The following is a 62,145-nucleotide window of genomic DNA, read 5'->3' as shown; positions in this document are numbered from 1 at the left end:
AGTTTTAAACCTGGTTAACAAACATGGGAAGATGTTCAAGCTCACCAGTAATCATAGAATACAAATTAAGACCCCAATGAGAAGCCGTTTCAGGCTTATTACGTTAGAAAGATTGTTAAAATAACACCCAGCAGTGAGTTAAGAGTCCCAAGAAAAATGTTCTTTCATAGATGACTGATGGCTATGTAAATGTTTTTGTTCAAATTCATTTTTGCTCATAGAAAATTTGAATCAGCTGGAAGACAGGAACAGGTACGTAGGATCAAGATCAAAGAAAAATGTAGATGTACAGATCAGGAATTCCTATTGTTCCAAAATTAAACAGAAAATTTGGCTTTGAACTTACTGGGCACAGTGCAAAGTGGGAAAATAGATTGTTCACTGACGTTTATGAGTGGTAAGGGAAAACCATATTAATTCCTCAAGGGAAACAAAACTTTTCAAGATTCTTAGATCTGGTGGATTTTTTTTTTTTTTGCGTGACGTTTCATGTAGGAGAACCTTACGTGATGAAATGAAAAAAGAAAATCTGCTGGAGCTGAGGATGCGTATCCTCTTGGTGCAAATTTCATGTCCCACTGGCCCCGCCTCCTTATTTTGCTACTTTCAGGCCCTGTGGGCAGGTATTTTACCCCTGAAGCATTAGAAAGCACTGCTTACAAAAATGTTTGAGATCTGAAAAAAAAAGTCTATGGCTCTAAAATATGAAAATCAAAATTAATCAATATTAATTTTTATAAAGAAACTGTAGCACTGAGTAACCAAATAATAGATGAAGAAAATTTTCTTTTTATAGGAGTATTCCAAGTAATAAATAATGAGTGATAGACTATCACCATTTTGCAATCTCTAATGAATTCAGAGATCAACCCACTGAGCATCAACCAGTGCTGTTATCACAAAAAGAAAGTTGAAACATACATGCCTCTAGAATGTAAACATGACTATGAAGTAGTCTTGTAGGAAAAAATTGAACCTGAATCCCATCAGAGGTCTATATCTAACCACCAATTTATAGGAAATATGGAGGACAGAGGAACATTAAAAAATACTACAGAGATGCAAAAAGCAAAATCCAGACTATGGATATTCTACAGGATAAACAAGCAAATTTCTTCAACAAAAATTCCAGAGGAAAAAGATTTGAAGGGAAATAAAATCTATAGATTAAAAAGAGACTTGTGATGATTGTATAACTCTGTGAATATATTAAAAATCTTGACTGGCATTGGTTACACAACTTTGTTAACATATCAAAAACCACTGAATTGTACACTTGAAAAGGAAGAATTTTATGTTATGTGAATTATATCTCAAAAAAATTTTAAATAACATGGGAGGAGTGGATGGTGAGATAGATGAAACAACACTGACTTCATTTTAAATCAGTAAATTATATGTTATGTGAATTATATCTCAATAAAGCTGTTTTAAAAGAGAGCAACTTAAGAGGTATATCAACGAATTGCAATAACATTCACCCTTTAGTAGCATTACCAAACCAAACTTGGGTCCACTCACCCATGCACAGTAAAGCCAAGGAAGGAATGTGCAGCGTTTACTGCAGACGCCGAACAAGGAGTAGGGGCAGCTAATGCTCAAAAGACCTGAACTCCCAGATGGATTTTAGATAAGGGTTTTTAAAGGCAAGGTGAGGGAGAGTCACAGGGTGTGTGATCAGCTTGTGCATAATTCTCTGATTGGTTGATGGTGAGGTAACAGGGGGATGTCACAGGGGTTAACATCATCAGTCTTCAGGCTCCAGCCTGTCTGGGGGCTAAGTGTTCATGGTCATCATGCAGTTAGCTTCTTCCATCTGGTGGGGTTTACAGTATCTGTAAAACAACTCAGGAATGCACATCAGACACTGTCATCTATGTCCTTCAGGGAGGAACTCAAGGTTCTGTGACTATACTATATGGCTGATCTATTGTTTAAGTTGTCACCAGTTCTCCTGGCCCAACTGCTATCTTTTGTTACATGTTCACATTCTTCCAGACATTAACTCTTGAGCCAGCCTTTTGTGACTTAGGGGAGGCCTGAGAGACTAAAGGTTTTCTACAAACAAGCAGCAGGCAGAGGACATGGGGTGGGGCTCGGGGGGGTCTGTCCTGGGAAGACCCCTAGGGTGCAATAGTAAGCCTTATGTGAATACTGATTCATAAAAACTGGGGCAAAAAGCATGGATGAGACCACTAGAAATCTGAACACTGAATATTTTATGACATAAAGAATTGTTAATTTTTAGGTGGAATAATATTATTGTGGCTATGTTAACAAGAATCCTTTTCTTTTCTTTTTTTTTTTGGCCGTGCCACATGGCTTGTGGAATCTTAGTTCCCCGACCAGGGATTGAACCCCAGCCATGACAGTGAAAGCACCAAGTCCTAACCACTGGACCACCAGGAAACTCCCCAAGAGTCCTTATCTTTTAGATATACATACTGAAATATGTGTGGATAAAATTATATAAGTCACTTATTTGCTTCAAAATAATATAGGAACCAGAAATTCCACTCCTAAGTGTATACCCAAGAGAAATGAAAACATACGTCCACACAAAGATGTGTACATTGCTGCTTATAGCAGTATTATTCACAACAGCCCAAAAATAGAAAAAACCCAAATGTCCATGGACTGACAAATAAACAAAATATGGTATATCCATACAACAGAATATTATTTGGCAATAAAAAAGTGGAATACTGATACATGGATAAATGTTCAAAAATTATGCTACGTGAAGGAAGCCAATCACAAAAGACCACATATTATATGATTCTGTTTATTCAAAAATGTCCAGAATAGGCAAATCCATAGAGAAGGAGATTGGTGGTTGCCAGGAGCTGGGGGAGAGAAGAAGGAGTACAGGGATTCTTTTTTTTTTTTTTTGTGCAGTACACGGGTCTCTCACTGCTGTGGCCTCTCCTGCTGTAGAGCACTGGCTCACGGGCCCAGCTGCTCCGCCGCATGTGGGATCTTCCCGGACCGGGGCACAAACCTGTGTCCCCTGCATCAGCAGGTGGACCCTCAACCACTGCACCACCAGGGAAGCCCAGGGATTCTTTTTAGGGTGACAAAAATGTTCCGAAATTAGACAGTGGTGATGGTTACACAATTTTGTGAATATATTAAAAACCACTGAATTGTACACTTGGAAAAGTGAATTTTATGGTACATGAATTATATCTCATTAAAAACAATTTTTGATAACACAATCCTTATCAATCCTTTTGATAAGGAGGGAGAAGTGGATGGGGAGCTAGCCCACCTTTGTATATGTTAAAAATTCTTCATAATAAGAAGGAAAACAATCTACAAAAATAAGATGATATTAACCAATCAACTGAAAACCATCTCATATAGTTACATAAATATATAACCATTTTAAATTCCAAGAACAAAATGAAAGATTTATTCTGAACTAAATTTAAAATTATTAAATTATTTTAAAAGCCTTTTAGGACTTCCTGGTGGCTCAGTGGTTAAGAATCTGTCTGCCAATGCAGGGGCACGGGTTCGAGCCCTGGTCCAGGAAGATTCCACATGCTGCGGAGCAATTAAGCCCAAGCTCCACAACTACTGAGCCTGCACTCTAGAGCCCGCAAGCCACAACTATTGAAGCCCGCGTGCCTAAAGGCCGTGCTCCACAACAAGAGAAGCCACCGCAATGAGAAGACTGCGCACCACAACGAAGAGTAGCCCCCGCTTGACGCAACTAGAGAAAGCCCTTGCGCAGCAATGAAGACCCAATGCAGCCAAAAGTAAATAAATAAATAAATTTATTTTTTTAAAAAAAAAGCCTTTTAAAAAGGTTACAGCTGATTTTTAACATGGAGTGTGGGTACACTGATGGGAATCAACATGCTTTGGAGAGGGGCCTTCAAAATAAGTGCATGCAGACAATATATACCCACTAACATGATATAATATGAAGTACACAATATCACCTATGGAGTAATTATGCCAAAAACATTAACTTGAATTAATGAAGATATAAGTGCTAATGTCCAGTTTATAGGAACTTTCAGGGGACAAAGGAACAAGTTAAATGGCATGTGAAATGATCTAACAAATCCAGAGGGACAGTCTCCATAATAGCTAGACTGATCTTGCCAATAAGTCAATGTCATAAAAAACAAAATGAAATAACACAAAAACAAAATGCGAGGGTGGTAACCCCTAATGACATAATAGATCTAAGCAATGATAATCAATGGCTGCTAGCACAGCAAAAAGAAACCAGCAGACATTACGTCGATGAAGTATTCTTACCAAAAAAAAAAAAAAAAAACCCAGAATCTGAATAAAGTCAAAGTTTTAGCTCTAACTACCAGTTCACAGGAAATAAAAGGACAGAGAATATGTTAAATGATATCTTAGGGATGTAATCTGGAAAATATATAATGTGGAAAACTCTACAGAACAAATAGCCTGTTTTCTTCACCATTACATTTCAAGGAGAAGGAGGAAAAGGAAACCCACAGATTAACAGAGTTTTAAGAGACATATCAACCAAACGTAGTGTTTGAGCCTTGTTTGCATTTTGATTAGAATAAGCCAAATTTTTTTTTATTGGAGTATAGTTGCTTTATAATGTTGTGTTAGTTTCTGCTGTACAATGAAGTGAATCAGCTATATGTATACTATATCCCCTCCCTCTTGGACCTACCTCCCACCCCACACCCCCCATCCCACCTATCTAGGTCGAAGCAGAGCACCGAGCTGAGCTTCCTGTGCTTTATAGCATGCCAACTTTTTTTTTTTTTTTTTTTCCGGTACGCGGGCCTCTCACTGCTGTGGCCTCTCGCGTTGCAGAGCACAGGCTCCGGACGCGCAGGCCCAGCGGCCATGGCTCACGGGCCCAGCCGCTCCGCGGCATGTGGGATCCTCCCGGACCGGGGCACGAACCTGTGTCCCCTGCATCGGCAGGTGGACTCTCAACCACTGCGCCACCGGGGAAGCCCTGGCCAATGAACTTTTGACATGTGTGTCAAGTACATTGAATGGGGAAATAATCTCTTCAACAAATGGTGCTGCAATAACTGGATTTCCAGAATAAAGCTAGACCCCTAACTCACACCATATATAAAAATTAATCCTCAGTGTATCAATGACCTACATATAAGTGCTAAAACCATAAAACTATTAGAAGAAAACATAGAGGTGAATCTTCATTATCTTGGATTTGGCAATAGATTCTCAGATATGACACCAAAAGCATGAGCAACAAAAGAAAAGATAGATAAATAGGATTTCATCAAAATTTAAAAATTTTATGAATCAAAGGACATTATCAGAAAAGTGAAAAGACAACCTACAGAATAGAAGAACACATTTGCAAATCATACATTTGATAAGGGTTTAATATCAAGAATACATAAAGAACTCCTAAAACTCAGCAACAACAACAAAAAAAAACCCAATTTAAAAATGGGCAAAGGATTTGAATAGACATTTCTCCAAAGGAGGTATACAAATGGCCAATAAGCACATGAAAAGACGTTCAACATCATTAGTCATTAGGGAAATGCAAATCAAAACCACCTGAGGGGCTTCCCTGGTGGCACAGTGGTTAAGAATCCGTCTGCTAATGCAGGGGACACGGGTTCGAGCCCTGGTACGGGAAGATCCCACATGCCGCGGAGCTACAAAGCCCATGGACCACAACTACTAAGCCTGCGCTCTAGAACCCGCACACCACAACTACTGAAGCCCGCGCGCCTAGAGCCCGTGTTCTGCAACAAGAGAAGCCTCCTCAATGAGAAGCCCGCGCACAACAACGAAGATGAGCCCCCACTCGACGCAACTAGAGAAAGCCCACGGGCAGCAACAAAGACCCAACACAGCCAAAAATAAATAAATGAAAAAAAAAAACCACCTGAGATACCACTCCACATTCCCTAGGATATCTAAAATCAGAAAGATAGACAATAATAAATATCAGTGAGGATGCAGAGAGTTTAGAACACTCATATATTGCTAATGGGATTGTAAAATGGTACAGCCACTTTGGAAAATTGTTTGAGAGTTAAACATAGAGTTACTGGGCTTCCCTGGTGGTCCAGTGGTTAAGACTCCACACCTCCAATGCAGGGGGCGTGGGTTCAACCCCTGGTCTGGGAACTATGATCCCACATGCCACGCAGCACGGTCAAAAAAACCCCAAAAAACAAAAAACAACATAGTTACTATATGACCCAGAAATTTTACTCCTTGATTTATATGTAAGAGAACTGAAAACATATGTCTGCACAAAAAACTTGTACACATTCATAGCAGCATTATTCACAATAGCCCAAAAGTGTAAACAACCCAAATGTCCATCAACAGATGAAAAGATAAACAAAATATGATATAACCATACAATGTGATATTATTCAGTCATAAAAAAGAATGAAATACAAATACATGCTACAACATAGATGAACCTTGAAAACATCATGCTCAGTGAAAGGAGCCAGACACAAAAAGCCACATATTGTATGACTCCATTTATATGAAATGTTCAGAACAGGCAAATCCATAGTGATTAAAAGATTAGTGGTTGCCAAGGGCTGGGGGAAGGGAGGAATGGAGAGTGACTGCTAATGGGCACAGACAGGGTTTCTTTTTGAAGTGATGAAATGTCCTGGAATCGGATAGTGATAATGGTCGCACAAACCTGTGAATATCCTAAAAGTCACTGACAGGTACACTTTATTAAAGGGTGAATTTTATGTTATTTTAGTTATATATCAATAAAAAGTAGCCCATAAGAATTCAAAATGTTTGATAAATGTGTGCCCAATTAAAAGCCTATTAAGTATCATGTTTTATAGAAACTAAATTTTCACTACAAATATAAATTTTGCTGTCTGATAATTTTTCTACTTCATGAAGGAATTATACTAGCAAACATCGCATGTTTGACTTAAAAGGAGAGGTCCTACATAGCATAAAAAGCTTATCCACATACATTTTTTGTATATTCTCACCTGAAAAAAAACACAATAAAGACAGTCTGACAACTGGAGCTATCAGCAGAGCTGTCTGCTTCACAGGGACAAACAAAATGGATAAGGTGACCCTGAGAGGGCGATTAACATGATGAAAGTTTTGGGGGAGGGCACATGGGACCAAGACCATGGAAAGGAGGGGAAGGAAGCAGGATTGGGCAGGTGGAGAGGCTGGACTGTGATGCAGTCTCAAGGAAGGCCCCAGGAGACCCTACTGGAAACTCTAAAGCTAATGGCCCTTTAGCATTGTCCAGAGTTAGGGCAAGGGGCTAGGCCTTTTATACCTCTGTCTTGATCAATCACTGGATGAAGGATATCCTTGAGAAAGGGGGGTGGCGACCTCAGGCAAAATGGCCCTCTCCAGTCAATAACTCCTAAGGGAACTGACAGCCAAGGGTTTCCTGTTGATGGTACTCCCAGTGGCTGGAGGAAATAGTTCCTCATTCCTGAGGGGGGATCTGGGTGGTGCATCACTGCCTCCACCACCTATACTAAAACGCTTGGGAAGAAAACTAGGACTTACCAAGAACCTACTGATATGTGCCAACCACTTTCATAGACGTTATCCCATTTAATCTCATAACCACAGGTCCCTTGAACACAAGGTCACAAGGTGAGTGATGGAAGTGGGAGGCGGGGCCGTCTCTGATTCTAAAACTCTTTCTTCCACATCACATTTTCCAAGTGACTCTTTGACAATTGTAAGTTTCAAAAGTATTTATTGACTCATGACTTAAAATTGGCATTTTCTGAGCATCTATTATGTCCAGGCACTGGGAAATTATAGAAAAAAGACAAAATGTCTGCCATACACAAACATGCACACAAATATACATATATATGTATGTGTGGAAATACACATGTAAATATGTAAACATATATGTGTGTGTATATGTGTGTATATATATACATACATGTATATGTATATATGTGTGTATATATACATATATATATGTATATAAATACACACATACTTGTTCAGGCCAAAATCTTGGAGTCCTCCTTGAAATCCATTTCCTCACATGCTATGTATAACCCATCACCACGTCCTGTTGTTTCTAGCTCCAAAATGTACCTTGAATCTGCCCACTTTCAGCTACCTTTGCCCATCATCATCTTTTGCTGGGGTTTCTTTAGCAACCCCCTAATGGTCATTCTGTATCCTCTCTTGGCTCCAATCCATTCATCACCTAGTCTTCAGAGTGATTTTTCCCAAAACGCACAACTGTGCATGCTACTGTGTTGCTTAAAGTCTTTCAACGGCTACATTTGGCTTTTAGGATAAAGTCTAAATCCTTTAGAAGGTTAACATACATCTATTTAACAATTATTAATTCAGTACTCTGGTCCAGGCACTGTTGTAAACAATGGGAATACAGCAATGAACAACAACAACAAAAACCCACAATAACTCCTACTCTTGTGAAAATTATGAAGATTATACTCTAGTGGGGATGGGGAGAGACAGAAGTAAACATAATAAGAAAATTACATATGCTATAAGAAGATAAGCACTATAGAGAAGAACAGAGCAGGGTAAGTGGAAGAGGAATTCCAGGTGTCTGTTTGGGGAGGGGAGGAGTTGCAAGTGTCTATAGAGTGATGTGGGTAGGTCTCATTGAGAAGGTGACATTTGAATAAAGAAGTCACAAAGAATTGAAGGAGGTAAGGGAGAAAGTCACGTGGGTGTCTGGAAGAGCCTTCCAGGCAGAGGGAACAGGGAGTGCAAATGTCTCAAGGCAGGACTACATCTGTTAAATTCAAGGCCTAGTAAGGAGGCCAGTGTAGCTGAAGCAGAGGGAATGAGGGGGAGAATGGAAGATATTGGAATCAGTGAGAATAAGTAATTTTTTTCAAGGAGTTTTGCTGTAAAGAAGAGCAGAACAATGGAGTGGTATCTGGACGAGGAACTGCAATCAGAGGTTTTTGTTTTGTCTCATTTTGAAGACGGGAGAAATAATATCTTAATGCTGACGTGAATGTTCAGTAGAGGGGAGAATCACTGGGCAATGTCCTTGAGTAGGCAAGAGGGGACTAGGCCGAGTGTACAAGGTTGGCCTTATGTAGGAGCACAGACTACAGCAAGTTTTCTCAATCTCTACACGTTTGACATTTTTGGGTGAGCTAATTCTTTGTTGTGAGGGGCTGTCCTGTGCACTGTAAGATGTTTAGCAGCAACACCAGCCTCTACCATCACCCCATCTGTAATAACCAAAAATGTCTCTAGAAATTGCCAAATGTCCCCTGGGAGGCAAAACTGCACCCATTTGAGAACCACTGATCTATAGTAACAGGAGGAAAGGTAAAGTACTATCAGAGGATAAGACAACCACTCAATATATGAAATGAAAAGACAAAGCTGCATTTATTGCTTACTATAGGCAGTGAGAGTCATACTTGTCAGGCACATGTTTAGAGAAGACCAAACTGCTAATTTTATATTCGATTTAGAGAAAGTGGGGAGTTCAGGGATTGGTGACCTTTCAGAGGTCTAAGTGTGTTGACATTCTCTGCAGAAGTGATAACTTGCATGAGGATATTGTTGATTGGTTGGCACTTGGAGGTGTGTGTACTGAAGCGAGTCTGTGATTGGCTGATTTTCAGAATCAATGGGTTGTCTCTGGGCTTGCAAAAGCATGTTCACTGGGGTGAGTTATCAACAGACTGAACTTAAAACTGGCTCTGATTTCTGGCTACTACCATGGGAATGCGGGAACTTAAAAAAGTCTCAGTATTCCACATGCTAGTGGGTAGATGCGGTGGTGTTAATTTGTGGAAGTTTTCTTCTGATTGCTTAAATTTTTTAAGTGAAATAGGAAACAAGGACATCAGCAGACAGGGAGGATGGATTCGAAGAGACACTGAAGATTTGAGGAGAGAAATATGAAAGTCATCTATGAAAGTAGGAGAGGAGGTACACTAGGGAAATGTAGTATGATTACTGGGCAGAATTAAGGGCCCACTTGAGGTCGACAGTACAAAGAGAGACAAGTCAGAATGCCATGCATTTTTTCTTTAACCGTATTCAGCTGACAGGGTGCAGGAGCAGAGTGGTGGAACGCTGAACTCTACTGTGATTGAGGTTTTGCCAAACCAGTACTACAAAGCAAGAAAGGTCCAAAGAAACTGAGAGTACATTCTAGAGGATGTATTATTTTCAGTTATATATTTTGCTTTTTTATGACATTGTCAAAAATACTCAGTAATAGAAAGAATAATATAATGAACCCCCATGAGTCTATCACTCAAATCCAACAATTAAAAACATTTTTCATCATGGGATTTCCCCTGTGGTCCAATGGTTAAGACTCCACGTTCCCAATGCAGGGGGCACAGGTTGGATCCCCGTTCAGGGAACTAGATCCTGCATGCATGCCGCAAGTAAAGATCCCAAGTGCTGCAACTAAGACCTGGAGCAGCCAAATAAGTAAATAAATAAACATTAAAAAAAATTTTTTTCATCTATTCTCCTCACATTTTCTTTTCCTCCAGAACTTTAAAGCAAATCCCAGACATCATACTAGTTCACCCACAAACACCTCAAGACGTATCTCTTATAAGTAAGGATTTTTTTTGGCCACGACACGAGGCTTGTGGGATCTTAGTTACACAACCAGGGATGGAACCTGGGTCCTCAGCAGTAACAGTACCGAGTTCTAATCCCTAAACCACCAGGGAATTCCCAGTAAGGACTTTTAAAAACCATAATCACAGTGCCATTATCACATATAACAAAACTAAATAAGTCTTTAATATTAACTAATTCTCTGTCCATATGCAAATTTTGCAAAGGAATGATGATAATGATTGGCATGGAACTGAAGCTGGCTAAGGAGAAAATAAGGTGGTGTTGTTCGGAACAATGGAAAGGCTGAGATCAATAGGCTGAAAGTCCTGGTGGGCGGGAACAACTACTGAAGTTAGGAGCCCACAGAGAGTGAGCTGGCGGGGGGTGGGGGGGGTTGGGGGGTGGCCCCACTTTTACCTTTGCCCATTGCTCAGTCACATCAGTCTCTTTTTTCTGTTTATTATATGAGGCAAACTCCTTCCAGTTTGGGATGCTGTTAGAGTCTGTGTAGATCTCTTTCCCACAATCTCATCTATTTTAACTCCAGCACAGATGCTCTCAGGAGAATCTGTAGACTGAATTAGGTCCTCCTTTACCCTAACCCTAACCCTTGGGATTTCTTTGGAGCACTTGTAATTTCAAAAGTTCAGGAAAACGTATTTTTTTAATGTCTAACTCCACTAAAAATTACGTCTCCTTTATTCACTGCTGTCATTGCCAGCGCCGAGGACAGCGTCAGTAGGACACCCTCAATAAATAATTTTTGGACAAAGCAGGGAAGAAGTGTTCGATAACGGCAAACGCCAGACTTCTAAACCCACCCGTAACACGGTTTCTAAGGATTCTAAATTATTTACTCTCAAGTGACTGTCGCCATTCCCTCACATGTAAAAAGATAAACTTAGGAGAGTCTTATCAGTTAATTACCTTAAGACTAAATTGGGCCCCTCAACCCTGCTGAACTCGGAAAGACAGCGCTCTAAAAACCTCTTATCAAGCCAGGTATGCTCGTACATAAAGGAAACGACTAATCTTGGTGTTTAACCAGAGCCCTCCCGCGAGGGTCTACCTCGGTTTTGTTTGGGCCACGCCGCAGGGCATGCGGGATCTAAGCTCCCCGACCAGGGGATGGAACCCACACCCCCTGCAATGCAAGCGCGTAGTCTTCACTGGACCGCCAGGGAAGTCCCTACCTCGTTCTAAAATGGCCAGGAAGGGCTGGGCCCGGCGGTGACACCCGGCAGGTTGCTTGGGCCAACGCGTGGGAAGCCGAGAGAGGATCTTAACCGCTCAGAACGGAAGTTCCTGAGCCTTCACACGCGCGGGGAAGCAACTCGGAAACGGACCAAGATGGCGGCGCCCACTGAGGGGCCAACGTTTGCCGCGGGGGTCGAAAAGAATTGTAGTGCGGTTGTTCGCTCCCCAGAAGAGACTCCCCAGAAAGTCCGGCAGCTGATAGATGAGGGGATTGCCCCGGAAGAGGGAGGCGCCGAAGCGTGAGTCCGCGAGTCCACCCTGGGTCTGGCGACGGCGGATTGGAGAGGGTTTGGGGGACTCAGGCCAGGGTAGGATACCCTGGGTCTGTAACTCGGGCGATGGGAATGGCTGCGGCTTGGGATCTTGAAGAGATTGGGGTTCCTTCGCTCAGTCGGCTTTAATCTTCTGCTCGGGAGGTACTGGGCGCAATTTTGCCTTAAGACAAGTTTTGGGAGGAAGGAAAAAGACAGGACCGCGAACTGAATATGCGCACCTGATTTCTCTGAGACTTCTTAACCTTTTTAAGTCCTAGACACCTTTGGCAGCCTGGTAAAGTTTATGAACACCTTCTGAGAATTATATTTTTAAATGCATAAAGTAAATTACATAGGATTATAAAGGATACCAATTACGTTGGAATGCAGTTATCAAGAAATAAAAGAAAAAAAGTGATGCAGTAAAACGCTTCATTATTTAAGAGTTAAATAATATCTAGTAATAGGTCTGTTATCTACCATAATTTTGAAGTAGCGAGAGCATAAACGGTATTTCAAAACATGTGCAACAACCATAATGTGGTGACAAAATACCTGTGAATTCCATTGATGACAAATTTACAGGTACTGCTGATGCTACTGTGGTTTTTTAAATTATCTTCATTCATAATGGAGGGAAATGCTACATTTCAGTTAGAGGATACCAAAATAAATGTCATTTTTTTCTATCCAAGTTTATGGAAGCTCTGAATTTTTTCCAAGATCCACACCTCCCTGAGGCTGTCACTCTCAGAAGGATTCTTAGAATAAATTACTTTATTTTGAGTTATAATAGTTGGTGTAATCTTACTTTTATTAAAATTACTTTTGTCTTCAGTAGTTCCTCCCTCTACACTTCCCAGGTGCTGTTGAAATGCCTTTCACTGAATATAAAAGAATTGTTTTGCTGGGTTTTTTCTCCTTGAATTTTTTCATGAAATAGCTAAAATTCTTTACTTTGATTTAAATTTTCAAATTAGTTCCTTTGGGGAAGAAGTGCATAGCAAGGATCAATCCAGGTAGAAATATCAAAATTGTCATTTTCTGCTGTTAAAATAGTTAAATTTCTAAGATGGTTCAAATTGGATAATGCACAGAAGCCTTGAGTCTTATTTTGTGTTTACAAAAATTATGCAAAATACTGTTGGAGAGCAATGAGTGCGGTAGCATAGTTTGCCAGTATAGGATTAGTGGAGTATGGTCAAGGTAGAAATTGCTTGAAACTTAGTTATGGCCAAACTGTAGAGATTTGAATGCCAGTCTGAAGAATTTGGATTCTGCTTAGTAAGTATTGTGAAACTATTGACAGTGTTAAACAGAAAAATTACCTGACTGAAATGATATTTAGAAAGGTTAAAATCCAGAGTGGCGTGATTGATGATACAATGTGCAGAGAAGCTAGATAAAAAACGTTTAGGCAAAGTGATGCCTTGAAAGGATTACCAATAGTTCTGCCACTTTATTTTAGGAAGGACACATCTGCCACACTCCAGTCAGTTAATGGATCACCCCGAGCAGAAGAACCTCCATTGGAATCTAGAAGCAAAGAAGCCTTCTTTAGCAGAGTGGAAACCTTTTCTATATCCTTTTTGGTTCGAGTGAGTTGCACTTTCTGCCTGCTTCTGGAATTATTCTTCTAGGAGTAACACCACTTTCTCTGATGTTTTTAATTTTTAGAATTAAACTTGGTAAGAAATTTGGCTGGAGCTCCGTGGGCTCTTCACAGGGATAGTTCACAACATGGCAGCGGGCTTCAGTCAGAGTGAGCAAACAAGAGAGAGCAAGATAGAAGCTAGGTCTCAACTGACATCACATCACTTTTGCCATTTTCTATTTGCTAGAGTGTTTTTAATTTAAAGCAATTACAGACTTATAGAAAGATTGCACAGGTTACAAAGAACTTCCTTGTGAGTACTTGAAAGTAAGTTGCCAAAGTGACACCTCATTACCCCCAAATATTTCCCACAAACAAGGACTTTCTCTTACATAACCACAATGAAACCATCAAAATTGGGAAATTCACATAATAAATTACTGCCATATAACCCTTACATCATAATCATTCCCTCAATTGTAGTAAAAATGTTCTTTATAGCAAAAGGATCCAGTTGAGAATCCTCAGTTTTTCCTTGAATTTCATGACCTTGATACTTTTGAAGATTATAGGCCGTTATTTTATAGAGTGTATCTCAACTTGCATTTGTCTGATGTTTCATTATGATTAGATTCAGGTTATGTAGGAATATCACAGAAGTAACGCTGTGTTCTCATTGCATCCTGTCAGGTGGCACATGATTTTGATCTGTCCCTTTACCCTCGATCATCATTTTGATCAATTGATTAAGGGAGTGTCTGTCGGTGTTTTCCATTGTAAAGTAGCTTTTTCCTCCTTTGTAATTAAACTTTTGTGGGGATGTGCTTTGAAACCATGTAAATATCGCATTCCTCATCAAACTTTATGTAACTTATTGTAGCAGCATGGGCTCATGATTTCCTTTTTTATTCAATGGGTCATAATCCATTACTATTATATATTTTGAGATTCCAGTTGCCCCTGATTTGGTGAGTGGGAGCCCCATGTAGATGCTCTTTACACCCCACTTGGCTACAGCACCCCAAGGTAGGCCCCCCTCTGTATGGACTCCCTCTTTACCCGACTTGGCTTTTTTTTTTTTTTGGCTTTTGACACCATGCGATGAGCTGTCTCCCCACCTCCTGGCTTAATCCTCTGCCTTGCTCACCACCTGGTGGCTTTAGGACTGAATTGTTCAGGAAGGGGAAAGTATTTTAACCATGCTTCTACTCCTGTTCCTTGGATTCATTCCTGATATTGACAAAGCATTTAAAATCATTTTCTTTTGTTGTTTTTTTGTTCCCATTGGATATAAATTGATTGCCACTTTGATATGATAATTATTTATTTAACTTAAGCTAGTTAAGTGATTCTATTACTTTTATTCTACATAATCCAAACTCCTTTAACATTTACATTTAGATTTTGTTTCTAGCCTTCAGTCCTCCTTTTGCTGCTATTAGAATGTTTTCAAGTTCCTATATCCCTTGTAAAAATATAGAACTTTCCTGCATCTTTTATGTTTTATCCTTTTTTTTTTTTCTGTGCTCTGTAAAACAAGAGCTCTATAGGTAAAATAGAAAAAGCTGAGTGTTGAATATTAAAGATCAATAAATATTTTAGGACATATTTCCCATGCACATACTTACAGATGCTCTTGATGCTCTCAGCTTACTTAAAACACACATACCACACACACGTTAGTATATAACAATCAAATTTGGAGTAGGGAGGAATAATGAATATTATTAATTTTACTGACTTTATTCTTCAGAAGGCAAAAGTGGATGTGATACAACAGGAGAGCAGAGATGAGTGATAAAATATTTTAGCTTGTTTGACCTTCACCATCCCTTACTGCTTAGGCAAATCCCAGTGCTTTCACTAGTGTTTTCAAATCCCTAGTATTTCATATTAAGCAAAAGCGAATGGCTTTTCTACTGTACCCCACAACCAATAATAAAATAAACATTTAAAACATATAAAATACATAGGGCTTCCTGCTGCTTTTCCTCTTAATGTGTTTATTCCTATATACATTGAGTTAAAGTTTTCATTTCTGACTTGTTCATTTTAATGTACATGCATGTTGTCTTTCTTAATGTGAATACTCTTTGAAATGGGCAGGTAAGCCCCCTGAGCTGTCTCCACTGGTCTGTGCAAAATATGGCTGGGTCACAGTTGAATGTGATATGCTGAAGTGCTCCAGCTGTCAAGCTTTTCTCTGTGCCACTTTACAACCAGCTTTTGATTTTGACAGATGTAAGTATAAAGTACAAATTACATTTTTCTCCATATTCAAAAGATATCTATACTAGGTGTTTTTTGTTTGTTTTTTTTTGTGGTACGTGGGCCTCTCACTGTTATGGCCTCTCCCGTTGCGGAGCACAGGCTCCGGACGCACAGGCTCAGCGGCCATGGCTCACGGGCCCAGCTGCTTCGCGGCATGTGGGACCTTCCCGGACTGGGGCACGAACCCGTGTCCCCTGCATCGGCAGGGAGACTCTCAGCCACTGCGCCACCAGGGAAGCCCTATACTAGTTTTTCTGAAACGACCAGTCACTTGTGTTTGATCAAAGAATGTGTACTTCTGTATATAACAAGGTGAATTTGTGATTGTCTTCACCCTCATTACTTTTTTTTTTTTTAAAGCTCAGCTACTTTAGAGTGAACCTGACTTTGTGTATTCTGGGAAACTAACAGCAGTATGTTTATTTTATAGTTCCAAAATTTATACTTAGGCTAAGAGACACAGGACTTTTATGAAGGCTCACATTTTGGAATGCCTGCCTTATAAGATACATGATATCTCCTTTGTTATTGCTTTCAGAATCTTGATTTAGAACTTGTTTTGTGAAAAATATTAAGATGTTTCAGTTGCTAATATTTCATGTCTTTAAAATTTTTCTGAGTTATTTTAATTCTTAGTTGTATCTATACTCTTAAAGGCTTTTGGTCATTGGATTTTGAATCCATACAAGACATTGTTTTTAAGGCATTGTTATCTATTCGGGTTTCAGATAAGGAACGATGTGCTGAGCTGAAGAAAGCCTTGTGTACTGCCCATGAGAAGTTCTGTTTCTGGCCAGACAGCCCCTCTCCAGGTACTTATTTACAAAATTTTCCATTTACCATCTCTTCTTGGTCAATGCGGGGTTCTTTTGTTTTGTTTTTTTGCTTGTTTATTTGTTTTTAATTGGGGTATAGTTGCTTTACAGTGTTGTGTTAGTTTCTGCTGTACAGCGAAGTGAATCAGCTATATGTATACATATATCCCCTCTTTTGGATTTCCTTCCCATTTAGGTAACCACAGAGCATTGGGTAGAGTTCCCTGTGCTATACAGCAGGTTCTCATTGGTTATCTGTTTTATACATATTAGTGTATATATGTCAATCCCAATCTCCCAGTTCATCACTACCCCTGATCATTGCATTTCTCATATTGTCTATTTCTTTGAGAAAATCTAGCCTTTGAAGTTTCTTTTTCCTCCTGTCTATTTGCGCTTTACAAGAGAACTAATATTCATTCACTTATTGTGTTATTTATTAAGTGCATTTGACATGCCAAAGGTTTAATCGTACATACATTATCCCGTTTAATCCTCTCAGGGGCCCTGGGAGGTAGATATCAACCTGATTTTTAGGTGAGGAAACTGAGAATCAGAAATCTTTTTTTTTTTTACTATTTTATTTATTTATTTGTTTGTTTGTTTGCTTATTGCTGCATTGGGTCTTAGTTGCTGCGCGCGGACTTTCTCTAGTTGTGGCAAGCAGGGGCTACTCTGCGTTGTGGTACACAGTCTTCTTATTGCGGTGGCTTCTCTTGTTGTGGAGCACGGGTTCTAGGCGCACAGGCTCAGTAGTTGTGGCTCACAGGTTCTAGAGCACAGGCTCAGTAGCTGTGGCGCACGGGCTTAGTTGCTCTGCGGCACTTGGGATCTTCCCGGACCAGGGCTCAAACCCGTGTCCCCTGCATTGACTGGCGGATTCTTAACCACTGTGCCACCAGGGAAGTCCCAAGAATCAGAAGCCTTAAAACCAGCTAGTGAGGAGCCATGACCATGGTTTTATCTGATCTCAGACTCTCTGCTTTTCCCACCAGAGCAAACAGCCCCGTGTTCTACCCAGGCTTCCTGGTACACTAATGGCACTAACGGTGGCAGTTAAATATGGTTCAGTTGCTAAAGAAGACTCACAGGACCCCACATTAGAGTGATCACAAATCTACAGTTTTTTACAGTAAAACAGCACAATATATCAGTAGCACTGAAGTAAGGATATCATCACAGCCAAAGACTGCCCCATGGTAAGGGGTCTGGAGAGGCCAGGTGCAGGCTCCTCTTGTCCTTCTCGTGTAAGGGCTGTGGCAGTACGCACTCTCTCTCGAATCAGAAACCACTGATGTGTGCACAAAATGCTTCAGAACACGGGAACCCAAGACGTAGTCTCAAGTGGGATTTGCTTTTATTTTGCTGGTCGTGTTGGCATATTCCTGCTGAGTAACCAGCTTCAACAGCCGAGCCCGCCAGGGGGCTCACCAAGACCAGGGACAAAACTCTTTGGACCCATGTTTACAATGCAGCACTATTAATTCATATATTTCATGCTTGACAGGAAATCAGCTCCATGTAAGTATGTTTTTTATTTCAGTAGGACAGCTCAGGCTAATTCCAGGGTCACTGATGCCCAGGAATATTCCATGAGTGACCACTAAGAGGAAAAAATAGTTGGAAAGTGACCGTAGAGTGCCATCTACTGATATATGAAGAGGTGATAGAAAAGGAATTATTAAGAAATGAAATTTTTAAAGTGAAAATGACTGTATAACAAGGATTTCCTGCTGTTGGCCTAGCTGTTTCACTGTGTAGTATAACAAAACTCAGTCCTATGCGTATTTGAATCTTCTCTGTCCGGTGCACCCAGGGCAGAGATAGATTCTCTATCTGCTAAGGCCTATGTTGGTGGTTGCGAACTCTTGCTACCATGCACTCTACTTTCTTTTTTTTTTTGCATTTTAATTTTTTTGTACAATTTTTAAAGGTTACTTTCCATTTATAGTTATTACAAAATATTGGCTGTATTTCCCATGTTGTACAATACACTCTACTTTCTTGGTCCCATTTGTGACTTCAGCTACTACCTACTTGAAGACTTCTGACTTCTATTCAGATCTCTCTTTTGAACTTGACTCATATTTTCAACTACCTTCTAAACATTTCCACTTAAAATCTTACAGGTACCTAGAACTCAAAATATACAAAACTGGTTTCTTCATCTTATGCTTAAAACTTTATTCACTTCTTATGTTGTCTCCATCTTGGTAGATGTTACTTACCTCCCCTTCCAGTTATGCTACCCAAAAACCTGAAAGTCACCTTAGATGCCCCTCCTTATCATCACCAGCTGGTCCTATCCATTCTACCTCCTAAATAGATCTCAAATATGACCTTCCAATTATATCATCCCTTGATTTGTTTTTTTTTTTGCGGTGCGTGGGCCTCTCACTGCTGTGGCCTCTGCCGTTGCGGAGCACAGGCTCTGGACGCGCAGGCTCAGCGGCCATGGCTCACAGGCCTAGCCGCTCCGCGGCATGTGGGATCTTCCCGGACCAGGGCACGAACCCGTGTCCCCTGCATCGGCAGGTGGACTCTCAACCGCTGCGCCACCAGGGAAGCCCCCTTGATTTGTTTTTTTGACATTCAAGAGACTTCTGTGTGGAGAAAAGAACACCTCAACTATTTATACTTTAATGCTTGCATTTATTAAGCATATCTAATAAAATTGTGAAGGTAATTTTTTTCTAACATTTACCAATAATTACAAACTAAATTAAATCACTGTAAACATTTTAAATTACAATTACTAATTTATTAGGACTGATTATTTTGAGCATATCGTATACTTTAAAGTAGACAAAATATACACATACATTAATTGTAAAACACATATTTAAACTTATGTGAAGACATTTTCATGATGGGATTAATTTCTTCTCTGTTCACTCTTTTCCCTTTATAGGTTTTTAGTGGTACTTTCTTAGGGTTGTAACAATCAGACCAAATCCTGAATTAGAAGATGATAGATAGGTGTTGGGACCTGGTTTCTTCTCCCAAGTTTTGTTAAACCAAAGCCACTGGTCATCAGGACGTGTTTCCGTTTTATTATTAAACCTCACTTTTTTAAAGTCCACACCTTTCTCATTGATTTCAGTTTTTTATTACCTGACTTTTCTAGTAAAATGATGCATCTTTTAAAATTAATGACTTTTTTGACCTATTTGGTTGCTTGCAACAACTTTAAATTTTTTTAATTTATTTTTGTCTGCGTTTGGTCTTCATTGCTGTGCGCAAGCGTTCTCTAGTTGCGGCGAGCAGGGGCTACTCTTTGTTGTGGTGCGCGGGCTTCTCATCACGGTGTCTTGTCTTGTTGCAGGGCACGGGCTCTAGGCACGCGGGCTTCAGTAGTTGTGGCACGAGGGCTCAGTAGTTGTGGCTCACGGGCTCTAAAGCGCAGGCTCAGTAGTTGTGGCACACGGGCTTAGTTGCTCTGCGGCATATGGGATCTTCCCAGACCAGGGATCATCGAACCTGTGTCCCCTGCATTGGGAGGCGGATTCTTAACCACTGCACCACCAGGGAAGTCCCAACTTTAAATAATTTGATAAACTCTTAAGGAATATTTTGTTACCCTTGAATATAGAAAGTGTCTCTTTGTTTTATTTTTAACTTTTTGAGTAATTTCTAAAATTGTGGAGTGTTTCAAGTATAGAAAAAATTGTAGATAATAATAATATAAGAAACATCTCTGTATCTACCACCCAACCCCACCTAATACTAACATTTTGCTATCCTTGCAAAACCACCTCACCCTGCTTTCTTTCTGTTAATCAGGAAGAATTACAGATACAGCTGTGTAGTCTTCCCCAATCTCATTCCCTGCCTCCCTGTCCTGTAATAACTACTATCCTGAGTTTGGTGTCCATGATTTGCTTACATGGTTTCTATGTCTACAACATTTACATGTATCTAGAAGCAATATATATGGCACTATTTATTTGTTTTAAAATTTTCTATGAATGTTATCATTCTATATATATTCTGCAACCTACTTTTGTAGGGGGAGTCAACTTTTTTAAAATTAATCCATGTTGTCACATGTAGCATGTTTGAAGCTTTATAATAAGTAGGGCCATCTAAAATTTTAGTCTTCTAGGAGATGAGGGATAGTGTTTATCTAGTTAACTTTCCATTTGGGAAAACTAGCTTATTCATTTTAGAACCTCCTGTCAAACCATCTTTGTACATGATTGTTGTGTGTGACTGTAACTCAAACACCCTTTTCACCAAGTTATGTGTCATCACAAGTGCTAATCAATCCTTCCTGTACTTGGTACACTTCCTACCTACTCTGATTCTATTTAGCATATTCGCTCTTCCCTTCTCTGCTTACACAGATTTTGAGCTTTTAGATGTATAGATTACTGTTTTTCATAAAATTTGGGAAGTTTTCAGTTAGTATGTCTTCAAATACTCTTTCTGCCCCTTTCCCTGTCCTTCTTCTGTGTCTCCCATTATGCAGATGTTGGTGTGCTTGATAGTGTTCCGTCATTCAAAATTGATGCTCCTTCTCTCCATCCTTATGCCACTCATATCTTAGAGGGATTGCTACTTTAAATCACCTTAATGTCTGCTAAGCTTATTTCTTTGCATCCAGACTGACCCCTTAGTCTCTGCTCTAAACTAATACATACTGTCTATAATATCACTTTCACTTCTTCCTTTTAAAAAATCTTCCAGTAGTTTCTCATCACATACATTAATAAAATCATGGTCTGGCTGCTGTCTGTACTTTAACCTTCTCTCCGACTAGTCTCCCCACAGGAATACTGTGTTCCAACCCTGTGAGACTATTTAGAATTCCCCACATGTGTTATCCTCTAGGGCTTTACTTTTACACACTGTTGTTGGTCTTTCCAATTCAGCTTAGACCTGACTTCTTCTGAGAAACCTTTCCTGAGACTCTGCTTTTTAAACATAATCACAGGGACTTTCCTGGTGGTCCAGTGATTAAGACTCCATGCTCCCAATGCAGGGGCACGGGTTTGATCCCTGGTCTGGGAACTAAGATCCCACATGCTGAACAGTGTGGCCAAAAAATAAACATAATCACAAAAGTACTATCACAACTCTATCCAAAAAAATCAGTAATTTCTTTTTCTTTTATTGTTTATTTTTCCAGCTTTATTGAAGTATAATTGACAAAATTGTAAGATATTTAAAGTATGCAGGGGGCTTCCCTGGTGGCACAGCGGTTAAGAATCTGCCTGCCAATGCAGGGGACACGGGTTCGAGCCCTGGTCGGGAAAGATCCCACATGCCGCGGCGCAACTAAGCCCGTGCGCCACAACTACTGAAGCCCGTGTGCCTAGAGCCTGTGCTCTGCAACAACAGAAGCCACTGCAATGAGAAGCTCGCACGGCACAACGAAGAGTAGCCCCCGCTCGCCGCAACTAAAGAAAGCCCATGCGCAGCAGCAAAGACCCAATGCAGCCAAAAATAAATAAATAAATAAATAAATTTTTTTAAAAAGCATGCAATGTGGTGATCTGATATACATATACACTGTGAAAGGATTTCCCTGCCCCCATCAAGTAAATTAATTCTTTTTTGAAAATTGCATTATGGGGTTTCTAGGAACCAAAGTGTAGTGTTAGAGTGAGATGATAAGGATTTTAAATATTAGGGCATTTGATTCTGGGACCCAAGAAATTGTAATCATTTTAAGACCCAAAGTACTAGAAGTTTAGCTCTATCAAATGATATTAAAAACCATACTGTAATCATTTTGTTGTTGAGAAATAAAAATCAGTACTCTGATAACTGATCTTTTAGCATCAGAAAATTAATATTATTTAATAATAGCAAATATCTATTGGGTGCTTCCGTGGTGGCACAGTGGTTGAGAGTCTGCCTGCCAATGCAGGGGACACGGGTTTGAGCCCTGGTCTGGGAGGATCCCACATGCCACAGAGCAACTAGGCCTGTGAGCCACAACTACTGAGCCTGCGCATCTGGAGCTTGTGCTCCACAACAAGAGAGGCCACGACAGTGAGAGGCCCCACGCACCGCGATGAAGAGTGGCCCCCGTTCGCCGCAACTAGAGAAAGCCCTCGCACAGAAACGAAGACCCAACACAGCCAAAAATAATGAATAAATTTAAATATATATATATCTATTGGTAGGAGTAATGAGAAATCTGTAAATTATGTGAGATATTGTCTCTGCCCTTAAGGAAAATAAAACATTACTGAGATTAAACCTAAAAACAATACGTAAAACAATCCTAAAAAACAAGTGATAAATAATGATAATAATGATGAAGTAACTGTGATACATAGCACTTACTGTACACTGGGAACTACTTTTAGCACTTCAGTTACATTATTTTAATTGATTATCACAAGTCTAGGTGTTATTGTTAATTTCTTAATATCATCGAATATCATCAATTTACATTTCCCCTGTTGTTCTATACATGCTTTTTATTTTTTATAATTTGTACCAATATAATCTCCCAGTTTACTTTTTCCACAGATCGATTTGGGATGTTGCCATTGGATGAACCTGCGGTTCTTGTTAGTGAATTCCTAGATCGTTTTCAAAGCCTTTGTCACTTGGACTTCCAGCTTCCTTCCCTGAGGCCAGAGGACTTAAAAACTATGGTGAGTTTTTCTTGGCTAGCATACAGTGGCCTTCAGTTGTCGCCAGCATGAATCATTTGTTTTAATGACAAGAGGCTACAGATAGCTAGGAAGAGAACTACTTGTTTGTCTCTTAACTGACCTTTTTCAATCTCTACCATAAAGAGGATTTGAGGGTTTAAATAAGTGAGTTCCATTTAAACTTTTAGATATGATTCTTTAAGTGGCGTAAATTCAATTTTATCTCAATTTGTTACTTAAACATTTAACAGAAGATACTGAAATGTGGCTTCATATGGTTTATCGCATACTATTTTCCAAAAGAAAGTGCTGGAGAAGTTATAAACTCCCTTTTCCCTTGTAAATAGAAATTTTGAAATGCTCTGTCCTATCTGCACTTTGAAACTGAATATTTACTGTCCCATTTCATCATCCTGTGGGTATTCTGTCAAGACAAACGTTACTGTAGGAAATAGAAGCTATTATTTTGCTTCTTCAAGTTGAGAAGCTATTATGGATTTTAGCACCAAACTGTTAGCCTCTGATGCCTATTATAAATGTCCTCCTGTCTCTAGTCAATGAAAGTTTTTTCACCCTGTCATAATGCTTTCTTATTCTTAGAACAAAAGTAAAGACTGTGGCAAGGTCTTTTGTGGTGTCAAAAGTAAATTCATTGCCAGGCCAAGAAATTAGTAGTAGTCTGTTGTGATTATTTGGGTTTGAAGTTTACAGGTTTCAGGGAAAATATGCAATTGGTAATTTGAAACCAAGTTAGTACTAAGAGAAGATGTGGTAGTTCCAGAAACACTGCTCCCTTTCTCAATCAGCAGATCCAGGGCAGTTCAGAAAGCTTCTGTGTGATACCTTAGCCTGTGCTGGAAGTAAGTCTTCTCCAATGAAGAGAATTGTCTTCGTGTTTGTCATTTTTTTCATGATTTTTGCCTTGTACCACCTAGGTACATCATTATCTATGACTTTTCATGGTGGTTGAAACTTTAAGTCTTTTCTCTTGATTCCTTTGTAGTGCTTGACAGAAGACAAGATCAGTCTTCTCCTGAACCTGCTTGAAGATGAACTTGATCACGGAACTGATGAGAGAAAAACTGCAACCAAACTAGGTTCAGACATCATCCAAATCCATGTCACTGCCTGTATTCTCTCCGTGTGTGGCTGGGCGTGTAGGTTAGTGAATTTGCCTGGGGACATAAACTGTGACAACATTATATACCCACACACAGCAGTTACTCCTATCATTTGGAGATCACATGGTGTTTCCTGTGAGAAAAACAGTGACAAAGAAAAACTAAGGGGGTGGAGGAGGGATAGAAAGAATTAGTAACAAAACCAGAATTAGAACTCAGGAATTCTTGAACATGCCTGAACTTTGTTTCTTTTACTATCACTTCCCAGCTGGGAATTCGTGTTCCTATAAACAGTGAAGCTCCTTTCTAGTTTTAGAAAGGAAAAATCAGTTTAATTGATAAGAAGTACGGAAGGAAGCACCAGCTGGAATCCTCTAGGCCCCAAGTTGGTGTCTGCATTCCAGCTGCTCAGTTCAGCAGACTGCCTCTGAGACAGAAGACTGTCAAACCAATTTTGATTTACTTTAAATATGCTTTCTTTGGTAGATTAAGCAATACTTTTCATTTACACAGAAAAACTTTAAAAGGGACATGAGAAATTTATAAAACTTAACCTTTAAAATAGGCTTGCCATAGAGAGCATGCTAAGACCCCTAGATCTTTCTGTAGGAAATACGTGAGAGATGATGAAGCTGGGTCCTAGCATCGGAGGACGGGGCCCTGAGAGGAGGTGGTTCCCAGTCCCCTGGCCTGTTTCAGAGATTTGTTTGATGAGATGAAGCATACTCACAGATCATTATGCTTAGTCCCTTGAAAATGTTATCCTCTGAGAAAACGCACTTTTTTTTCTATTCCTACCTAGTTCTTCGCTGGAACCCATGCAGCTCTCCCTGATAACATGTTCACAGTGTATGAGGAAGGTGGGGCTCTGGGGCTTCCAGCAGATAGAGTCATCCATGACCGACCTGGATGCCTCCTTTGGTCTGACCAGCTCCCCCATCCCAGGCTCTGAGTGCCGGCCAGAGCGCTTCTCTCTGGTGCCTGAGTCTCCTCGGAGGATGATGACTCGGAGCCAGGATGCCACGTTTTCCCCAGGCTCAGAGCAGGTATAGACTTAGTTGGCTTGTTTGGGGTGGACTTTTAATTTATTTTTTCAAATTTTATTCTGTTTTTTAAAAAATATTTATTTATTTGGCTGTGCCGGGTCTTAGTTGCAGTACATGGGATCTTCGTTGAGGTGTGTGGGATCTTTTAGTTGCGGCATGCGGGCTCTTAGTTGCAGCATGTGGGATCTAATTCCCTAACCAGGGAGCAAACCCGGGCCCCCTGCATTGGGAGCGTGGAGTCTTAACCACTACCACTGGACCACCAGGGAAGTCCTAGGGTGGACTTTTTTTTTTTTTTTGCAGTACACGGGCCTTTCACTGTTGTGGCCTCTCCCGTTGTGGAGCACAGGCTCCGGACGCGCAGGCTCAGCGGCCACGGCTCACGGGCCTAACCACTCCACGGCATGTGGGATCTTCCCGAACCGGGGCACGAACCCATGTCCCCTGCATCGGCAGGCGGACTTTCAACCACTGCGCCACTAGGGAAGCGCTCAGGGTGGACTTTTTAAAAACAGCATTCTTACCAAAAGTGTTGTTGGCAGAAAAGTTGGAAATTAACTTAGGTTGTATAATTAACTTAGGTTAAACTTCACTTATAACCGCAGTGACAAGAATATTACAGAGTGGTTTTATCACCAGTTGCAATGGAGATGCTAAACTCATTATTTTGTATAGAAATCTAATATTCTTTGAAGAGTTTAGTTATGTAAACAGTTCAGAAACTAAATTCTTATAGTTTTAAAAATATTAGCTTTCACATGCTTCTAGAAATATTTCTCCTGACCGTAGTCATTAATGTCATTAGGGTACTTCCATCATCTCCCCTTTCCTTCAGGCTGAAAGGAGCCCAGGTCCCATTGTCTCTAGAACTCGAAGCTTGGACTCTTCCAGTCCTGTTGACCGTCCTGAGCCAGAGGCCGCTAGCCCCACCACCAGAACCCGCCCAGTGACACGAAGCATGGGAACAGGAGACACCACTGGCCTAGAAGTGCCATCTAGTCCTCTTCGGAGAGCCAAACGGGCTCGCCTCTGCTCTTCCAGCAGCTCGGTGAGTCTGCCTGCATGTGTGGAGGTCCCTGAGCACAGCAGCACCCAAGCCCTCACCATGCAGCACAGAGAAGCAGGCATGAGCTGAGACTGGTCCTGTGGCTATAAGGAGGCCACGAGAATAAGTTTAAAGATGGGACAGTTGGGTAACCAGAGGGAAAAAAAATTTAAGGGTTTTGCCATTTGTTTCTTTGGGACATCTTCTGGCAATGTAATAAATTTGTCTTGCCCAAGGGACAGTAGTGAGAAAAGAGGATAGACCTGATAAGGGATGGTTTAACACAAAGGGAGTAAAAGAATTTTAAAAGTGAGAGGGAAATACATAGGCGAAGTTTAAAGGAGAACGTAAAACTAGAAACGTGCACATTGTGAGATTCTAGAGTTGACAATTTATAGCAATGCCTCCCTGAACTTACATAGTATCTGCCCTTCATTAACACGGATTCCTCTTCCTCCTCTCTCAGGACACATCTTCCCGAAGCTTCTTTGATCCCACTTCTCAGCATAGAGACTGGTGTCCTTGGGTGAATATCACATTTGGAAAAGAAACCAGGGAGAATGGTGGAACTGAGGTAGATGCCAGCACCCCGGCAGAGCCAGGCTGGAAGGCAGTGCTGAACATCCTCTTGGCCCACAAAGAGGCTAACCAGCCAACTGAAACCGACTCCATGGTGAGATAAGCCATTGCCCTGACCATGTGCAGCACTTCCTGTTTATGGGATGAGGAGAGGAGGCTGGTCCTATAATTAGCACCCTGCCTGCCCACAGCTTTCATAAGTCAAGGTAGACACAGTCTGGGTTCATCCTAGAGAACAGGCATGGGACTGGTTCATTCTTTCTGCAGTTTAGCATATGGCATTCCACCGAACTCTGATAAATTCTTTGTCTTCTCCACTCAAATGACTCGAAGTAGAAAAGGAATACAGAAACAGAAAGAGATGACAGGCTGCTGCTAGTGTTGCAGAGCAGCTGCTTTTTCCATCTGAGTTACTGTCACTTGCACTTGGAGCCTGGCCAGTTAACTTAGCTGTCAGGATGGAGCACTGTGCTCCGCCACCACGACCTTGATTTCATTCCTTATGGTGGGCACGTTACTTTGCTGTGTTCCGCGGCCCCCTGTGCACTGACCCTCAGCTGCCATCACAGCAATGACTGCTGCTGGTGACACTTGTGGGTAAATGCAAACCCGTCATGACAGCTGAGAAAACAACTCAAGTGTTTGCTCTGTGCAAAGGACGGAAGTGAGAGGAGGGTGGGCATTAAGGAATCACAAAAACTGCATTCTCTTTCCTTTACTGGCTCATTCCCAAATTTGCCATGTAACTTGCTTAGTGTAAATATAATAATTTCTGACCTCTGTTCCCTCCAAGGACAAAGTAAAATAATACTTGCCAGCAGATGTTTATCAGAAGCATTCCCAGGTTCGTGGTTTTGTAGGGTCACAGAATTCCACTGGAGGGAGCTATAGTGATGCTAGATGCCCAAGAATGTGCATTCAGGGGCTTCCCTGGTGGCTCAGTGGTTAAGAATCTGCCTGCCAATGCAGGGGACACAGGTTCAAGCCCTGGTCTGGGAAGATCCCACATGCCACAGAGCAACTAAGGCCGTGCTCCACAACTACTGAGCCTGCGGTCTAGAGCCTGCAAACCACAACTACTGAAGCCCGCATGCCTAGAGCCCGTGCGCTGCAACAAGAGAAGCCCGCAATGAGAAGCCCGCACACCGCAACGAAGAGTAGCCCCCACTCGCCGCAACTAGAGAAAGCCCACATGCAGCAACGAAGACCCATTGCAGCCAAAGATAAATTAATTAATTAATTTAATTTAATTTAATTTTTTTTTTTTTTTTGGCCGTACCGCGTGGCATGCGGGACCTTTGAAGGTCCGTTTTAACAACTTGTCTTTTAAGATTCCCCACAGCTGCTGTGACTGGGAAGTACAAAACTTAGAAGCTCTGCAGTAAAGGATCTTGAAGTTAGAAAAAAGTTTATACTATTTTTCAACTTAAATCTCTCAACTGTGTCACTGTATTAACTAAATTGCCCTCAGTCACAAGTAAGAGTTCAAACTTTTCCCTCCTGGAACTTTATTTTATTGAGACATTCAGCCGCAAAGAGTATAAGAAAACAGTGAAAATGTCGTCTTCTGTCAGAAATTGGAGTGAACTTTATGGATTATCTTGCTAGATATGTTTGTGCTCTCACTGAGACCCTGTGCTTTTCACTGTGACTCTCAAAGGCAGAGAGAACCACATGTTCTGCTTCACTGAGAACTTTTATCTTTTAGTGAACTGTTTTGTCTCCCTGTAACACCATTTCTCAGAATCTCAGGTCACTTCACAGATGTGATCAAGTGGCAGTGAGATTCTTCCTATTATTAGCTCTGCTGGCTAAATCATGAGTCTGAGAAGGCCAAGGTCATAGTTTAAACTCTTAAGGGTCATTTAACTTTGTTTCATTCCTTGGCCTTAGATTATACTATTAGCACCAGCTAGGCATCTTGTAAATATGAATCCTTGTTCACAAGAGATGATGAATAGGGCCAATTCAGCATCACAGACGCGAAATCAGTGCAAAATGTGTGCTGCACTGATGCTGGGTCACAAGTGTCATCCTCACATTCAAAGATTAGGACACATACGGGTGCTTGGAGAAGGACAATAAGCCTTATTTTAGAGGCTCCAGAGTATGTTAGCAGTAATCTAACAGTAGACTCAAGCTTCTTGATTTTTAGTCTGGCTTTAGGTGTATATTATATGTAGCACAATATAAGATTAACTGGTTTTACTCACTCCTAGACATATGTAGATCATTGTGGGAGAAATTTACAGACCACACCTTAAAGCTATTACCCATCCTTTGTCTCTATAAAAGAATTTAATCTCTAATAATGAGCTTTTCTATTCATAGAGTCTCTCTGAGAAATCAAGGAAGGTGTTCCGAATATTCCGGCAGTGGGAATCTTTATCCTCATCCTGAAGATATTCCAGCCCTTCCTGCAGAGAAGTGGAATGAGTGGCTTTGAAACATGAAGCCTGAAGTCCCTTTTGAGCAGCTGGTGCTAAGTTTTTCTCCATTCTGGTTTAATCATAAGGAGCCCCTGCCCTTGCAAAGGCATGCATGTCATCCTCTGCATCTGACTGAGGGGAGAACCTGTTTGCAACACAGGGATGTGGGCTGGGCGAGGTAGGGCGACCCTGGCTCTGTTCAAGGGGTGCGTGGTTCCAAAGCTCAACTGAGGACCCAGGACTTGAGCATTTTTAGTGTCTTTAGTGGGGGCAGTGTTTTGAGGACTCTTATATCCCAGGAATACATCAGTATGTGTTAATAAAATATTTGTTAAGATTCTCACAGCTGGAGAACTGTTTTCCTCCTTGTCTAATGGGCTGACATAAAGGAAGCTGAGACTGAGAAAACTACAGTGGAGCAGTAAACAAAGGCAAAATTTCAGTTTTCAGATTGGCTGCAAAGCCTGGAATTTATTTGTGATTCTAGTCAAAGAAGTATTCCTAAACCAGAGGCAAGACGTTGTTCATTATATCACCAGGAGATCTCCTGATGTGTTATAGTGAATGGTAAGCTGATAATTTTCTCTCTTCATTTTGATAATAACAGAATAAGAGACTATAACAAAGGGAGGAAGGCTCTTCAGAAGAGACCCCTCTCCATGTGCCTTCTAATGCAAGGCTCCCCTGAGTGGGGCTCCCCAAGGCTCTTTCACTGCTTCTGGAGAGCATTGGTGTCCATGGTGGAGAAGCTGACCCTGACCTGCCCCAACTGAATAGACTACCCATTGAGAAAGTGAGCATGAAGGAAACTAGCTATTCTCCAGAATGTTGTACTTTCTTTTAGTGACTGTGGTTGGTTGGTTTTATAACTTCTTTTATACTGAAGTATTTTAAAGAACATATGTAATATAATATTCCACCCATGCTAAACTTTAGGTTATATCTCTAAAAAACAGAACATTTTTTCTATGTACTACAGCCAACAAAAATTAATAATCCCTTAATATCATCTAATACCCAGTCCACATACAAAATTCCCAGTTGTTCCAAAAATATCCTTTACTTTTTTTTTTTTTTTTTTGTGGTACGCGGGCCTCTCACTGTTGTGGCCTCTCCCGTTGCGGAGCGCAGGCTCCGGACGCGCAGGCTCAGCGGCCATGGCTCACGGGCCCAGCCGCTCCGCGGCATGTGGGATCTTCCCGGACCGGGGCATGAACCTGTGTCCCCTGCGTCGGCAGGTGGACTCTCAACCACTGCGCCACCAGGGAAGCCCCTGTCTTTTACATTTGATTTGTCCAAACCAGGATCCAATTCAAGATCATGGGTTGCATAAATCTCTTTAGTCTAAAGGACAGTCCCTTTTTCTCATATATGTCAGATTTTAAATTTGTCGTTTTTCAATCCTGACTTTTTAAAAGGGTAAATAGTGTTGATATCTTTCCTAAATCAAGCCTCCATCTGTGGATAAGCCTGTTAGAGGCTGCTTCCAAGTTATTTTTCTAGGGGTGCTCTTTTGCCTTTGGCACTAATGAAAGGCTTGACTGTTCATTCTCCAGTCTCCGTGGTCCCCTTAGAGGCTGGTTAATGGGCAGCTCTCTAATGTTACAGGAATGAGACTTCTGGCCCACGGTAGGAAGCCATTTGCTGACAAGTGACTATGTAGAAGTCTGCTCACTAGAAGCTGATAGCCTCTAGATTACGATTTCTTAAGGAGTAGTGTAGAATCATTAACACAAGGTATTCAAGTGGACTACAAGCCTAAGTTTCAGTTTATAATAATGTGGGGTTGTTTCTTTTGTCTTTCCATTACAATTTTTGATTTTGACCTCCCTCCAAAAGATGTTTTTACTTTTCTTTAAAATAGGCAAAGTTCCACACTTTTTTTGGTTTTGTGTTTTTTCAATCATAAATGGAAGCAGATTGGGATAGACTTGATGTGACTCAAGAAACATGAAGTTTCTTCCATGTGTGTGGCACTGTCCAAGCCCTTATATAATGCAAAGGTGAGTGACCACCTGGTTTTCACCCTCAAGAAGTATATAGTCCAGGGATTTCCCTGGTGGCGCAGTGGTTAAGAATCCACCTGGCAATGCAGGGGACATGGGTTCGACCCCTGGTCCGGGAAGATCCCACATGCCGCAGAGCAACTAAGCCCGCATTCCACAGCTAGTGAAGCCTAGAGGCTGTGCTCCGCATTGAGAAGCCCGTGCACCGCAACAAAGAGTAGCCGCCGCTCGCCGCAACTAGAGAAAGCCCCCACGCAGCAACGAAGACCCAACACAGCCAAAAGTAAGTTAAAAGAAAAAAAAGTGTTTATAGTCCAGGCTGGAAGATATGTTTGTACATAAATGTTACACAAGACAAACAGTGCTAAATACTCCAGGAGTATAAAAGAATTCTCATCTTTTGAATATAAGGAATTGTAGAGAACTGGGGGGAAGGTGTGGATTTGGCCTGGGCCTTGGAGATGAGCTGGAGATATATGCTCCATGAGAACAGGGACCTTGTCTGTCTTGTTCATCATCTCAACACTTAAAACTGCCCTGCACGTGACAGACACTAAATACAAGAAGGATATTTGAGGCTGAAGGAACATTGAGCAAATGAGCAGAATTTCATATGTTCTTGAAAGAGCGGGTATTCTGCTGTGGCTAGAGCTTTCCATTGAGTAGAAGAGAAAGGATAAAAGAATACAAGTTGGGCGACTTTGGAGTCTGAGGACTTTGGTCTTGAATCTGTGGGAAAAGGGAAGCCGTTGAAGAATTTTTGAGCAGGGAAATGACATTCAGGCTCAGGAAGATAATCCTGGTGTCTATATAGCATGCAGTAGGGGAGACAGGAGTCTGAGTGAGGTGTGATGGCAGGAAAAATGGATGCCTTGATAGAAATGTCAGTGGTGACTTCAACGTCAGTTTGGGCGTGAGGAAGAAGGGAGGAGTCATGGCTGGTCTTGAGGTTTGTGGCCTGCCCAATCAAGATAGAGAACTCAGGGCTTCCCTGGTGGCACAGTGGTTGAGAGTCCGCCTGCCGATGCAGGGGATGGGGGTTCGTGCCCCGGTCCGGGAGGATCCCGCGTGCCGCGGAGCGGCTGGGCCCGTGAGTCATGGCCGCTGAGCCTGCGCGTCCGGAGCCTGTGCTCCGCAGTGGGAGAGGTCACAGCAGTGAGAGGCCCGCGTACTGCAAAAAAAAAAAATTGAGAACTCAGGTGGGGAGGGAAGATAGTAGTTTTATTTTTAACATTTTGAGTTCAGTTATGTAAAAATATCTGTCTAGAAATGGTGTTTTAGAGGTCAGGAGAGGAGGGTTCATTGCATTAAAGTCAAGGATCATTGTTTCAAATGCTCAGAACCTATAGAATCTAAAGCCACAGAGAGTGATGCTGTCAACCTCATCATCTCGCAAGGATCTTAATGCCAGCCTGTTTAACAGTGTACCTGAGGGCTCCACACTACCTGTCAAGTTTATGGTGAATATACTACGAGGCTGGACTGAGTATACTTTCAAATAGTAATGGGTGGTCTCAGATGGGGTGATGATTAATTTTGTGTGTCAGTTTAACTGGGTTAAATATGACCAGATAGCTGGTAAAACATTATTTCTGGATATGTCTGTGAGCATGTTTCCAGAAGAGATTAGCATTTGAGTTGGTAAACTTAGTAAAGAAGATCACCCTTGGACTTCCCTGGTGGCACAGTGGTTAAGAACCCGCCTGTCAATGCAGGAGACGTGGGTTCAAGCCCTGGTCCAGGAAGATCCCACATGCTGTGGAGCAACTAAGCACATGTGCCACAACTACTGAGCCTGCACTCTAGAGCCCGTGAGCCACAACTACTGAGCCTATGCACCACAACTACTGAAGCCTCCGTGCATAGAGCCTGTGCTCCGCAAGGAGAGAAGCCACCAAAATGAGGAGCCCTCGCACTGCAATGAAGAGCAGCCCCCGCTCGCCGCAAATAGAGAAAGCCCGTGTGCAGCAACAAAGACCCAATGCAGATTAAAAAAAAAAAGACCACCCTCAACAATGCAAGTGGGCATGATCCAATCCACTGCGAGCCTGAATAGAACAGAAAGGCTGAGGAAGGGCAAATTTGCTCTCTTCTTGAGCTGGGACCTTCATCTCCTGCCCTGGGACATTGGAGCTCCTGGTTTTTGGGCCTTTGGAGTTGGACTGGGACTGAACCATTGGTTTCCTGGGCCTCCAAGCTTGCATATGGTGGATAATGGGACTTCTCAGCCTCTGTAATCACTTGAGCCAATTCACATAATACACGTTTCTTTATATGTATCCTACTGGTTCTATTTCTCTGGAGAATCCTGACTAATACAGATGGGATTGAGCTCATGAGCTTCATTTCCCAAAGTGTTTGTTCTCTTCCACACACTAGGACATCACTTCAACCCCAGGCTGTTATTCATTCTTCTTGTGGGTTGTTCCTCTAGAAGTGTTTGGTTTGACCTTTCTGGTAACCCACTTTTCCTGATTTGATTATTTGAAAAATAATTTTTTTCTTTTAAAGAACGAAATTGCCTAAAATTTTTATTTTGCTACTTTACTATCTTAAAGATAGCATTATAAATCATCATTATAAGGAATTTTCCCACTTGTACCTAGCCAGACCAGGTAGCTTATGGGGATACTGTGTAATCTGTCTCCTGCTGGCTCTCTCGCTGGTAAATAGAATTTCCAATGCCTTCCTTTTTACCTCCCAGGTCAGAACCTTCTTTTGCAGTCTTGGTCCCAGGGATCAAGGCAGGTGGTGCCTTGAAGACCCCCAGCTGTTCAAGGCTATCCAGTCCTGCCAACCTTCAGATTCTCCATGTATTATTTTTCTTTACTGAGACCTCTTGGATTCTATGTTTTGTTTTCACAAAAGTTGCATTTCCCATCCAAGTAGACTATGTTTTCTCAGAGGTTAAGACTGGAGCTCAAAGACATTTAATAACAAGCTCTGTCATACAGCTAGAATGTGGCAGAGCCACACTTAAACCCATGTTCCCCAGCCTTCTGTTCCTTCCATTATAATACAGCTTGGAATACCTTTCAGCACAGTGAGTCTAAGATTTTCCTTTCCTGAACATAAAGTCGAGATCTGCCTCTCACAGCGGAAAGGAATCTCTTACAACCATTCATGGGACACCAGTATCCAGAATGAGTTTCTTATCTGGCTCTTTTTAGATTTTAGCCAACTTGAATAGACTTACCAGGGGGAACATTCTCTCTGGGGGCTTTCCTCATTTACTCATCAAACTCCTAGACCAGCTGTGGCTGCTTCAGAGCCAGCTTTTAAATCCCTTGCACCCTTTTCCATCTTTGGAACAGAAACAGCTGCATGTACAGCTTGACCAAGGGCAAAAGTACAAACACTTCTTCCTCCTCAGTTTTCCTTGCTATTTTTAGTTTTATTCCTATTCTGGGTTTTCTTTGTCTTTATATAGCTGTTATCTGGGTCGAGTGACCCATGCCCTTGGAAGTGAATGCATCACCCGAGCCCTTTAATTAGAGACCATCAGTCTATCTTTATCCCACGCTCTCTTTTCTCTCATTGCTTCGTGGCTGAAGTGTTGGTGGTGGTTACTATTTTTCTCTCCACAGAGCCTCTCTGGTTGACTCGACTGTCGTGTCGCTGAAGCCATTTAGGAAGAGAGGGAAAGGGGAACATGTATGAAGGCCTCTGGGGAGGACTGGTAGGCCATGGAGATTGGTCGTGTATCCGAAGATTATCCAAAGATTCAGACCACCTTAATATACTTCTCAGCTTTTTGTCCTTACTTCTGTCAGCTACCTAGCAATATCCTAGGATGAGATATGGGGAAAAGATGGACTATTTCCCAGGTAGGTCAATAAAAGCCCTCAAAAGAGTTAAAGTAAGGACATAAAATGTTAGACCTGGAAGGAATTCTAGGTTTACCTCCAGGTCCCTCACTGTTCTCATGAGGAAGCCAAGGTCACAAAGGCAAAATCATTTTTAGCCTCCCCATCCATTTCCTAGCTGGTCTTGTCCAGCTTAACAAAACCAAAGGAGGAGAAAGAAATCTTGGGTGGCAGGATGGATTTTGAGCCATTTTGAAGTGATAGGCAAATACTGCAGGTGGAGTCTGCATCTTAGACCTGAGAGAGGAGAGAGGAACAGTCTAGAACAGGAGAACCTCTGAAAATTGATTTTACTACTACGACAAAAAGCTGTCACTCCAAGTACATATTAAACACTGCTTAGTGTTTAACCAAGCACTGTTCTAACACTGCCTCTAAAGCCTGTGTTCCCAACACTGTACTGTCTGTCTCCTAACCAGGAACCTAGTTCAAAAGAGGGAAAGTTGGACTTCCCTGGTGGCACAGTGTTTAAGAATCCGCCTGCCAATGCAGGGGACACGGGTTTGATCCCTGGTCCGGGAAGATCCCACATGCTGCGGAGCAACTAAGCCCATGCACCACAACTACTGAGCCCACGTGCTGCAACTGCTGAAGCCTGCACGCCTAGAGCCCGTGCTCCACAACAAGAGAAGCCACCACAATGAGAAGCCTGTGCACTGCAATGAAGTGTAGCCCCCGCTCACCACAACTAGAGAAAGCCTGCAGGCAGCAACGAAGACCCAACACAGCCAAAAAAAAAACAGTTACATACATGAAAGATGTTCTATACATAGTTACTTATAATAAGAAGTTGACAATAACCTGAACATCTAACAATTGGAGGGTGATTAACTACATAGAGTTTAAATTGGTGGAATATAATTTAAGCTATTAAAATGGTGATTGTAATGATTCCGTTGGTGTGGAAAGTTGTTTGCAATACACATGAAAAACAATGCCGGAGCATATATCTCCACTGTGATTTATATACCCATGACTAGAAGAAAACTTGAGAAAATGAAAAGCCAAATTATTAAAATGGGATTATGTAATTTTCTTTGGATTTTTTGGTCAACATACTTCAGTGCAATGAAAAATTTTTTGTGTCCTTAATCTTTTTAATTCTATAACCAGTAGTCTGTGGCCTAGCAAAGATTTCTGGTAAAGTTTTTGTTCCCTCCTTAATCCAAATCTAGAAGTTTCTATATTTTGTTTCTCCTGTACTTTTTTTTTTTTTTTTTTTGCGATACGCGGGCCTCTCACTGTTGTGACCTCTCCCGTTGCGGAGCCCAGGCTCCAGACGCGCAGGCTCAGCGGCCATGGCTCACGGGCCCAGCCACTCCGCGGCATGTGGGATCTTCCCAAACCGGTGCATGAACCCATGTCCCCTGCAACAGCAGGCGGACTCTCAACAACTGCGCCACCAGGGAAGCTCTCTTCTGTACTTTTTGTATGCATTTGATATAGGATAGGTGAGAAACAATAGAAGTAACTAATAGCTTGAATTTAGCTTGAAAGCTGCCAAATATATTGCCTAGTTTTGGTAAATGTTTTTATGCAAACAAGTAAAAACAAAACCATTCTTGGTAATTTATTAGCTCATACTGGATATCATTTTACACAGTTTATAGACTGGGCAGGAAGCTACCTGTTCTATATCATATAGAGTAAGTCCCCTACATATGAACAAGTTCAGTTCTGAGAGCACGTTCGTAAGTCCAATTTGTTCATACGTCCAACAAAGTTAGCCTAGGTACCCAACTAACACAATCGGCTATATAGTACTGTACTGTCATAGGTTTATAATACTTTTCACACAAATAATACATAAAAAACAAACACAAAAAATAAACACATTTTTAATCTTACAGTGCAGTACTTTGAAAAGTACAGTCGTACAGTACAACAGCTGGCATACAGGGACTGGCATCGAGTGAACAGCAAGAAGAGTTACTGACGAGGAGGGAGAGGAGTCGGGGGAGATGGTAGAGCTGAAGGACGGTCAGCAATAGGAGACGGAGGGCAAGCTGCAATTTCAATCACACCTGACTTTGATGGCACAGGTTCTGGTTCCTTTCTAGATTTGATTCTATCTACCCTCTCGAAAAGAACGATCCAATGATATCTGGGTAGTAGCTCTTTTTTTCTCACCATAGATGACACGGTAGCACTATCGCATTCTGAATGGCTGCTGCAACCTTCGTGTTCCATTCTACGTTCTGGTCCTGTGCCTCAAAAACTAACACTGCCTCCTCAAATGAAGAAAATCCTCTTGCCACTTCCTGCATCATGAATCTCTTTGGCTCTTCGGTTACTTCTTCTTCCTTTTGTCTCTCTTTGTCCTTTCTCTGGGCCTCCGATTCCATTTTTTTGCTTTGATCCACTCTCTCAATTATTTTCACTTATGTTTCCATCGTTATTGCTTGGCGCTCCTTAGCAGTACCAGCGACATCACTGCTGCTTTTACACTTGCTTCTGGACATCCTGGGCTTGAAATAAAGAAGGGTACTTCTGTTCTCTATACAGTACTGTACAGTAAAGTACACAAAAGCACAACCACTTGTAGAGGATGCACGCATGTGACAATGTACGCCGGACACGTGAACTAACTTATGTGATTGGACATGCGAATGCACATTCGCATCTTTGAAAGTTTGCAGCTTGAAGGTTTGTATGTAGGGGACTTACTGTAGTAATAGAGGAGACATGCCCTCCTTTCTTCCCTTCCTCTATTCACCTTCAATCCACCTTCTCTCGAGTGCAGAATCTAGTTAATCCTTTCTGAGCTGAGTATCTTCATAGCTGTTAAAAAAGAAATGGGGGCACACCCATGTTCAATGCAGCATTATTCACCATAGCAAAGAGGTGGAAGCCTAAGTGTCCATGGAGGGTGAGTCGATAAAGAAAATGTGGGGCTTCCCTGGTGGCACCGTGGATAAGATCCGCCTACCAATGCAGGGGACATGGGTTCGAGCCCTGGTCCGGGGAGATCCCACATGCCACGGAGCAACTAAGCCCGTGCGCCACAACTACTGAGCCTGTGCTCTAGAGCTCGCGAGCCACAACTACTGAGCCCACGTGCCACAACTATTGAAGCCCACGTACCTAGAGCCCGTGCTCTGCAACGAGAAGCCACCACAATGAGAAGTCCAAGCACCACAATGAAGAGCAGCCCCAGCTCGCCACAACTAGAGAAAGCCACGTGCAGCAACAAAGACCCAACGCAGCCAAAAATAAATAAATAAAGTTATAAAAAATGAAAGAAAGAAAATATAGGAAATATGTAATGGAACATTCAGCATGAATGAAAATTTAAAAGAAGAAAATCCTGTCATACTCTACAGCATGTATGAGCCTTGAGGACATTCTCCTAAGTGAAATAAGCCAGTCGAGAAAAGATGAATACTGCAAGTTTCCACTTACATCTAAAAGAGGTATCTAAAGGAGTCACAGACTCCTAGAAACACAAAGTGGAATGTGATTACCAGGTGCTGGGAGGGAGGGGGAAAGGGAGAGTTGTCCATTGGGTTTAGAGTTTTAGTTTTGCAAGAAGAAAAAGTTCTAAAGATCTGTACACAACAATATGCATGTAGTTAACACTACTTACTCTCAAAAATGGTTCAGATGGTAAATTTTGTTATGTGTTTTTTTAACCACATTAAAAAGAAATGGCCACTTCTACTGCCACCAACCTTTTATATGTACAGAGCAGGATCACAACTTGAACTCTGTCCCTTTCATCCTCCCAGTCTAAGTTTGGGCAGCATCGTTCATCATCCCTTTTCCTTCTGTTGACATGTTTGGGTATGTCTTTGCTTTGAGGCTCTCCAGCTGTGCCATGGTCCTGGTTTTCCATGAGCTTGAAGTTGCTCCTTCTCTAATATGGGAAGAAAATGGATGTGAAACCAGATGTGAGAGCTTTCTTCTGTAGATCCAAAGAAATGAGATGTCAAGCGAAAGGCAACTTATCAGATACTAAGTGACTAGGAGCCATCTCCCCTCCCTAATTATCATGCCACATAAGGAAGAGTAAGTCGCACAGAGTAAGTAGCTACACAGAGTCAAGATCAGGTATGCTGAGCAGTAACGCAGCAGTACCTACCAGAGCCACTAGGTGGCTGCCGTGCACCACACCTGACTTCCCTACTGAGTGACATTGCAGAGACGGGATACCTGGCCTCCGCACTTCGTTGCTAATCACTAGCAGATCAACAGTGGGGGACAGTACAGCACTTACTTTTTCAAATGGCTTATTCTCATTTTCAGCATCATTCCTACTTTGTCCTTATTTGGTTACAGGTCTTCTCCTAACCAAACTTCTTTGAAGGCTGAAGCTGCCTTGTTTCTACCGTAGGCTTATATAGTGTGGAGCGAGAGAGACAGACTGAAAGCACTGAGATGGGTGGGACAGAGATAAAGGGAGAAAATGGAGCCACAGAAGGAAAAAAGTTCCAAGGTCAGGGTTAGGACCCTGTGTCCAGGATTAGGGGAACAAGCAGCAAGGACAAGAAGCTGATTGAATGGGAATTCAACAGCAAGAGGAAACCCAGGGCAAGATAAGCCATTGGCAGGGCACACTGTCACACATGAGGCAGCCCTTCTGAGGTGGCATCTTTGTGTCGCATCTCAGCACTGGGACTAGGGGCTGGGTCACCCCAGGGCCAACCCACAAAGTTAGGGAAGCCACTAATGAAGCTTTGAGGACATGTTCTTCGAAGCACGGGCCAGAGTGGTGTGTCACCAAGGCCACAGAGCAGCTGGACTCAGGAGATGACCCTTGTGAGGATTCCAAAGGCTGTGACTCATGCTAATTAACCCTGACTCGCTGTAGCACTGAGCACAACGAGGTCATTGTCTCCACTGAATTGAGTGGGGAAACTGAGGTGTGGAGTGGGGAAGCAGCTTTGCTCCATTAGTGGCACCAGGCCCTGATCAAATGCCCATGAAGCTGCCCTTGAAAATCAGGAGCAAATACTTCCCAGAGGGCGGTACAGAGGAGGAGGAGGAGAGAGGGACATTTTCTTCGAGCTACTTCCACATGGAGCAGAGCCATACAACTCGACAGTGTTATGTAAAACAACAAGGAGTTGCAAAGACTACTTGGCCTCACCTGCTGCTTCTACAGTGGGGAATTTGAAGGCCAGAGTTGGGGAGTGAGGGCCAAGGTCGCACACTGGGTGTTGTGGCTGCACCAGGCCTGGAATCCTGAGGATCCATGCTCAGTCCTCTTGCACTACAGCCCCACTGTCAGCAGAAGAGGCAGTAACATGGAGTGTAAGAGCACTGGCTCCAGATCCAGTAGGCTGTGTTCAAATCCTGGATCCCCCAGGTTACCTGTGTTCTTCTGCGCCAGTGACTCCGTGCTTCAGTTTCTTCATCTGTAAAAAGGTAATAATGCTAGTTGCTATGTCATAGGGATGTTTGAGAATTAAGTGAGATATGTGAAGTGTTTAGAATAGTGTCTGGCATGTAGTAAGTGCTCAGTAAATACTAGCTTTTTAAAAAAATATTATTTCGATAAGGCAGGCATGACAATCCTTAGCTGCACACCTAGCCACTCAGCCACCCTATTGGCTTCAGCTCAATGCTCTCTCTGGCGAGGTTTCTCCAGTTCGCCTGGTCTCTTGGGTCTCCTGAGGGCAGAGAGCACTGAAACAACAGGTGTTGGGATCAAGAGGACGAGACATACCAGAGCCTCTGCACCACATGGTCCTTGCTCTGAGTAGGGCTCTTAGCCCAGCAGCCTCTGTGACATCATCAGACAACACAGGTGCTGGTGAGTCAGCTCCAAGCCCCGCTCTAGACGCATCAGGAAGCATCTTGGGCAAGAAGACACAGACCAAGGAAACCACATTCCTGCCAGTCTCCTCGGGTCCTAGCTCTGGGCCTGGCAAGTCCACCCTCAGAAAGTGGTGGTGCAGTGATGACAGGAGAGCTAATTACAGTCATCACCGTGCTGGGGTAAGAATACTAGCTTGTTGGTCCAGCGCAGCTTACCTGAGTCATCCATCCTGTAGCCTGTAGCCACCTGGGCCTGGAGCTGGACCAGCATGCTGCTGGGAGGCTGGAACACCTTCTGCCTCCTGCGCTGGCGAGTGCCAGCACTTTCTGCTTGTTCTCCCTTCAGAAAGCAAGTCAAGGCAGTTTGGGCTCAGAGACACAGCTTCAAACTGAGTGAAGCGCCTAGAGGGTCCTTGACAGCAGGCCAAAGGCCCCAGGACCCATCCTGGGATGAGCAGAACCAGACCTGAGCCCTCAGAGCCTTCGGAAAATCACTTTCAGGGACCAGAGATGAAACCAAAAAGTAGAAAACGGATGGGGCGGCAGCTTCCTCCTCCCTCCATGCCACCCTTTACACCACTGAGCCACTTCTGTGCTCCACTGGCCCTGGGCAGGGAGTGGGGCGGGCAGGCACTCTTGCCAAGCCCCAGCACTCCCCAGGCCAACCCCACAGATCCGCAGTGATCTGAGTCACCTCCCACTAGCTCAATCTGGGGTTTTTGCAAAGTAAAATGAGGAAGAAAATAGGAGCTATATTTCACACACACACACACACACACACATATTTAATTACAATAGAATCAGATAATACTTTTTCAAAAGGTATGATAAATGAGAATGAAAGTCCCGTGTTCTCTCTCTGACTCAGTGGGTGGGGGAGACAAGAAGGACATGACAGAGGAGAAAAGATGTGGGCCCCTTCTGTGGGACCAGGAGGAAGAAGTTTACAGCCTTGAGGTGATTTCCATGGTGGGAACCATCTGTGGCACAGCTGGTGAAGGGAAACCTGAAACAGTCTAGTGAAGACACCTATGGATGGGACAGGAGTCACAGGAAGTAATGCGTGAAAGCGGTAATCCCGTGGGCCTAGGTATGCGGCTCTCCTCCAGGAAGGAGAGCTAAAAAACCCCATAAAACAAAGCACTGGTCAAGAGGCCAGCTTCCCTGGGCCCTGGGGGACCTGAGGTGGGGATTGCGTCAGGCTCACTCCCCACAGCTGTGGCTATTGCTGGGCTCCTTCTCCCCAAGAAACTGGAGGCTTGGTGGTGGCGCCCCCTGCTGTGCAATCCGTGAGCACTTAAAGCCTCCGCATTTCCATTGCTACCCATTGCCCCTCAGCTTTCTAGTTTGGCAGGAAGTGAGGCTGACTGGCTGTCCCCTGAGGGAAGGGAGAGGCAGGAGGGAGGGTGAAGACCTAGTTCTGACCTGGCGGCCTAGAACATGACCTCAGTCTCCTAATAACTGGCTTTCTGGTTAACCTGCCAACCTAGGGTGACTCCCAGCCCTGACCTTTTTGACAGCCTTATAAAGAATATTGAGGCCTTCCCCAGAGCAAGCTTGCCATGAACACCAAGTGAAAACTGCATGGTCTTTTTGGAACCAGCCTCAGAAATTACATAGAATCACTTCTTCTGTATTGTATTGGCTACAAGCAAGTCATGAAGGTCAACTCAAATCCAAAGACAAGGATCCCCACCTTTCAAAGAGAGAAATGTCACACAACTTAGGACATCTTTTAAAACACTACACCTCCCTCGTCAACTTCTCTGGGATGAAAACCTTAAAGGTTAAGGATGTAGGTGAATCCTTCAATTAGAACAAAGGTATGTGAGAGAGAGGCCAACTTCCTGAAGGTAAAGGGATATGCAAAGTCTTGGGATGCAGTGGGATCATCTATGTGAGTTCAAACAGGACATCTAAGGAGCTCAAGGATAGAACTCAGGCTTGAATACCATCAACTTAGTCAAGATTCATCCAAGGCAACCTACTGAATGGGAAAGAATATTTGCAAATCATATATCTGATAAGGGATTAATATTTAAAACATATAAAGAACCTATACAACTCAATAGCAAAAAACCAAATAATCCAATTAAAAAATAAGCAGTAGGGTTTCCCTGGTGGCGCAGTGGTTGAGAGTCCACCTGCCGATGCAGGGGACACGGGTTTGTGCCCCGGTCCAGGAAGATCCCACATGCCGCGGAGTGGTTGGGCCCGTGAGCCATGGCCGCTGAGCCTGCGCGTCCGGAACCTGTGCTCAGCAACGGGAGAGGCCACAACAGTGAGAGGCCCGTGTACCACAAAAAAAATAAATAAATAAATAAAAATAGGCAGTAGATCTGAATAGACATTTTTCCAAAGAAGACATACAGATGGCCAACGAGTACATGAAAAGATGCTCAACATCATTAATAATCAGGGAAATGCAAATCAAAACCACAGTGAGGTATCACCTCACACCTGTCAGAATGGCCATCATCAAAAAGACAAGAAACAGCAAGTGATGGCAAGGGTGTGGAGGAAAGGGAACCCTTGTTCACTGTTGGTGGGAATGTAAATTGGTGCAATCACTATGGAAAATATGGAAATTAGTATGGAGGTTCCTCAAAAAATAAAAAGACTACTATATTATCCAGCAATTCCGCTTCTGGGTATTTATCCAAAGAAAACAAACACTAATTTGAAAAGGTATATGCACCCCCATGTTCATTGCAGCATTATTTACAATAGTCAAGATATGGAAACAACCTGTGTCCATAGATGGATGAATGGATATATATAAAATAGAATCTTATTCAGCCATTAAAAATAATGAAATCTTGCCATTTGTGACAACATGGATGGATCTTGAGGGCCTTATGCTAAGTGAAATAAGTCAGACAGTGAAAGACAAATACCATATTATCACTCTTACATGTGGAATGTAAATAAATAAAACTTAAAAAACGAAGTTCATAGACACAGAGAACAGATTGGTGGTTGCCAGAGGTGGGGCTTGGGGGATGGGAGAAACAGGTGAACTGTTTCTGTTTTGTTTTTTATTTCAAATAGAATTTAAAAAAAAAAAAAAGCAGATGAGTCTCTTATTCTACATATCTCACCATAAAACAAGCACTGAACTCATGGCTCGCTCACTGTTGTGGCCTCTCCTGTTGCGAAGCACAGGCTCCGGACGCGCAGGCTCAGCGGCCATGGCTCACGGGCCCAGCCGCTCCATGGCATGTGGGATCTTCCCGGACCGGGGCACGAACCCGTGTCCCCTGCCTCAGCAGGCAGACTCTCAACCACTGCGCCACCAGGGAAGCCCACTCATGAGCTTTTTAAAGATCAGATGCCAAACAGGACATCTATGATTTAAGAAACTGGGTCTGGAGTTGTCTACTCAAAATTAGAGTTGGAGCCAATAACAGTTTATGTCCAAAGGAAACAAAATTGAGTCAACAACTAAAAATAAAAATTGTTCCCAGAGACTTTGGCCTCAGGACGTTGGGAAAGGTAATACATCTGGGTCAGAATAATGTACACAAAGGAATTTTCTAGCCATGATATGACATTCTTACCATTTCTTTCATAGTTCCATGTCTTTGGGGGATGGGTTACATTGTCAATTGACTTAAATTTATTTAGTACTCTTTGTGCTGTTGTGGTTATCCTGTTATATTTCCTGAATCTTGAGAAAAGTTCATACATGTTTGTGCATGTTAAAAGAAGTGTTGCTATAGCTATATATGGGGCCCCAGATGCATCATTTCATTGTACCCTTTCCCATAAATAAATATATACATATACGTATAGATAGAGAGAGAGATAGATAAATACCAAACCAACACCAACCTCCACTTCTTTTTCTTTCTTTTTTAGCTTCAAACGATAGCCGTTTTTTTTTTTATTAACAATTCAACTTGCAATCTCAGAATACACTTCAATTTAACAAAGTTATGCAGAGAGATTTTATTCCAAGGTGTCCTCCCCAAAAAATTAAATCAGTAGCACATAGTACTGCAGCAATTATCTCCAGCAGATTTAAATTGGGGAACATACCTTGACATGTCTTTTGATATTTTAATTTTTTGTAATATTGTTTTTATTATAGCTTTTTAGATAATTAAAACTATATAAAAATTAAAAACTGTAATTAAACATTTGAAATGCTAAGGGCTGTGTAGAATATACTTTAAACTCCTCCTCTCCCCATTCTATGTGTGGGTGCGTCTGCAGTGTGTGTGCACATTCCACTTCTTTTTCAAATTGAGACTTGTATCCTACACTGAAACCCACTTCTGTTGTCCAACTCAGGTTCAAATTGTTATTTTGTTGTTCAAAACTATCTCCTCCACATAGATCCTTGATTTCCTCTATCTCATTAAATAACTTTTCTATTTCTTCTCTCTGATATGTCCAAAATTTTAATTTATATTGACTCTTCTAAAGAATTATGAATTTTTAAAAATAAATTTATTTATTTTATTTATTTATTTTTGGCTGCGTTGGGTCTTTGTTGCTGTGCGCGGGCTTTCCCTAGTTGCGACGAGCGGGGGCTACTCTTCGTTGCGGTGCGCGGGCTTCTCATCGCGGTGGCTTCTCTTGTTGCGGAGCATGGGCTCTAGGAGTGCGGGCTTCAGTAGTTGTGGCACATGGGCTCTAGATCGCAGGCTCAGTAGTTGTGGTGCACGGGCTTAGTTGCTCCGCAGCATGTGGGATCTTCCCGGACCAGGGCTCGAACCCGTGTCCCCTGCATTGGCAGGCGGATTCTTAACCGCTGAGTCACCAGGGAAGCCCCGTAAATTCTTAAGAATGAAAGAATTAGAGAATTATGAAATATGTCTTAATCCTCAGAAAAATTTGATCTGTATGTTTTTTCTTTTCTTCATACTATATTTCCACCAAATCTTAGTCAATAATTATCAACTTTATCAAAACCAATGTACTTTTTTTTTCTTTTTTTTTTTAGATGTTGGGGGTAGGAGTTTATTAATTAATTTATTTATTTTTGCTGTGTTAGGTCTTCGTTTCTGTGTGAGGGCTTTCTCTAGTTGTGGCAAGCAGGGGCCACTCTTCATCGCGGTGCGCGGGCCTCTCACTATCGCGGCCTCTCTTGTTGCGGAGCACAGGCTCCAGGCGCGCAGGTTCAGTAGTTGTGGCTCACGGGCCTAGTTGCTCCGCGGCATGTGGGATCCTCCCAGACCAGGGCTCGAACCCGTGTCCCCTGCATTGGCAGGCAAATTCTCAACCACTGCGCCACCAGGGAAGCCCAGCCCAAAACCAAAGTACTTTTAAAATTGATATATAATTGACATAACACTGTGTAAGTTTAAGCAGTAGAATGTGTTGATTTGATACATTTATATATTGCAATACAATTACCAGCTTTGACTTTGCTAACACCTCGATCACGTCACGTAATTATCTAATTATCATTACTTTGCTTTTTATTTTGTGGTGAGAATAATTAAGATCTAGTCTCTCAGCAATTTTGAAGTATATAATACAGTATTGTTGACTATAATCATTACACTGTGCGTTAGATCTCCAGAATTTTTATATCTACTAGTTGCAAGTTTGTTAAAAATTGAAGATAAAAAATAAGGACTTAATTTGGGCATGGGAAGTGCTACCATGGGAGGGGGTAGGGGACAGCAGCTGGGGGACAGCTGTGTCAAGAACAGGAAAAGAGCAGAAGTGAGAGATGGTGGTGGAAAGTCAAGGACCAGGGAGAAAGCCCTGAGAAACGAGACCGAGCAGCCCTGGGGCTATGGGTTGAAAGAAAGAAGTGAATGAGGTGGTGACCTGGGCAGAGGACGTTCTTTCCTGCACCTTCTGGGGTGCCTGCAGGCCTGCAGTCGGGGCCCCGCCTGCCAACTGAGGAGCAAGATATTTGGGGTCCCAGGCTGTGCGGGCCTCAGAGTTGCTGCCTGCTGAGCCAGAAGCAAGCAGCAGAGGCCAACAGACTGCCGTGAATGCCAGAACTGACACCACCTCTGCGGAACAGCTCACAAAGCCCAGGTTTTGGGCCCATCCTAGGCAAGTAAGACAAGCCTTTGAGAAAATTCTGATTTTTGCCCCCTCGACTGCCCAAGCCGGAAATTAGTGCCACCCAGGGTCCTCAGATCTTTTGGGGAGTCCCGAAGGGGTGCTTCACACGTGTCCACAAGCCAGTCTGTCACGGGGCATCTTCCGTCAAGATCTTTGTCTCTGGCTTCAGCTCCCACTGGCCAACCTCACAGACCCCTAAGCCACTTGAGGGAGCCAAAGCTGCCATGCTTCGGGCACCCCACGAAGTTGAGTTCCCTGTCTTTGTGAGGACGATAACCCCCTCCCCAATTCAGCGCTAACATTGTCAGTGCACCCCAAAGCTGCAGTGCACGGTCCAATCTCAAAGCCCTTTGTTATCGGTTTGGTTAGCTTCTGGCTCTTACCCCTCAAACATGAGGGCCTAATCCGAGACCAAGGGTCTGACGGGGAGGGGACACCTACCTGGTCAGCCCTTCTTCTCTCCACTGAGATCCTCCCTCTGCCCTCTTCCTTTGGCACCCCAAGGCTGTTGTCGCTTCTTAGAGCCAGGACACACAAACAGCTCCATTTCAGAAGAAGCTGTTCTTTATGTTTCTATATCTACAAGATTGATTTTAGTGCTTTTTCCTGAAACAAAAAACTGGGTGCCCTCAATGTATACAAGAACAGCTTTCCAATGAGAAATTGGTTTGGATTGTTCCCTTGGGCTCTGAAAATCTCAGGACTGAGTTTCAGCAGGGCACAACGTTACATAATGGTAGGAGGAACAAACAAGACGAGGCACGCATTGAGTGTTGAAAGATGTGAAACCATGTGTAAGATCATGCTGATCTCTCAGAAATTCTCAGCTGTTTCATCCACCCTCTGCCACGTGGATCTTCCCCAGTGCTATCTTCCCAGTGATTGGCACAGAGAAAGTGCTCAGGAAGGATTTTTTGCATAAATGAACGTTTATAGTTGGTGTAGGTATTTGAAGGCAGAACTTTGTATTGCAACCCTGGTGTGGGTTGAGGGGTCCCATTCTGGTCCCTCGAAGAAGCTACTTTGAAAGGGGTCTGGAAGACATGATTTGCCCTCCTCCTGATGAGAAGAAGTCAGACTGGTCTACGAAGTGGGAGGGGAAATTACCCAAGGGCTGGAAAGGGGAAATTCGGGGCTATGTTTAGGCTGAGAAATGAAGAGGGGAACCATGTGCACCACCAAGTACGCAGCCTGACTTTGATAACATTAGGAAAAATTTGACGCAATGTGCACTTCTATAGCTCCTCACCGTCTCATTTAATAGGTTCAAAATGGCACAGGTAAATGAGAGAACTGATGTGCAAGTGCTTGGGTTTTTGTTTGTTTGTTTGTTTTAATTAAAATAAGGGTAACTAACCTTGCAATGAACTTTACCTTTCACAAAACCCTAACCCATACAATTGTCTCATCTGACCCTACAAAAACTTCATAGAATTAGGTAAGCATATATTAGTCTCACCTTCCTTTTACAGATGAGAAAAGTGAGAATTGCAGAGTCAGTAAAGGGTCTATCCAACTCAGAGCCTTGTCCTCTTTCTACTATATGTATTCTACTTTGTACTGATTGCGTTACAACTCTACGAAAGGCAATTAAACAAAAAGATCTTTTTGAAAACTCCTTGTAAAACAAAGCTTTATGTATACACAAAATGTTTTTTTAGTTGTAATACAGCATATGATCAGGGCTACTGCTGGTCCATATGAAGTCTTTCTAGCAGAGTATGAGCTGTTTGTATGGTGAACAACCTGCCCGGCAGTACATGGTGTATCTTTGGGGTATGGGGGAAGGTAGTAACGGATGTGAAGTCGCAGACTCTGGGGGTTTAGTTCCAATTCTTCCCCTATTAGCTTTGCAACAGTAAACAGGTCATTTTGCCTCACTGAACTTCAGTTTCTACATCTATAAAACTTAGATATTAATTATGCTGTTACCTTTATCACAGTATTATGAGATTTAAGTGAGTTAAGATACTACAGGAATGTTGTTTTACAGATGAGGAAAGACTTGTCCCAGTATGTATGTATATGTATGCATATATCTATATATCTATAGATATAGATAGATATAAAAACTACAACTGTTTTTTGCCTTTTGATCTTATTTTGTTTTATGGGGGAGGGGGTGCTGGGGATGTGCATATTTCCCCTTAGTATTCCAGGATAGTGGACTAGTCATCATCCACCCAGAACACATTTCCCTTTCTTCCTTCCTAAAAGGACTCAGCTTTTCTTGGATCCAGCGGTTGGCTTGTGTATCTACCCCCCAGCATTGGAAGGTAAGGGCTCTACAGCCTCATGTCTTTTAAGGGTGTGTACTTACCCTGTGGGCAGAGCTGAATGTGCAGACCTTGTTGGCTTCAGGGCTGGGATTTTGCAAGGTGGGTCTCTGAGGATCTTTATGGTCTGGGCCTTGCTTACCCTTCATTCAACAAAGATGACAATCAGAGTTTGGGTCTGAGCTCAGAGAGGAGAAGACTGAGAAACGAGCATATCTGAGGGGGAGTCAAGAGTTTTAATTTGACCATAGATAACTTTGAGATGCTCATTAGAAATCCATGGCAAGACAGCATGAGAGCACTCAGGACCATGGGGTTCACCATTCTGTTCTCCTTACTTTTCTATATATTTGCATTTTTCCATAACAATAAAAAAGAAAACAGTTCAGCATATGAGTCTGGAACTCCAGGAAGAGCTGGAAACTTCTTACAAGACGATGTAAACTTGGAGGTCATCTGAATACACTTAGTATTTAATCATGGGCCTGCAGGAAGACACCTAGAAGAATTAAGGAATAGAGCCCTGGGAACTCTGATATTTAAAAGTCAAGAAGATAAGAGATGGACGGACACAGATATGAAGAGGGCATGTCCTGAAAGACAGGTGACGAAGGAGTCTTAAGGAGGGAATGATCAACAATATCGAATGCTCCTGACCATTTGAATAAGATGAGGACTGAGAATTGGCCATGGCCTAGGCAAGCAGAGTGATGGGGACAAAGTCCTGACTGGAAAGTATTAGAAAGACCAATGGGGGGAGGTGAGAAAGGGAGACAGGTATAGGTAACACCATGATGGGGTTTTGCTGTAAATAGAAGTGGAGCGGTAGCCAGAAGAGGACTCTGCTTGCTTTTTGTTGCAAGATTAAGACATTACCGAATGTCTTTATGCTGATAGGAACGATCCAGTAGGGGTGGAAAAACTGAGGATGAAAAGTGCTGCTACAAAAGGGAGAGAGTTAAGTGCTGGAGCAAGGTGTTTGAGTAGAAAGGAGGGAACAGCGTCCAGGCAAAAGAAAGCAGCAGGGGCCAAGTGGCTCTCTCCTTCCTTCACGGAGCTCGGGTCTGCTTGTGAGCCCTAGAGCTGCTGGGACCATTTGCGGCTGCCTGAGGATGAAGTCTGTGCTGAAGACTGGAGACCAGAGAGATAAAAAGAACCGAAATGCTCTCATGTGGAGGGGTCCCTGGACCACTAACCTGCAGTTTGCCCTGCCCCAGGACCTGCTGTCACATGAGATGGTAAACGACCTCATTGTTTAAGCGGGCTCAGGTCAGGTGTTGGTTGTTGTTTTAACTTTATTTTGTGATAATATTACTTAGAGAAAAGTTGCAATATTAGTAAAGAAAACACCCATATACTTTCCCCAGAGTCACCAATTTTTTTTTATTTTTATTTTTTTTTTGCGGTACGCGGGCCTCTCACTGTTGTGGCCTCTCCCGTTGCTGAGCACAGGCTCCGGACGCACAGGCTCAGCGGCCATGGCTCACGGGCCCAGCCGCTCCGCAGCATGTGGGATCTTCCCGGACCCGTGCATGAACCCCTGTCCCCTGCATCGGCAGGCGGACTCTCAACCACTGCGCCACCAGGGAAGCCCAGAGTCACCAATTTTTAATATTGTGTGTGTGAGTGTACACACACACTTGTTTTCTGAACTATACTAGAGTGAACTACATGTCTTGTGTCCCTTTATACATTAGACCTGTACTTCTTCAGTGTATTTCCTAAGAACAAGGATATTCCCTTACATAGCTATGGTCCAGTTATCAAATTCAGAAAAGTTTACATTGATGCAATACTTTTATTTAAGCTACAGTCCATATCCTAATTTTGTCAGTAGTCTCAATGATGTCCTTTATTTATTTCTTTTTATAAATTTATTTTATTTATTCATTTTTGGCTGCCTTGGGTCTTTGTTGCTGCGTGTGGGCTTTCTCTAGTTGCGGCGAGCGGGGGCTACTCTTCATTGCGGTGCATGGGCTTCTCATCGCGGTGGCTTCTCTTGTTGCGGGGCACGGGATCTAGGTGCGTGGGCTTCAGTAGCTGTGGCTTGCGGGCTCTAGAGCGCAGGCTCAGTAGTTGTGGTGCTCGGGCTTAGTTGCTCCGTGGCATGTGGGATCTTCCCGGACCAGGGCTCGAACCCACGTCCCCCTGCACTGGCAGATGGATTCTTAACCACTGCGCCACCAGGGAAGTCCCAGAAAATTTTATGTTATGCATATTTTACCACAATTTAACCCCCCCCACAAAGTGCTTAGAACAATACTTGGCATATATGTGTTTAATAGTTGTAAGCTATTATTATCATCTCTCATATTACTGCCTTTGTTAAAGCTTAATAGATGTCAAAGAGAGTGGTTTGGAGATCACAGTCGTCCAAGGCTGGACCACACAGATCCAAAAGTATGACATTGTCAGTGCCTCTGGGGTTGATCAGGCTCAGGAAAATTGACTCGTTAAGTCAATTCCCTAGAAATTGATCAACTAGATCTTCAGAGGCACATTCTAGGAAAGCCTCCTAGAAAAACAATCTGTTGTCTAAAAATTCCTTACCACGTGGAATCAGAGATCAGGGGTCAGGAGCATTTAACCACTGGTGGCATTAGGGGCTGGTTGCTTAGGGTTCCATCACCCTCTGCAGGGATGGCTTTTGCTGCCAGTCATATTGCTCAGGGCACCCTCTCCCTGGGACCTGTCACTAGAGATCACAACAACTAGTGTTTTTGCCCTTCAACTTCCTTTTTTCCAAACTGCAGATAGATTTCCCCACACCTACACCCTGATAGGACAGTCTGTCTTTAGCCAAGTTTAGAAAACCATTAACTCACTTACAAGCCCTTTTAGTTCTAGATCTGACACCTCTGAATGGCCTTGAGGGTTTCCCAAGTCTTCATCAGCAACACAACCCATTTTGAAGGGAAATACTTTTGCATCTGGGGAATGTGTTCATTTTCATTTCTCTGGGCAGGTAACCATCTCCAAATTCTGAGGATACCCCACAGACATACACTACCTACAATCTTCCTTTACTCGTTACAGCTCCTATTATTACTTGGTGTATCATTTCATTCATTCATTTAACAAGCATTTATTGAGCATCTACTATGCGTCAGGCACTGTGCTAGGTGCTGGACATACAATAGTTGGTAAAACAGACATGTGCCCTCCAGAGCAGACAACCTACTGGACAAAAGATGACCATAAGGCTGTGAGATTGACTTTCTAAACAACATGCAGAATTGAGACATCAGCTCTCTTCCAACTGCCCCAGCAGGAGATGAGCCCCCTCCCACGCACCTCTAACAAAGCTGCCGCTGCTCAGAAGGGTTGGTTGGTTTTGTTTTGTTTTGTTTTGTCTAGCTTTTCCCATGAAATAGCTTTTAGAGCCTCTGGTGTATTCTTTTGAATAACCTCATGGTGGCAAAGGCCTAAATGGTTTACAGCAGATCTGACTTTCAGAAATAGTTAAAAGGCATGAAGAGTTAAGTCTGGCAAATAATTTGTGTGATAAAGTAGGTAATAACATTGTGGGTAGAAAAAAAGTTTGTTTTAAATGTAACTCTCTGGTGACTGATTCTTGTCATGCTCAAAAACTGCCTCTGGAAGCATCTCCAAAGCTGGAAAGCCAAGCATGTTTGGAGCCACAATGGCATCACTGTTCGGCCCCACAAAGGTGAAAAGGGCGACAGTTATTTGTATGTGAAGTTCCAGAGAATGGCTGGGTTGTTCACTCCACAACCTTTGAGTTCTTTTTAAAGTTGAGTGCCTATGGCTCTATTTTTGTATCAAAAACAATCTCATTATTTTGTTGTTATGAACTCCCAGGAGGAGGAAGGGGCCTTAAGCAGCATCTTCCCAGCCCCCAGTCTGTGCCAAGCACATTGAGGACAGTTTAGTGCCAGGGTGATGGCCCAGCCTCAGGTGCCAGATTCAAATCTCGGCTCAGTCCCTTGCTAGTTGCTACTTAAGGCAAATAGCTTAGCCTCTCTCTGCCCCAGTGTCATCTTTAGAATAGGAATAATAATAATTGGGACCGGGTTTCCCTGGTGGCTCAGTGGTTAAGAATCTGCCTGCCAATGCAGGGGACACGGGTTCAATCCCTGGTCAGAGACGATCCCACATGTCATGGAGCAACTAAGCCCATGGGTCACAACTACTGAGCCGACGCTCTAGAGCCTGTGAGCCACAACTACTGAGCCCACGTGCCACAACTACTGAAGCCCGTGTGCCGCAACTACTGAGGCCCGTGCACTGCAACTACTGAAGCCCCCGTGCCACAACTACTGAAGCCCACGCACCCTAGAGCCCGTGCTCCACAATAAGAGAAGCCACCGCAGTGAGAAGCCTGTGCACTGCAACGAAGAGTAGCCCCTGCTCACCTCATCTAGAGAAAGCCCATGCACAGCAATGAAGACCCAGCACAGCCAAAAATAAATAAAATTTTAAAAAAATTTGGGACTGCCTTGTAACCATTGCATAAGATAGTTGTGAAAATGAAATGAGTTAGGACATTGTAAGGCATTGAGAACAGTGCCTGGCACACGGTCAGGCTCAGTAAGTGAATGAGTGATTTCCAACGATGTTAGTTCTTCGGGAGCAGGGACCAGGCATGCTCTTTGGGTCTCACTGTTCCTAGCATGGAGCTATCAATATGGTACATGCTCACTAAAAACTTATTCCAGGATAAAGTGCACACACACACACACACACACACACACACTTCCAAGAGCTCCGTGTCCTGACATACACATCTGTTTAAGCTCCCTTCATCTTGGGTACTTTCCCTGTGATGTCTCCCCTTCTGCCTAGGTGCAGTCAGTTGTCTGCTCCCTGGCAGGTGGACAGCAGTGGGGGGCTGGAAGCAGGGTGAGCCAGGGGTGGGGTGGGAGCAGGAAACAGGGCCCTCTATTTTAAGCACTTGCTTCAGCTGTTCCAAGGGGACCATCCCATCACAATTTAAAATAGGGCCCTCCAGGTGGCCAGGGCAGGCTCTCAAGGCCCACTGGGGCCCAACTGACCCATCATGGCAGTGAGGCTGAACCCTGCATCCTGCCGGCCTGACTAGCTGCTCCGAAGAAGAGTGGCTTTGTTTTGGGGTCAGGTGGTAGAGCTACCTGCCACGGTGGGAGCTGCCAGGGGCAGAGCTAGAAAGAAGGCTGTGGCTCCCAGAGAGCTGCAATGCCTCAGAGGCCTCTCCATCACACCGGAGGGCCTCCGGATCCCTAACCAGCTGGCTTCTCACTGGCTTGGTTCTATTTTTAGACACTTACAGTAGGTTGGATTATCTCCAGTCCTGAACAGACTCCCAAGGCACAGCAGAACTTACCGCAACTCAGGCCATGTCTGTCTCTTCCCCAGAAATGACCAGAAATCAAAAAACATAAAGATCACAGTACAGGGTGGAAGGTCAAATGTCCAGCTGCCTCTTGGAGGGCACAGGTCTTGACTTGTGGTGACTGCTTGCTCTTCATGCTTTATCTGGCCCAACTATACCCAAACAGAGAAGTGGCCACAGTCTCCCAAGCCTCTGCCCCTCACAGGTCCAGGCCTCAGAGCAGCTGAGTCTGGCCCTTCCCGGCCTTCCTCAGTTCAGATTCCTCCTGCAGGCCCTGGTCACTCCGTTGTCAAAACACAGGTGGCTTGTTAAAATCAATCACCTGGGCAGCTTGTTAACAATCCAGATGCCTGGGCCCCATGTTAAACCCATTAAATCAGAGTCTCTGTGGTGGAGGCAGGTGTCTGAATTACTTAAACAAAGTTCCAGGTGATTCTGATTCACACCAGACTCAGAGTCAATGCCCTCATCAGTCAGGTTCTCTTTGATGCTCACTTCCTTGTTTGATTGAAACTGGAAACCCCTGAGGCTCGGACTGGAGCCACATGTAATTTCTGCCTCTCTAAAAAGTGAAGTTTTCTGTTGAAATTATGCAGACACCAGATCCCCAACATGAAGAACTTCCTAACTGCCTAGGATTGGCTTTTTCTGAATATCAGACTCTGCTTTTTAAATATAAAACGTGAGGGTTATTAGCAAGAGTAACAGAGTCAGGAGAGGTGGCCTGATCTGGTTCATTTATACAAGAAGTATTGCTTGAGCAGTTATTGTAAGCCAGACATGATTCTAGGCACTAGGGGTCCAGCATTGAACAGGCCAGACCAGGTCCCTACCCTCATGAAGCTGACATCCTAGTGAGAGAGACAGTCAATAAATGAGCAAATAAGTAAATAAGATAATGTCAGGCTGCAGTTGAATCAGGTTGATCTCCAGCACAAGTAACAGAAGATCCCAACTCACCAGGCTTAAATGATGAGGGTGATTTCTTACCTTACATTATGGACTGAATTGGCCCCTGCCCCAAATCCTTATGTTGAGGTCCTAATACCCGGTACCTCAGAATATGACTATATTTGGAGACAGGGCCTTTAAAGAGGTGACTGAGTTAAAATGAGATCTTCAGGGTGGGCCCTGATCCAATGTGACTGGGGTCCCTATCAGAAGAGAAGGTTATGACACAGACAAGTGCAGAGGGAAGACCATGTGAGGACACAGGGAGAAGACATCATCTACAAGTCAAGGAGAGAGGCCTAAGAAGGAAGCAACCCTGCTGACACTGATCTCAGGCTTCAAGTCTCCAGAAGCGTGAGCAAATAAATTTCTGTTGTTTAAGCCATCCAATCGGTGCTACTTTGTAATGGCAGCCCTGACAGACTAATACACATGCTGAGGTCAGACGGCTCCAGGCTTGAGAAATTCAGGGGCTCAGGGGCTTCATCCCTTTCATTCCTTCCACCCTTCTGCTCTGCCATCCTCTGCCTGGACCTCAGTTCCTCACTTGGCTGTAAGTTGTCTGGTAAAGTTCCAGGCATCAAACTCAGACAGTACAACACTCTCCCTGGAAGGAAAGAGGCACCGTTCCATGCCATGTATCTCCTCTGCAGAAAAATAAAGCCTTTTCCAGCAGGCCCCCAATGGATTCCCCTTATATTTCATTTGCCAGAATGTCATCCTGTGTTTAGTCCCAAACCAAGCACTGGCAATGGGACTGGAAGCACCTTAGATGAATTAGGATTCACTCCTGAGATGAATGGGGGTGTAGGAAACATCACCTGAACAAAATTAGAGTTCTGTGGGCAAGGCAGAAGGGGAAACAGGCTTTGGGGAGGCAGCTAACAGTGTCTGCTATGAAGTGTTCTGCAGAAAATAAATGCAGGCTGATGTGATAAAGAGCGATAGAGGCGGGGTGAAGTTGACAGGTTTAGACCAGGAGGTCGGGCAAGGCCTCTCTGAGATGATGTTTCAGCTGATCCCCGATTGACAGGAAGGAGACAGCAAGCAAAAACTGGGGCTCAAAACATTCCAGGCAGTGGAACTGCAAAGGCCTGGATGTAGAAACAAGCTGGCTGTATTCCAGCGTCAGAAAGAAGTAGAACTATACTACCTCCAACAAGACCTTCCCTTCCCTCCTCTCCTCCCTCTCTGCCTCAGTCTACCTACCTGAAAGGGGGGTTTAATGAAGGTTGTCAGGCACCTCCATGTGCCTGAGTCATCACCAGGGTGGACACCAGTCTGGCTGCTTCCACAACAATGTCACAAGAGCAGAAAGCCCTGGAACAACCAAGCAGGTGTTCTCTTCCAAGAAGGATGGGAAAACTCCAAATGGAAGCCAGTCCAAGGGTCCTGGTGAGCAAGTACCTGGAGCTTTGGGCTTTCCTTCAGGGGGAGAATTTGCACCTTGATGAAGAAAAAGACATATCCTTTGAGAAACGTGTGTGCAGGTCCTCCAAGAAAGTAAATTTCACATGCCAACTGTCCACATCCCCCTCCAACTCATTCACATCACTTCTACCTGGGCAGGGAGAGGCGGGGAGAGTGTAGAGAGCAGATCCCAGTCTCTCAGAACTCAGGAGTGTGCATCCAGCATCAGGGAAAAGGTATGGTCTCACCGGATGTCAGGCTGGAAAGGATGTCCGGGATTATCTGTCTGCCTGCTTCATCTACTATTTTTCTTTTTTCACTTAATAATATGTTTTTATATTCTCATTCTTAAACAGTGAGCAGAAAGCAGTCATAAATAGAGTCAAAAAGATAAAGTCCCACTGGCACATCGATACAGCCACTTTGGAATTAACCTTACCTCGTCAAGTTGCGCAGGCCCATATCCCGTGGCCCAGCAATCTCACTCCTAGGTACATACCCAGAGAAACTCATGTGCTTGCACCAGAAGATGGGTGCAAGGATGCTCGTGGTGGCATTGTTGGTAGGAGTGCAAAACCGGCAACCATGCAAAGGCCATCCAAAATAGAATACCTCTGTAAATGGTGGTATATCCAAGTTTACGATACCTCAGTAAAATGAATGAATGATAGCTGCACTCGTCAACATGGGTGAAACTTACAACACTATTGAGTGATAAAACTAGTCTGAAAATACAGCATGATTCCAATGGTTCTAATTATATAAAGTTCAAAAACAATCAAGTAGGGCTTCCCTGGTGGCGCAGTGGTTGAGAGTACGCCTGCCGATGCAGGGGATGCAGGTTCGTGCCCCGGTCCGGGAGGATCCCACATGCCGCGGAGCGGCTGGGCCCGTGAACCATGGCCACTGAGCCTGTGCGTCCGGAGCCTGTGTTCCGCAACGGGAGAGGCCACACAGTGAGAGGCCCACATACCGCAAAAAAAAAAAAAAAAAATCAAGTAATGTTTAAGCATACATACATATATGGGAAACTAAAGAAAGTGGAGGGAAGAGTTTCCCACTGGTTGGAGGAAAAGGAGCACAAAGGTATTGGTGGTATGCCCTTCATTAGGTGGGATGGAAGGTGCATTGGTTGTCATTTTGTAAAATTGTTCTTTAAGGAACTTCTGCTTCTGTAAAGATGGAGTAGGCAAACTTTTCCCTATCCTCCCACCACTATAACTAAAAGGCCTGGACATTAAATAAAGAGAAATATAAGAAGACTTTGAACGGTGGAGGGAAAAAGCCCAGCCAGTTGGAGACGTCAGACCTCCAAGAAGGACACGCTCGTGTGCTCCCTGGATCTTCTGTTGCCTCCTGTACCCCAGAGGCAGAGCTAAAGGAGCCAGCAACCAGAACTGTGAATGGGCACAGACAAAAAAAGCCCCAGCACACCCTGCTCTCCCTAGCCAAAAGACCAGGAAAGGGACAGCCCAGCAAGACAGAAAACTCGCCAGATAATAACCGCTACTCCAGTGCAGTGCTGCAGAAAAAACTGATGCTCTCACAGTCTGCAGGAGGAGAATGTTTCAGGTTCTTTTGGTTACAAGAGACAGAGATTCTTTCAAGAGAGAGGAAAGGTGGGGTGTTGCTGAAAGAGGAACCCAGGAGAAACTGGACCAGGCCAGAAACTGACGGAGCCCTCTTTTTTTCTCCTAGATCTCATGGCATCCCTGTGTCTCGGCCAGCCTGCTCTTTCTTGCCGCACCCGCAGCCAAGTGCCCTGCACCTTTGCACAGTCCCAGCTTGAACATGACCGCAGTGGCCCTCCCACTCCACAGCTGCTCTACGTGACAGCAGTTCTTGGCACAGTCTTCATGTCTCATCTCTGTCCCTGCCGCTAACTGCCTCAGTCTCTCAATTTTCCAACTTCCAATTTCCAACAAAGAAATCAGAGCGGCTCAGTTTACCTTTTTGAGGCAGCTCCAGTCCAATTAATTGTGGGCACGGGTAGCAGAGTCTTGTCCGAAATATGGCTTCTTAGAAACTCTAATTCAAAAAGATACATGCACCCCAATGTTCACAGCAGCACTATTTTTTCTTTAACATCTTTATTGGGGTATAATTGCTTTACAATGGTGTGTTAGTTTCTGCTTTATAACAAAGTGAATCAGTTATACATATACATATGTTCCCATATGTCTTCCCTCTTGTGTCTCCCTCCCTCCCACCCTCCCTATCCCACCCCTCCAGGCTGTCACAAAGCACCGAGCCGATATCCCTGTGCCATGCGGCACAGCAGCACTATTTACAATAGCTAAGACATGGAAGCAACCTAAATGTCCATCGACAGATGAATGGATAAAGAACATGTGGCACATGTGTATACATATATGTATATATATATATATATACCATATATATGTATGCAAATAATGCCATTTGCAGCAACATGGATGGACCTAGAGATTGTCATACCATGTGAAGTTAGAAAGACAAATATCATATGATATCACTTACATCTGGAATCTAAAATATGACACAAATGAACTTATTTACAAAACAGAAACCAACTCACAGACATAGAAAACAAACTTATGGTTCCCAAAGGGGAAAAGGGTAGGGGGAGGGATAAATTAAGAGTTTGGGATTAGGGGTTTCCCTGGTGGTGCAGTGGTTAAGAATCCGCCTGCCAATGCAGGGGACACGGGTTCAAGCCGTGGTCTGGGAAGATCCCACATGCCGTGGAGCAACTAAGCCCGGGAGCCACAACTACTGAGCCTGCGTGCCACAACTACTGAAGCCTGTGTGCCTAGAGCCCATGCTCCACAAGAGAAGCCACTGCAATGAGAAGCCCATGCACTGAAATGAAGACTAGCCCCCGCTTGCTGCAGCTAGAGAAAGCCTGCACACAGCAACAAAGACCCAATGTAGCCAAAGATAAATAAATAAAATAAATAAATTTAAAAAAAAAGAGTTTGGGATTAGCAGATACAAGCTATTAAATATAGAATGGATAAACAACAAGGTCCTACTGTAAAGCACAGGGAACTATATTCAATATCCTGTAATAAACCATAATGAAAAAGAATATATATATATATAATTGAATCACTTTGTTGTACACAAGAAACTAACACAACATTGTAAATCAACTATACTTCAATTAAAAAAAAAAGAACGAATTATGGCTCCTTCAGTGCCTATGAGAATAGGCGTCTTCCCAGACCCACATGGAAGGGTGGGTTCTTCAAATATACCAAGTGTAGACGTAAACGAGTAAACACATAAATTATAGTAGACTATAGTTGGTGCCAAACAATGAGCCGAGGCCTAGGTGAACCCGGGCCTGAGAGTCAGGGAAAGCTTTGCAGAGGAAAAGATCATGTGAAGGAAGAGCAGGGGTTTGCCAGAGAAATATGGAAAGGAGGGCGTTCCAGATGGAGGAATGTATGGGCAAATGGAAGCTGTTGTCAAAGGTCGTGACCTGTTCAGAGCACGGAGGCAAGTGCAGGGAGACTGGAGTGAGAGTGGGTGGCAAAAATGGGAGTGAAGCTGGGAAGACAGGTGGGATCAGACTGCAAATGACTTTGTATGTACACTGAGCTAGGGAGTTGGGGTTTTATCCCATAGGCAATGGGAGCCAGTGTATGTTTATTAAGCAGGGAGGTAACATGATGCATTGTTTTCTGGAAGTAGGTTCCACATTGCTCATAAGATCACCACTTCCTGCCATGGTTGGGCTCTGATACAACATCAAGGCTACTGCACTGGGCTCCTTATCCCATGGGGGAATGGTCTTTCTTTTGTGATGGGGGCCTTCTGTCCCCCCACTCCCAAACCCACCAGAAATATCTATACACGTCTCCAATTGTGAGTGGGGTTCTAGTAGATATCCAGGAGTTTCATGGGGCTTTTGACCCAAGGATGGGCACCCCATATTTAAGAAGACAGTAAGCTCGGTAGCAGTGTAAAGTTTAGATTAGAGGGGAGCTTGGAAGAAGAGGGGTCAGTTAGGCAGCTGCTCTAATTGGCGAGATCCAACCAATAGGTAAGGAAGACGTAACCCAGGCTAGCAGGAGAGGGAGTGTGGCATGAGAGACATTCTCCAGGTGGGACCCATGGCACTTGATAACTGCTGAGGGGAGGGTGAGGCAGAGGGAAGAGGCATCTAACCTGGGTGAGTGGGAAGAGAAGGGTGCTAGAACACACACAGGGGACCCTGGAGAACGAGCAGGCTTGGGAGGAAGATGTTGGATGAGGTTTTGAGAATGTTGTCCGGAGATTTCTAACAGGCAGTTGGAAATGTGGACCTGGAATTCAAGAGAAAAGTCTTCACCTTTACACACCCCATCCCCACTTCAATCTATTCTACGTGTTCAGCAAACATGTTAAAGTTATGTGCTCCATCAATATAACCACAGCTGGTTTTGATGTCCTTCAGATCCTTCACTCAAGCTGATGTCTGGATCTGGAACTGTGGTCTCTGCCCAGGAGGGATTGTGATTCTGTATCTTATCCTTCACAATCTACCCCAACATTTGAGTTTTTTCTGTTCAGTCAACTCATAGCACTTCCTCTTATCCTTCCAAATTACCTGAGTGCCTCTCCTTTCTGTGACCCTTTTCTTCAGTAACAGTCCTGCAGCCTGGGTGAAGAACCCAGAGGGTGAGTTTCTCTCAGCCCTCTGGAGAAAGGAAAGGAAGGAGCAGGTGTAGAGGGTAGCAGTGGGAGTGGCCGCGGCTTTAATTTACTCTCCCTCTAGCTGGTCTTGAAACCTGTATGTGGATTCCCTTGCCTTCCTTAGGCCCATAGTGGGGATGTCTCTGATGCTTGGGTAGAAGTTCCACCTTGGAAAGCTTTACTCTACCACCTCCCCTGCCCCCAAGAATTTCACACACACACACACACACACACACACACACACACACACACACACAC

General features: G+C 43.2%; 1 protein-coding gene across 2 annotated transcripts; it reads left to right on the top strand.

Annotated features, from left to right (window-relative positions):
• Nucleotides 1-11,664: 11,664 nt before the first annotated feature.
• On the top strand, nt 11,665-29,935 carry ZC3HC1 (zinc finger C3HC-type containing 1). 2 transcript variants are annotated; one of them, XM_029233375.1, is made up of 10 exons: nt 11,665-12,062; nt 13,546-13,657; nt 15,762-15,912; nt 16,671-16,754; nt 23,244-23,371; nt 24,375-24,532; nt 25,295-25,538; nt 26,374-26,586; nt 27,050-27,256; nt 29,494-29,934. In XM_029233375.1, exons 1-10 carry the CDS (start codon nt 11,917-11,919, stop codon nt 29,560-29,562), a joined length of 1,512 nt encoding a protein of 503 aa, XP_029089208.1. In that variant the 5' UTR covers nt 11,665-11,916; the 3' UTR covers nt 29,563-29,934. The 2 variants fall into 2 exon arrangements, with proteins under 2 accessions (XP_029089208.1, XP_029089207.1); XM_029233374.1 differs by having other exon boundaries at nt 11,917-12,062; nt 26,344-26,586; nt 29,494-29,935.
• The last annotated feature ends 32,210 nt before the right edge of the window (nt 29,936-62,145 follow it).

The sequence above is a fragment of the Monodon monoceros genome, unplaced genomic scaffold (genome assembly GCF_005190385.1).
Source record: "Monodon monoceros isolate NGI ecotype Baffin Bay Population unplaced genomic scaffold, NGI_Narwhal_1 Super_Scaffold_2, whole genome shotgun sequence".
In the NCBI taxonomy this organism is placed as follows: Eukaryota; Metazoa; Chordata; class Mammalia; order Artiodactyla; family Monodontidae; genus Monodon; species Monodon monoceros.
Note: the sequence above shows the minus strand (reverse complement) of the source record. Positions and strands in the feature narration are given on the sequence as shown.

Excerpts from the sequence above, each read along its gene's own strand:
- ZC3HC1 (XM_029233374.1), top strand. The coding sequence starts at position 11,917 with ATGGCGGCGCCCACTGAGGGGCCAACGTTTGCCGCGGGGGTCGAAAAG. Across the intron at positions 12,063-13,545 it reads GAAGAGGGAGGCGCCGAAGC|GAAGGACACATCTGCCACAC; the intron begins GTGAGTCCGCGA and ends ACTTTATTTTAG. Across the intron at positions 16,755-23,243 it reads GCCAGACAGCCCCTCTCCAG|ATCGATTTGGGATGTTGCCA; the intron begins GTACTTATTTAC and ends CTTTTTCCACAG.